General features: G+C 37.2%; 4 protein-coding genes across 6 annotated transcripts; 1 reads left to right on the top strand and 3 right to left on the bottom strand.

Moving 5' to 3' along the window:
• Positions 1 to 28,573: 28,573 nt before the first annotated feature.
• LOC109108451 (procathepsin L-like) lies at positions 28,574 to 31,593 on the bottom strand. Its single transcript, XM_042742405.1, has 8 exons — positions 31,424 to 31,593; positions 30,280 to 30,422; positions 29,878 to 30,075; positions 29,564 to 29,755; positions 29,316 to 29,481; positions 29,110 to 29,215; positions 28,894 to 28,996; positions 28,574 to 28,719 (listed from the first exon to the last, which is right to left on the bottom strand). Exons 1-7 carry the CDS (start codon positions 31,521 to 31,523, stop codon positions 28,897 to 28,899), a joined length of 1,005 nt encoding a protein of 334 aa, XP_042598339.1. The 5' UTR covers positions 31,524 to 31,593; the 3' UTR covers positions 28,574 to 28,719; positions 28,894 to 28,896.
• Positions 28,574 to 35,030, bottom strand: LOC109108450 (procathepsin L-like). 2 transcript variants are annotated; one of them, XM_042742404.1, is made up of 9 exons: positions 34,892 to 34,958; positions 34,629 to 34,729; positions 34,402 to 34,544; positions 33,850 to 34,047; positions 33,538 to 33,729; positions 33,275 to 33,440; positions 33,054 to 33,159; positions 32,855 to 32,957; positions 28,574 to 28,719 (listed from the first exon to the last, which is right to left on the bottom strand). In XM_042742404.1, exons 2-8 carry the CDS (start codon positions 34,726 to 34,728, stop codon positions 32,858 to 32,860), a joined length of 1,005 nt encoding a protein of 334 aa, XP_042598338.1. In that variant the 5' UTR covers position 34,729; positions 34,892 to 34,958; the 3' UTR covers positions 28,574 to 28,719; positions 32,855 to 32,857. The 2 variants fall into 2 exon arrangements, with proteins under 2 accessions (XP_042598338.1, XP_042598337.1); XM_042742403.1 differs by lacking the exon at positions 28,574 to 28,719 and adding an exon at positions 32,460 to 32,678 and having other exon boundaries at positions 34,892 to 35,030.
• A 2,489-nt stretch (positions 35,031 to 37,519) lies between these two features.
• Positions 37,520 to 46,188, bottom strand: LOC109108114 (transcription cofactor vestigial-like protein 2). The gene is made up of 4 exons (XM_042742406.1): positions 45,856 to 46,188; positions 44,077 to 44,404; positions 40,140 to 40,556; positions 37,520 to 38,959 (listed from the first exon to the last, which is right to left on the bottom strand). The coding sequence occupies exons 1-4, from the start codon at positions 45,940 to 45,942 to the stop codon at positions 38,916 to 38,918; spliced, it is 876 nt and encodes a 291-aa protein (XP_042598340.1). The 5' UTR covers positions 45,943 to 46,188; the 3' UTR covers positions 37,520 to 38,915.
• A 7,342-nt stretch (positions 46,189 to 53,530) lies between these two features.
• LOC109108113 (YTH domain-containing family protein 2) lies at positions 53,531 to 65,004 on the top strand. 2 transcript variants are annotated; one of them, XM_042742401.1, is made up of 6 exons: positions 53,531 to 53,738; positions 53,903 to 53,927; positions 55,592 to 55,671; positions 57,132 to 58,754; positions 60,707 to 60,769; positions 63,666 to 65,004. In XM_042742401.1, exons 1-6 carry the CDS (start codon positions 53,712 to 53,714, stop codon positions 63,687 to 63,689), a joined length of 1,842 nt encoding a protein of 613 aa, XP_042598335.1. In that variant the 5' UTR covers positions 53,531 to 53,711; the 3' UTR covers positions 63,690 to 65,004. The 2 variants fall into 2 exon arrangements, with proteins under 2 accessions (XP_042598335.1, XP_042598336.1); XM_042742402.1 differs by lacking the exon at positions 53,903 to 53,927.
• The last annotated feature ends 7,085 nt before the right edge of the window (positions 65,005 to 72,089 follow it).

Genomic DNA, 72,089 nt, shown 5'->3' with positions numbered 1-72,089 from the left:
CTTGAGCTGGTTTTAAGCTGGTTATGAGCTAGTCCTGAGCAAGAGCTAGATGCTTAGGACCAGCACATGACCATTAAACCAACTTAGGATCAGCTTAAACCAACTTAAACCAGCTGCTATGCTTCAAAACATACATAACCAGCAAATTCTGTTTTTTTCAATAGGGTACACTGATTACGTGAAAGTGTCATTGGTTTGTGAATCGAAATGCGCTGTAAGTACGTTTTTGAATTACTATGGAAGCGGCTCATAAGAATAATTTCCTCAAGAATTGTATCACACTACTATCTGTAAACCAATTCTGACGCTGCATCCTCTGAAAGGTCAAACTGAGCATTTTTAAATGGGACTGTCCAGTCCAGAGCCACTGTAGTTGTGTTAGTGTTGTTTTTACATGCAGCCTGCAAGAATAACTTTATAGATGAACATGCCTTCTGTTTTTCTTTCCATTGTTTTGTGGTACAAAGTCTTCTGATCATATCATGTACAATTCAGACGGCAAGATCACAAGTGAATTATTATTTCTTTTGCAATGATATTGTACATTCAAGCAGTGCAGGGAAGACATTAGTAACAATGCACAGTATTCAAGAACGGTTTTCCTTTAACCGTGTGGAATGAAGTGCAAGAAGAGAAATGTAGGCTACAGCATTTTTCTGTGACCGCAAAAACTGTTTCTCACCTGAATGATCTGACTTGTTCAAGAGAAGTATTCTAACAATTTTTGTTTGAGAAAAAAAAGCACTATACACTAGTGTATCCCTAAACATTAACAAAATTTATTTAGCACTTTTAAACAAGCCAAAAATATAGATGACTCATCCTGTACTATATTTTTTTGGAGCAATTTAATCAAATTTAGCTAATTCATATGACTTTTAAGATCATCTTTATTTTTAGAAGTTTGCTCAGCACAAAATCTGATACATTTGCTTGTGACTTATAACCTTCTTGTGTTAACATATTAAAAACCAGCGTGCTTATAAGTTCATATTAGAGCCCAAAGACTGAACCTTTGCGACGCCCAACGGACTAGTGCTTTTATTGTGTTTTCCTTATAAAATGAAAGTGCTGACAGGGATTTAAAAACATGGCTCTTATTGTTCTCGCTTGAGATGTGCAGCTTTAATGTTTGTCCTCCAGCAGGATTTAAAGGCAGCAGAAAGAGCTAAACAATATTTATTCTCTTTAAATGAGAATGGCAACATGCATGAGTTGCAACAAGGTCAATATGACTTCTCTGAACAAACGAACGTCCTCAGTGTTCAGATGGAGAAATGAGATTTGTTTCTTTTTCTGTCATATTTCAAAATTTCATCATAGACTCCTGGCTGGATACTCCAGCCAAAAAGGTTTTAGGCCAAAAACTCAGTCAAGCAAACCTTGATGGTATTTCCAACTTTCTCACAGTGGAATGAACGTGGTCTCAGTGCTCCTTAGGCAGTTTCCGATTATCTGGGGATGTTGTTAGTTTGCAGTGCTGGTCTAACAACTCTGGGTTTGCTGACCATAACTTCACCTGTGGGAGCCAAAACTAATCTGAGAAACTTCTTGAAGTACTAACAACACTGTTCAAACAGACAGCGAGAATGATTCTCTCTTTCATCTTTACGCTGTGAACACAAAATATCCCTGCCAGAACCATCGTGATGTACACTCTATTTGATTTAAGTTCTACTGAGCCCACATCAGAGCAGTTTAATATTTTTATTCAGCAATTTCCCAGTAAACAGCGTTTTAATAAATCTTGCCGAGATCAGCTGTTATGAAGAGTCTGCTAGGTTTTCCTCAGGGGGATAAATTGTCTGTGAGAATCACAGAGCTCTCATTCAGTCAAAGTCCAAGCAGGAGAATTCACATCCAGTGTGTTTCTGCACTGCCCATAGAATCATTATCTCGGTCCAAAATGATTTCTACTCTCTATTCATAAGGTACACAATGTTTTTTCGACATTTACTCAGCCCTCAACCCTGCTTAAAATTGATCGAGACAGAACAATCTAGTCCACCATTTAAATCATCTTAAATATTAAGCGCACTGATGTTTTTCTCAATTTGAGCAGAATTTTAAATGTGTATTTCATGGTCAACTCTGTGGTTCACAAAGCAGCCTTTGAATTAGCATGGATGCAGGTAGACCAGTGGTTTTAACCCATTCCACCATTTCTCTCTTTTTCTGCCTTTGGCAAAAATAAATATTCTTAAAAAGAATATTTGTGGCAAAAAATAGATCAGAATTTTGTGAGAAAACACTACTTTCAGGCACATCTCTGCTGTCAAAGATTTTCTCCATGGTTACTTGCCAGAAAAAGGGCTAAAGGCTTCACTTAAAAAATAATTATTCTAGTCTGAGGTTTTCATGTTATAAAGGTATAAAGTTTTTTTTTTTATTTGTTATGCTTTTGCTGATATTCTTTTTTTTAGTGGCTCCTCACCAGGGTGTTTGTCGATCAAAGCTTCTGGCAAAAAAAGTATTTTAAATATGAGCAAAATTTGTAAGTAAATGTAATTTAACATGCATTTTTTATATTGCACTTTAGTCACATTTGTGTCATATGTAAACAAATATGACGTTTAGGAAGATATTGATGTGCGAAAGTGGAAGATTAATTTAAAACATACTTGGTTTGTGTTTGGTGTGGCCCACCCAAGGCACTTATCCACTGAAGCAAAGCCGTGAAGAGTGTGTACACTTCATAATGAAAATGATTATTAAAACTTTAAGCAGTTCCCCTCAGGTGACTGTATTTCAAAATTGAACAGCCAAACCCTGCAGCTGTTCTTTAAAACTGGAAGGTTAATTGCTCCCTTTGGAGCTCTCTTCTTAAAGAGATTTGTTAAATTTGTCCATTTGTTGAAGCTTTGTACAAACCATGTTTGTGTCTTCATCGCTTCACTCAGTAAACACCCTTCACGAGCGATTACACAGATAAAAGGGCTCAAATTAATAAACACTCACTTCTCATTCGGCTGCTTTTTCTTTGCCTTGGCATGAACTCAGCGCAGTGTTTCCTGTGTTCTCTCTTTCTCTTTCAATTCCTTGCCCAATACAATCCCAGAATGCTCAGCTTCCTGTTTCTATTTATTTATTTACTTCTCTCTGCATTATGAAACCTTTAAAATATTAATTATCATTTCCACAAAAGACTTTTGTGAGGCTGGGACTGATTCCATTATAATAGCTTATTTGCTGAGATAAAACCTCTTGTGTCCAGACACATACCATTTAGAAAAGTTCAGCACACATTCCGTGGAATAAAACGATTAGGCTATGGTTTGTTTTCGCTTTTATGTTGAAAAGACAATCACAAAATACAATAATACATAATAATTTACTGCATGCTGTGTGAAAGTGACACATGGCCCATTTGAGGATAAACTGACTATTTTATAATTATTGTAAGTAATGCATTTTTCACACATTTAGTGGATTTGATTTGTTTATTACATAATGTAACCCTTATATTTATGATTATACAACAGTTAGATTAAGTGAAGATCTTTGTAAAGGTTGTAAAACAACTCCCTGCATCGCAATTTGCATACTACCTCTAAATAGTTTTTAAGATTAGCCTACTAATCTTGAATTCTATAGGGTGTAAATTGGGATGCAGTCTTTGTAAACAAGTCACTGAATCATTCACTTAAACTGATTCGTTCAAACACACTGATTAATTCAGGAATGGGTTCTGCTATGGCGTCGTTTGGAAATATTTTCATTGCAACACTGTGTCTAAAATGTAAGTTACTCAATATTAATTTCGTATTTGTCAAACTGTAAAAGCAATCTCAAACTCGCAATCATACTGTTGGTCTTCTCCTCTCCATGAGCCATGGGATTCCATTAGCCCTGGTGAAAGGCTGTAGCTACACCCGTTTTATTCAGAACATCTGTTAAATAATTCAAATTCAGACCTCAGGCATATTCACTTCTGTCACACCCGTTTGAGACTTGTTAAAAAATGCTGTATGGGATTGCAATTCCAATCACATACCCTTTTATTGTCGTATTTTCCTTTGTTACTGATTTCATTTAGTGGATCCATCAGAAGACGCAATTTAAACACATTATTCTGCTGTTGGCTAGGCTTTTACTGCGGCAAACATTTTAATTGTTCGGTTTAATGGATGCATTTTGATTAATTTCGCACATTTGCTGTATCAACAGTGTTTTTGTTACTCTTGTTTAATTTCAGTTGCTTTTGTTGGCTTCGGATAATGGCTTTGTCTGCAATGCATGCACATTTCCATTAGAAAGATACTGTAATAGTAGCTTTTCAACATCAATAATATAACTGGGTATCTCAAAAGTTATAAACCCAAAGCTTTTGGCTTCTGTACATCTCTCTGCCTTCTCTTTCTCTCTCTCTCACACACACACACACACATAAAAGAATGGCTGAAAGTTCAGCTTACAGTGTTTTACAGTCCTTCAACTACCCTTATGTCTAACCCTCCAAGTTTAGTTGCTATTTGCTTTTTCATTTTGTGATCTACACCTCAAGGGGCTCAGGGCCACGGGCCGGATAAGACTACCATCCTACCTGCTGCTGCTTTTCTGTCCCAGAATGCCACTCCCAGCTATCAATCTCCTTTCTCTGCTTTGTTTACAGCGGCCCATAAGTCAGACCACCGCCTGACAGGGTCATCCCTCTCCTTCTATGAGATAAAACTTTTACAGGGCTGCAAAGATAACAAACTGCAGCTACTGCCATGGGAGGACAGAGCGAGCGAGAGAGGTAGAGGAGGAGGAAAGAAAAGGATAAATAGCTGCTTGTAAATTTGTCCTGGCAGCCTGTCTTCTCTCAGAGCTCCAGCTAGCTTGAAGCTAACTGTGCTGAATATGTTTCGCAGTTATATGAAATGCTGCGTAGGCTCAATAGTGTTATAAAAAAGATACATATGTATTCTAAGCTTACTGTAACCCTTGCAGAAACCATTTTGTATTGTGACATTTTCATGTCCACATTATTTAATATGTTTAATAAGCCATTTCCCCCACAATATGCATGATTTGAGGCTTTACTATCTTTGTGGAGACACAATATAAGCAACATTTGACCCAAACACACACACTTCTTCCCTTTGGTATTACTCACACCAGTAAAGTGCATTAACATGCAAAGTACTGAGTGGTTTTGGGTTGCTCTGAAATCAGACATTTGGGGGTGATTATCTTTTTCATGGCCCAATAAAAGCATCGGCGCCCTGGTTCTTCCTGTTTCCATCTGCTAAAATGGCATCTCAAATCTTCAGCACTGCGTTGAACTAAAATAAAGCTCAATAAATACCCATAAAGCTAGCTTTGCCCCCCGACACTCAAACTAAATGCAAAAACAACAGCTGAGCTTGTGTTGTAATTAAATCTCATTATCATAACCGCACTGTTATGATGTTTGTTCGAGGCCGTTTTGGGATTTGGTTCTCAGTCTCTCTGCACTTTCAGATCTCTCACTGGTGCTCTGAAACACTGGCCCATGCAAACACCCTTGTTTGCAAGGCAGGAGCCTTTTCATAGTACCAGAACTAATTGTGGAACTACCCACTTTTGGGCGTTTTCACAACTGTGTACAGGAACTGTGTGCGATGTTAGTACCAGACTGCCTTTTTCAGAGAACCAAACTAACTCCTACTCGTAGTTCACTTGACAAGCTACGCAGCAGGGCATACACAACCATCTAACCAGCACAACTGGTACTATGATTAAGTGGATTGAATTTGGATATCATTAGAAGGTTGTATTGTGGACTCATTGCAGGGGTCATGTGACCTCACCTACAGCAGAGGCTACAGGCATGTGATAAAGTGCTAACCTCGAATCGCCTCATTTGTGAACCGCCAGACACAGCTCCAACTATATGTCCTCCTTCCTCCTGTTGTTAAAGTTCTCTGTTGAAGGCAACATATATCAGTACACCAAATGAATGGGTTCTGTCTTGCAACATATATCAAATGTTCTGTTTGGTCTGACTTCACACAGAAACAACACTACAGCTCATTCTCTCACTTTTGTTTTCTTTTTACCTCCCTACCACCCTTTTTGTCATTCTTTAATTTTTATTGATTTTATTAATAATTTATTAGAATTTTACCTTTATTTTTTATTTATTTATTTATTTTCACTTCATTTTGTTTTGTTTGTTTTTTTCTCTCTTGTACAGCAGTAAGTATTCCACAATGTCCAATCGATCGGTCCAGGGAAATCATATTTCCCCCCTCTCCACTTTCCTTTAGCAAATTAAATTTGCTCCTAACTGTCCCACTGCAGTTAATTATCTGCCTGTGGTAGCAAATTGCAAATTTACATTTTTATAGTTTTTCAAGTTAATTAGGCTGCTCACTCAGCCAAACATTTCCTGTTTATGTGTCTTCTGTTTTGGACCGTCTGTTTCTAAACTATTCGGACGAAACAACGTCTCTTGGTGACAAATCTGTGACAGACCCTCAATATTTACAAAATTCCTCAAAGTGATTTCATGAATGATAAAACAACATAAAACAAAGCTTGTCTAGAACATTGATTAAAAGATGGATATTAAACTAATTTTCTACTAAAAAGCCTGTGGCGTTTCACTGCAAGCACTCCCACTGGTCAGTAAGTTAAAACTATTAGAGAAAACAAAGGGGAAACCTTGACTCTGGATCTGTTTGTCATACTGTATGTTTTGAATATATGCCAATTCTGCAAGTCATAATACAAATATATCATCAAGCACCAAACAGAATGACAAAACTGATTGTTTTGAACTGCTCAAACCAACAGAACACTGTCTGTCACTGTCTGTTTATCACAGAGGAAAGAGAAAAATCCCTCTGCTGAGTCACATGACCTGTCAATCCAGAGAACAGTGAGCAGTGTGCTTCAACAAGAAGATTCTGGGTGACGGCTGTTTCACACTCATTTTACACTCATTTCATCTCTGTTCTACAGTACTGTCACTATGAATTAAACCATTTAGATTGACAATATGTTCTATATTTATTTATTTTTTAAATATATATACATCAGTTATACATTTATTTATTATTCATCCTCAATGTGCTGGGCCATCCTTAATAGACTGTGTGTGCTAGACTCAGTTTAGGGAATTTCACGATTTTCACCACTGTAAAGCTCAATGCATCTGTCTGTCAAATGTATCCCTCCTGCTCTCTCACGGGCCTTGCTATGGGATAGGGAGGGGGTGTCTGTCTCGGACCTGCTGTTCCCCTCATCTTCCCTTCTCTTAATTAGCGGCATTCACAAGCCAGCTGTTTATAATTAAATGTATACGCAGTGGTGAATAGCCAGATAAAGGGAACAGATAGTTGTGTGCTCTAACTAAAATGCAGAAAGACAACAAACATTTGGACAATACTACTAATTAAGGGGTGCAGGGTGTTATAGGGAGGAAAGGGAAAGCTTCAGGTGAACTTGCTGTGTAAAGACTGGTAGGTTGTAATCCTATTTTTCCCATTTTTGCTTTATTATACAATATTTGTATGTGTGTGGCTCTCAGTGCTTTTGTAAAATTATCGGAAACCTCTGGAGAGGAACTGGGCAGATTGAACAAGCTTGTTGTTGGTGTACTTTTATTTCTTGTTGGCTCTTTGTCTGTTTTCGAGAGTAGTAAGGATAGAGAGAGTAAATTTTCCCTGCATACTGTTGCTTTAAAGTCCCTTTCCAGCATGGGGGTAATGAATCATCTGTGGGTAAACAAATTGGTAATATTTCTTTTGAAATGTAGAGAATTAAAAGGTGAAGAATTTAATTACTACACAGTGAATTAAAGTTAATTAAAAAAAGAAAGAAAAACAAAAACATAAAAATCATCATGTCAACATATAGGAAGAAATCCAAGTGTGAGCAGGCAATTATCCCCTTTTCAAATCCGTCCCTGTTGCCCTCTCTTATCAAAACCCACTGACATACTGTATTTATCTTTTACAATTTTTGCTTGTAAACGGTGCTTGATCTGTGCGTATTTCTCTCCCAATTCACACACTTTTCTACTAGTGAAAGCCGTATTATGGATAGAGTTAAAATTTAAGTTAAAATGTCTTTTTTGAACTTATTACAAACACACAGCTTTTTTACTTCACCATGGTTAATTAATAGATTGGAGTTGTGTGGATTACTCATGGATTACTGTGATGTTGTTATCAGCTGTTTGGACTCTATTCTGATGGCACCCATTCACTGCAGAGGCTCTACTGGTGAGCAAGTGATGGGATTTTCCAAATCTGTTCTGATGAAGACACAAACTCTTCCTGAGTGAGTTTTTTAAGTATTCCTTTAATACTTGTTATTTTATTATTTTATTACTTATAGTTATTACTTACTTATAGTTTATTTTTGCCTTTATTATGACAGGACAGTAATGAGACAGGAAGTGAAGTGGGGGGGGGGGGATCGGGAAAGGTCAGCTAGCCGGGACTTGAACTCGGGACGCCCAAAGCGCAACGGCGCTATATGTCAGTGCACTGCCCACAAGGCTATTGGTGCCATATACATTGGCCCCCAAAAAGCATAACTGAAAAAAAAAAATGCTTTTCTTAGAACTGACCTTTGCCCAGCTGTTATCAAGGTGATTTTTCAGTGGATATATGTTAGTTCACAGGTGTCCTTGCAAAATAATCAAAGGTGTAATTCATCACATTAACTACGGACTATGTTCCAGTATTGTCTGAAACTTTTGTCTTAAATTTAAACAATATATTATTTATTTTTAGAATGTGAAACAATGGTTGCTATATTTCTTTACAATACAGTACATTCAGTCAAGCTGAACAGTGATGCAGATGTGAAATTGCTGGTGGTCCAGTCACTTGCTGTGAAGAGACAAAAGAATCTGGCATGGGCACGTGTCCTCTGCTAGTACTCATCAGACAAACAGATGTCAGTGCTCCTTTTGTCCTTGTCGTTGATGAGCGTCAAGAGGCTGCAGCTGTGATTGGTTGACATCCTGCCAGCCAAGTTGCTTCAGTGTGGCGCTGTCCATGGTGCTGCAGCACAATAGACAAGGACCAAGGGCTTAAGGTTTGAGTTCTCTTTTGCTAATCTGGTCATATCTAAACTGATTGCATCAACTTTCATTAGATGAATACAATATAACATCCTTTATCAATCTTCCTGTCCTATTTTTAAAAATCCTGTTAAATTAACCGTGTAAAAAAAACTGTAGGCCTATTAAAAGCAATATACAATGGAATTCTGATAGTTTGACCTTAAACTTTCTTATGAAAAACAATTTTGACAAAATTGTACAAAATATATGTTCACGACTGTATTTCCTTGTTGATGAAAATGGTTAAATAATGATTTTAGTTTAGTTTTTAGCTGTTTTGTTTAAAAGTTTGGGGTCAGTCTCTTATGCTCACCAAGGCTCTTCAGTGTCACAAAATATGCTGATTTGGTGCTCAAGAAACATTTCTTACTATTATCAATATTGGGGGAAAAAGGGCTTCTTAATATTTTTGTTGAAACTGATACTTTTTTCAGAATCAATTTAATGCATCCTTGCTCAAAAGAAAATTGTATATCTATACTTTCTGCTTGTATGATAAGGTAACTAACAGTAAATCATTTAACAATTTTTACTGTAGCATTTTTACATTCTTTTCCTTTCAATTAAGAATGTATAGCAATTATGTGCTATAAAGGTCTGTGAGTTGAGGAAAGATAGACTCCTCCCCTTCCTCACACTAATTAAGTATTGACCAACCAATAACAGAAGAAAAGATTAACAATCCCATTTTAAAGTCTAATGTGCAGGAGTGTCTTCTGTGTTTTTAAGATCTGTTGTCAGATGGCATATTCAAACTGTCTGTGTATCAGTCGCCAGTATCAATTTAATGACCTCCATAACCTCCACATCTGACACCTCAAAAGTACTCCACAACTGATTAACAGGAGACTGCTGCAAAGAGCATCATATCACAGAACAATATGACAAGCGGAACAACTGGAACAAGCGCAACTGAATGAAAACCTGCCAATTGTGCCATTTGACATCTGAATTTGTATGTATTTAGCATATTCAGTCAGACTGAATTGCTGACCAGCAGGAGTGGCCATGTAACTGGAGTGGCCCCCAGGCTACAGTATGAACTGCTTATAAATTCATTGGACTTCACCCCATCTGATAGAACAAACAGAGCCAGACCTATAAGCTGAGCTTATGGGCCCATTAACTCCTCTCCAGGTCTGTGTTTATCGCAATACTGGTAGTGCAGGATAGTCCCCACGGACATCAAACAGCAGCATAAATCCACTCTTGAAAACCTCTGCCATATTTTACAGCTCATTCGCATGCACTAAACGGCTTTCTAATGGGTGTTTAGGAATTAGTGCACTGGTGAACGGGATACCCCCACAGCCCCCCGCAATATGGAGCGACCCAACCAATCTCATAATATGAGCCAATTACATTATGGTTAATTTGCCTATTTAGAGAAAGCACATCGAAGCAACAAATAATCACAATCACAGAAAACAATGTCTATCTTGTCTTTTTTAGAGGTGACATAAATGCAATCCAGTAATCATATGCACATGCAGTCAGCAACTACAACAATTTAAAGTCTGAGATTTTGTTTCATAAAAAAAAAAAAAGAACTGATTCATTTGTGATATTTGTTTGGGAATTATTATAGTGAACCAAACTATACAGGTTACATTGTATTTTAGTGCTGTAGATGTTTCATTGTTTTTCAATGCATGTGCAAGACAAAACTGGAAAGGTTGAAAAATCTTCACCTTTGTGTAAAGCACTCATCAACAGCTATATTTCCATCCACCTAATTTTATGCAAATTTTGGGATATTGCATAAAAAACCGCTGGATGGAAACACCAGGATGTGCATAAATTCTAAAAATGCACATAAAAAGCTATTCAGTCAAATAACACACAATTTCAAATGTCATTTTAATATTTTTTTAATGCCTGGGCCAAAGTCCATCATCAACATGATTTGGTATTATCACCTCCCAAAACTGTTTCACATGATTACTGTACGTTCCCAAACATCAGGCATCAGAACACAAAAGAAACGGACAATGCATTTTTAAGTACAAATATGCATTCTGTGTGAACGGCCCCTAAGAAGAGCAGTCAGAGAGTTTTATTTCAGTGTTATTTCTGCATTGGCGAGAACCATTAACATAACCAAACTTCATTTACTTTGTACATCTAAAAAAATATGAACATCTGACTTACTGTCTCTTCACATCTCAGTTGCGATTTAATCTCTAAAGGAACATGCCCTCAATCTCATACTATCATATCAAGCATCCACGCTCCCTTCTTGTGCATTTAAATTACACGCAACAGCTCAAAATCCTCATTTCCTGTCAGTAATCAACGCACAAACACACACATCACTGCAATTTCACAGGTGGAACTCTGCTGGTGGGTTGAAGTGCTAATAGGGGTGAGTTATTTGTGCCTGATAGTGTGTGTGTGTGTGTGTGTGTGTGTGTGTGTGTGTGTGTGTGTGTGTGTGTGTGTGTGTGTGTGTGTGTGTGTGTGTGTGTGTGTGTGTGTGTGTGTGTGTCAAGGGGATTTATATATCCTCATGCCGGATTTTCATTTGGGAGAGAATAATAACAGATCAGATATAGGAGTTAATCACAGCTTTTCTTCTTTATATCACCCCTGAGAATTCGACATGGCTCTCTCTCTCCGTTTCCATCTCACTTTGTCTCTATCTCTTTCTCCTTCACCTTCTCTATTGTCATCTCTCCTTTTTCCCTGTGTAAATGCCTCATAAATCAGATTCATATAAAGCAGCCGTCACATTGGGGCAGCTGTTGTCCCCCAAAAACTCATTAAAGAAAGAAGAGAAGCACTCTTCCCTAATGAAAGTGAAGTGATGTCTAGGTCTTAACACACATTATTCTACAAGGGCTTATTGGGACAGAGAGAAGGAAGGAGAAGAATATGATAAAGAGGTATGGAAAGGAAGAGAAGAAAGGAAAGACATAGATATTGGAGTGTTATGATGATTAATAGGATTCTCTGGGGAAGAGAAAAGTCAAGATGAAAGCTAGTGATACAAAGCCGTCAGATAATTCAGAAGGGAAATACACAGCGTGTCTGTACTCACATATAATGGGCTATAAATACTAACACAATAAAACAGATGGAATAAAAAATATAGCAACTTGGGTTTTGTGTAGAGGGATATATTAGCATGAATATTCTGCTTTGTTTGGCTAGTCAGATGTTTAGGCCGTTTGTAGTAGCAGCTTCATACGAAGCTGTTTTTAATTGCTCCTTTGGGAAAGACTGTACTTAATAAAGGACAAGCTGCTTTAGTGCTCTATATCAAATGTGTAGTGCATGTTTTAGGCAAAAAAAAAGGTAAGCATGAAGGCTTACCCATAACACTAACTGTATGTAAGCAGATTGTGTGAAAACATTTGAATGAGATCATACGAACTAGCCACCAATTCAGGAAAAATTGTGTAAGAGTAAGTATATAACAGGAAAAGGCAAAAGGGACTAAATAATGTCTTCATTTATATTTATATATGCTAAAAATCAATGCTAGTATGTGTTTTATAGGCTACCTGTGTCTGTGTGTATCTGTGAGTGTGTATGTGAACGACTTGGCTTCACTAATCGATTTTTGTTCTTGTTCATCAGTGTAGCAGATATAAGTCATGGTCAATGCTTTGAAAACCTATGCTGGAACCGAGAGTGGAAGAGGTGTATGTTTTATCTGTGTGTGTGTATGTGAGGCAGGAAAAAAGGGAGAAATAGGAGCGGTCTTGTGGCATAAATGTGATAGACTCTTGAGTGATGTCCTGTCAGCTTGTTGTTTTGACACTTGTCAGCTCCACACCTCTATGGACGTGTTTTGTGTGTTTGTATGTGTGTGTGTGTGTGTGTGTGTGTGTGTGCGTGTGTGTGTGTGTGTGTGTGTGTGTGTGTGTGTGTGTGCGTGTGTGTGTGTGTGTAAGTGCGCATGAGTTGGCCGTTCTGACAGCATAAGTTAAGCCCCTGCGGACCCTGTTGAAGATGAAGTGACAGGCTGGTCAGTGTGTGAGTGAACAGAAACATTTAACCAAGCTGACAGGTTAATCAAACTCAGATGAGCAGGTAGAAGAAGCATCCACATCAGTCTCTTTATCTCACTTCATTAACCTGGAACAATCACACTAAAATATCTGGTTGCAGAGCATTTGAATGTGTTGCCATGTTTTCTGCTGGATTTTCAGTTCAGAAGAAATCATGTGTTAATGTGGATGTAAGCTGGCAGTTTGTGAATGCTATGGAATGAAGGCATATAAAGCTCTGTAACATTGTGCTGTTTCGTCCTACTTTCAGTGCATTTGGCTTTCCATATACAGCTGAACACTTGTTCTCTCTCTCAGTTATGTTGCTTCTACTGGCTGTTTATTGCTGTAGATATGCAATGCAGAGAGATGTATACACGACGCTCTCTTCTGGATACGGGGTGGGAATATGCAGCTCATTTGCATTTAAAGTGATACACTCCAAAACAACTCTTTTTTTTTAGACACACCCCAAAAATTATATTTTCCAGCTGTTATAATAAATTATCTGTTGGGTATTTTGGGCTGATGGATCTCAAAATCATACAGTTAATTCTGGAAAGGGTTCAAATATGCAGAAAATTTTGGAAAACCAAAGAATGTGCAGGAGCTGGAGGATTTTTCTGTAGAACAGAAGGCAGTTGAACTGCTCAGGACCAAGGGACTCATGAACAACTATCACAAAATATAAAAACAGTTGTGGATCATTCAGAAGACGACACACAGTATTAAGATTTAAAGGGATACTCCACCCCAAAGTGAAAATTTTGTCACTAATCACTTACCCTCATGTCATTCCAAACCCATAAAAGCTCGTCTTCGAAACACAATTTAAGATATTTTGGGATTAAAACCTGGAGGCTTGAGACTGTCCCATAGACTGCCAAATAATCTATCATCCACGGCACAAGGATAATACACATAGAAATAGTGCATCCTTGTGGCGCGGATGACACAGAAGAGCATACACAGCATACGGTGATATGAAGGGACACAGAGAAGACCTTTGACAAAGGAATTATTGAATAAAGTCGTTATTTTTGTTTTCTTCGCTTACAAAAAGTGTTCCCGTCACTTCATATAACCCAGATTGCACGTCTGATGGCAGATGTAGTATTCTGACGACGACTTTCATACCTTTTCTGGACCTTGACACTGTTATTTATTTGGCAGTCTATGGGACAGTCACAGGTCTCCAGGTTTTCATCCAAAATATCTTAAATTGTGTTCTGAAGATGAACAGAGCTTTTACGGGTTTGGAACGACTATGGGGGTAAGTGATTAATGACAAAATGTTAATTTTGGGGTGGAGTATCCATTTAAGGGTATGTAAACTTTTGAATGGGGTCATTTTTATAAATTCAGTTATTATTTTGTCTTGTGGAGAATATATAGTATAACTGTTACTAAGTATAACTGCTACTGAAATCTGATTAATAAACAAATGATTTATATGAGAAATTTCTTTCTTTTAGAGAAACAAAAACAAATAGAGCGTTTATAGAACGTAGCCTGATTCCTAAATGAATGACTCATATGATCTGGTTCTTTTAATGAATAACTGACAAAGATGGGTTACTTTCTTACTTGCTGAATTAGAATCCAGCAAAGCAGTTACTGAATCAGCATCCAACTCACAGCATTAGCTCTGTCTGTGATTCTGAATCGATTTGCAGTGGAAGCTTTTTGCTGTTTTGGTAGTGCAGCATGCATGTTTTAAATGACTTGAATAAACCCATGTTTACTGAGCAGAAAACCATAGTGCATGGGAAGATAGGAGAGAGAAATAATGAAATAATGAAGATACAGGTGGAGGGAAGACGGAAAAGGGAGGGAAGGCTGCGAAATGAGCGTGAGACTGATGTTCAGCACTCCAGAGCCCTGAAATGTTTTAACACGCCGCTGGAATGCAAATATAGATAAAACAGGTTTCCCTCATTTAATACCAAATTAATTATGTATGCAAGCTTTATTAGTTATGCAGCACAGTTTGAATAACGTGACAAAATTAGCATTTACAAAATGAAACAACTTGATGCTTTTGTTAAACACACATACACAAAGACACCGTCGAAATTTACATCTATTGTCTATCGAACTTTCTATTCATCAAAGAATCCTATAAAATGTAAAATTGAATTTGTTATTCACTGAAAATCTTGTCTTAAAATAAATTACATTTTAAAAATATATATATTAGCATAGAAACTTAATTAACTTAAACTAAAATAGATTTTAAAAAATTCATTAAAATGTAATCTATATTTTTTGTTATAACATTATACAATAGTTTTTTTTTTTTTCAAATACATGCAACCTTGCTGAGCATATGAGACTTCTGTCAAAAACATTTAACAATAACTTAATAGACATTTTATTTGTAATATTGCAGCAGGGTTATTAAACCATTACAAATACTTCAAATAAAAGAAACTTTAAATTAAATTAAATTAAATTAAATTAAATTCAATTCAATTCAATTCAATTCAATTCAATTCAATTCAATTCAATTCAATTCAATTAAAATGATAAATGCACAAAATTAATGACAAATGCAAAATTACACAAATTGATTTTAAATTTAAATTAAAATTGAAAATAAAAAAAATTTTAAATCCAAAATATATATATATATATATATATATATATATATATATAAAAAAACACATAATAGAAATCTCAATGATACTAAACAGAATATTGCAGTTATTATTTACAAGCCAAAAAAAGAAGAAAAAAATGTAGAAGAATGTAGAAGACCTTATGTGTCTTTACCCTGGAAATATATGCAAACGTATTACATGTTACATGAATCTACACTGGACTGAGGGGAAAAAATGAAATGCAAAATAAGGACTTGCCTGTTGATCTCAAAAATCTGACACACACCACTGTGATCAGCCTACCAGTAACTCATTGACATTCATCTGCTGTCGGGATACAGTAAGAGTATTGTAACACATTCACCCCTCTACACTCCTGTCTGTTGACACATCAGTTTATGATCTCATTACACAGTCCATTAATTAGCAGTGAATTAGTAAGAGAGACCAGCCAACAGTGAACACCTGTCCACACACACACTCATGGGTCCTCATATTTGCTCAGCTCATATGTTGTACCTGTAGTAGTGCCATTCTTTTCATTTTATTGTCTGCCTGATGCCACGCATGTTAAGGGCTCTGTGCCACACCATACATCATTGTGATGCTGAGCAACTTTTTGCTCAGGCACCCAAGAGGCCACCTAATCACACTGGCAATACAGCACAGCCTATCACTTAACTAGCATGTCATTCATCACTATGGCAGTTAATTGACAGGTTCTGCTGTAACTGGAAGAGATGTGTCAGCATGGATAAATGCAGGATGGGCAGACAAATGAAAAACATTGTATCGGTTCAGATGTTTAGCAATGTGAGGCACACCAGAGGTCTACTTTACTGTAAATCACTTTAGACAGAAAATTGTAAATGTAAATATAATACTATAGAAGCTGAAGGCCATGAGTAAGACACAATAAGGAGATCCTATAGCCAAATATAGGATGTCCGCTGTCATTACCGTTTGCTTTCTCTGTACGTTAAAACCCAAAAATAAAAATGCTGTCATCTTTTATTCACCCTCATGTCTTTCTAAACCTGTATGACTGTATTACTTTCTTCAGTGAAGTACAAAAGGAGATACTTAAAGCAAAAATGTCTAAGCTGCTTTTTTAAACAATGAAAGTGAATGGTAACCATGGCTGTCAAGCATTTTAAGACAAGATTTTCAGTGAATAACAAATTGAATTTCACACAGTCTTGTGGCATGGGGATGTAGTATTGCTTCAGAAGATGTAGAATATAGTAAAAACATATAATGCAAAATCAAATGGGTGACTTAAATAGTGTTTTTTTGGTGCTTTTTGAATCCGGACAGCCCCTGGTCCCCATCCACTTTCATTAGATGGAAGGGATATGCAAATATATTCTACAAAACAGCTGCTTTTTGTGAACTAATTATAGAATATACTTAAGCGTGAGCTGAATATAATGTTTTAGGACACTTAATTGCCTGTGAATTGCAATTAAATGAAAAGGAATGAATTCAAAGTTATAATAAAGTGTTTTTAGGAGCTTTTTTACCACTTGAATAGGAATTAAGTACATCTTTTTATGTAATTTCATACTTTCTTCTATAGTCTTTGCAAGTTGAAATAGAAAACAAACTGTCCCAATGAATGTAATGACAAGCATTTATGTTAAACTATGTATGTACTTGTCATGTATTTAAATATATTCGTAATTACACATTTGTAATGATTAAGTTGTAACTTAAAATGTATATCTTTGAGATATAACATTTAATGTTATAACCTGAAATATACTTTTATAATGTAAAAACATAAAATAATATTTGAAGTACACTACAAGTACACATTCAATCCAATTAAGCACACTTCTTTTTCACAAGGGTCCCTTTAAAACAGAACCGCTTTGTTTTTCCTCCCCAAAAGGGTCACCTCTAACCTCATAAAAGATCCATGAAGAACAACTACGTTACTATAAAGGTTTTAAATTATTGTTTTCCAAAGGTCATTGAATCCAAGATGTGACGTAGATAGATTAGTCCCAATGTAAGATCAATAAGTGGTCAATAGCCATACCTGCTGGAACAAACCCGGTGGGCTTGTCTGAGGATGAGACAGGCAGAGGTGACGCTGAGACTTCAGACGCAGCGCTGGGCTGAGACCCTTCATTAGCAGCCAAAGGCCACAAGGTCAAGTCCTGCCTGAGGGAGTTCTGTGACACAAGCCTAAAGAAACGCGGGGAGGATTTGGTGAATCTCTCTGTCTTTTTGAAGCACAAAGGTCTGTATAAGAACAGGTGCCGGGGGAAAAGACGGAAAGAAAAAGAGACGGGTCAGAGCGGGTTCATGGAAGAGGGAGTGAACAGTGTACTCGGATTGTCAGGGTGAATTAAGAACAGTAGATATCTGCCTGCTTCTCACACAGGGTCAGACACTCAGAGAATACCAATAACATGATTTCGTGCAGATTATGCACCCCCTTATTGATGTCCCTACCTGTTTGCCTAATCCTAACCCTTCCCCCACACATAACCCTAAACCAGTGTTGCCAAGTCTGTGGTTTTCCCGTGGACTTGGGCTTCTTTAACAGCTCTTGTCACAGGTTGTTTTTCATGTTGGGGTTGAAGCGACCCCAATAACGTGATATTTAGCCTCTGGAATGCAAATTTTGCCATAGGAACCCCATCAAAAAATGTGTATTTTACCCCCGCAATTGGGCTAGTTCTGAGTAACAATTGGGCGGGTTTTGTTGTGCAAACCTGGCAACCCTGCCCTAAACCCAGTACTAGGGGATGCATAATCTGGCAGGGTGCAGAATTCAGAACAACACCTGTTGGTAAAATACACTTTTTTTTTTTCTTGTTTTTTGCTGGGGTTCCCTGAATTTGCATTTCTGGGACTAAATATCACGTTACTGGGGTCGCTTCAACCCGAGGACATGAAAAACAATCCGCGATAACAGTTAAAGTAGCCCAATTCTGTGAGAAAACTGCCAACTTGGCAACACTGCAGCTCTCTGTAAAGAGACAGTTCACCTAAAACCAAAATACTTTCATCATTTACTCACTTCTCATGTTGTTACAAGATTGTATGACTTTCCTGAAACACAACAGGAGAAATATTTCTTTTTCCACACCATTAATAGCTTTCTTGTACAATGCTGTGACATAGGAGGCACAGATCATTTGCATATAATAACCAATTTCACTTTAGCCAGACTCTGCGTGCCCTTTTCATTTTTTCCTTTGTTAATAAGTTGAGCGTGTGCTGAAAACCTCTTCCTTTCTAACTAAAAGTCTTCTCTTTGTGCTCTCAGTAGTTAATTTCATTTAAGTGCTTCAATTAAACGCTGTTTTGACGAGGCTGGCATGGAGAGACATGCACCGAAAAAGGATCAAAGCGTATTAAGGAATCTCCCTGCTTCTCGGGAGGTTAATATTTCATTTTCAGCCTAATTTGCACCAAATCAAAAAGACATAGGAAAGCCAGACGACAGCATGCAGCGGCTGTTAGCTTGGACCAGGCATGTCTCATTCCCTCTTATGTTGCTGAGGAAATTATATTTACCATCTATTCGAGAAGAAAATGACTGGTGTCTGGCCACGATGATGTGGGTGGTATTAAATTGCTGAGTGTATTTCAGTTTTTGTGTGTATTTAGCTAAGATATAGGCCTATTACAGGAATTACCATTACAGGAATAAATTACATTTTAAAATATTTTTAAATATAACAATTGTTTGAAATTGTAATATTTCATAATATTACTGATTTACTGTTTTTTTTTATTATTATTAAATAAATGTAACCTTGGTGAGCATAAGAGACTTCTTTCAAAAACTTTTCAAAAATCTGAATGGTGGCTTATATATTTAAGCAACAGAAGCTGACCCAAATTATTAAGAAAAAGAAAAATAAGATATTAGAACAAATCCTCAAATAAATGAAAAAGACTAAATTAAAACAGGAAATAATATAATTTTAATAACATAATGCAGATAATAAATTATAAATAAGAAATAAATATATGAGCATTACTGTGTGGGAGCAGAGATGATTTTGCCTGGAGCAAAGAGCAAGTGTTTTGAAATTCTGCGTGTCGGTATTTTCTCATGGAATATTTCTCTTACCAGTGTAAAATCTGGAGTGGACTTGGCGTTACAGTACAGAATTGCTGTCACTCCAGTCCACTCACATACTCCAATTCCAGTCTGTGTGTTGCTTGGCAACGCACAACATTTGAAGGATTTGGCTTCTTTTGAAACTATTTTTGTTGGCAGAGATGAATATACACTATATCTAACTGGCCAGATTTTATTTGAAACATAAGTTACTTCATATTAACTTCTGTGTTAAAGCAATACTGATAATGCTTCCAGCATCCCACCACCAACTACATCTCATTCACAATTATGCATTTGGAAGATGCTTTTATCCAAAGTGACTTACAATGCATTCAAGGTGTTCAAGCATTCCCTGGGATTCGAACCTATCACCTAGGTGTTGCTACACTAAAAAAAATTTGTAAAAATAAGGCACAGTATTAATCTAAAATAAATATGAATACTGCATTAATATGAAGGAATTTTCATCTGTATTTTGAATTTTGCACTGCATTGCATAGTGTTTTAGAGTTAATGGAAAGTCCATAAAATTAATGGACAAATGTCCAGTCAGAAAATTACCAGTATTTTTTTTTAGAGGTTTTTTTATTTAATTTAATTATTTATTTATTTTTATACAGTGTAGCACCATGCTGTACTGTTTGAGCTACGGAAATGTCATCTCTTTTTCTATTGATTTCTATTATGTATTAATATTTTAGTCTCATGAATTCAGCAGTCCATGAGGGTATTTAGCCCTAGACCTTCATCTCACACAAGTATTAAATAAAAATGTGAACTCATGAATAAGAGAAAAACAGCTCTCGAAAGGATTCTCAAGACCAAGAGACCAAGACCAGCCATTGAATTTTGCCTTTAAAAGGCAAGTCAGATTATTTTATACTGATTTGCTATTTCTATTCATGCAAGTAGGCTACGGCTCATATCCACTTTTTAGGGAAAATACCAAAACCTCTGAAACTCAAGATTAAATTCAAATAATGTATTTTAATTCATAACATCTTACAACAAAATAGCTACCACAAACTGCATCGTTAAAAAAAAGCCAGCTTTTTACCCTCAAAACTGAAACAACAGCTGGCATGGGTATTTTTAATATTGTTTTTTCTCTTAAGAAAAAACACACACACACACACACACACACACAACAAATCTCCTCTTATAACGTCTCCAATCTTATAACAACGTAAAATCATCCAAAACATCTGGTTTGTAGCACCCCCTAGAGGAGTGTGTGTTTGCTTGTGTATTTGAAAGAGGCAGATGATAGTATTCAGATTAAAACACTGACTTTATGTCTGGTAATCTGGATTAAATCCCGTAGGGATAGGCTGAGAATCTGTATGTGAGTGAGTATTAGTCTTGACTGAATTGAGGGTGGGGATTTGTGTATTTAAACTGAGATTACCAATGCGATCCAGCCTTTGAAAGCTATCTACACACTGAGACAAGGGAGAGAGGTCGCTGTCTCTGACCCTGTTAATTGTAACCTTCTCTCTGAAGCACTCCTGCTAGCATAATCTGCCCTGTGTCTCACATGTGCGCTGTGGCAGTTACAGAAGCCTCTGACATTTCTACACCGTGACAAGCGGGGTGTGAATATGTGTGTGTGCAGTCATGTATGAATTTAAGTGTGTAAGCGTCTATCTGTCTGGTTTAAATGCTTGAGAGATGGTGTTTTAACAGTGCCCTCTGCTGTCTGTTGATAACATTGCCATGCATAAATGCTCATTCACGCACTCCATTAACAGAATCAACAACAATAAATGGAAAAAGTACAGTTGCGTTGATCCTGAGTGATTAGTTTTAGCAATTACAGAAATAAAGAAGTCCTTAAGAAATGTTGTGGTGTAGACCAGTAACTTCAGGGCTGTGGATGGTGAGCTCAGTATGCAGGATCAGCCAAGTGTGTGTGGTTATACTCATTGATTATATGTCAGTCTGCTCTCCACTGAATGCCCATTAGAGCAGACAAAGCCAGATGAATGCACACAAACTACCACAACACACACATAGCAGGTTATGCTAGTTTTAAGTCATATTTTTTCTCTGTTGTGTGTGTGTGTGTGTGTGTGTGTGTGTGTGTGTGTGTGTGTGTGTGTGTGTGTGTGTGTGTGTGTGTGTGTGTGTGTGTTTTATGTAGCATGCTAATTGACATTATTTAGCATGAAAAGAATCATATGGTGTTGTGATATATTAAGGGTTTCGTAACACTCTCTAGGAAACATTCATATTAGTGTTAATTAATAGCTAGACAAAGTAGCAAAATGGCTAACTTTGGCCGTAAAACCCAAAGTATGTTTCAGCCTATGCGTACATCGTGTGGCATCAATTTCATCATTAGCATAATATATATGTACTAATAATTGTTAACAAGCAGTGTGCTAAAATGCTGTATAGCATGCACATAAATGACGATTTAGCTAAATATGTAGCTGTTTCTTACAATAGTTCTGTAAAAAAAAAAAATTGTTAGTAGCTTGTGAAGCTAACTGCTTTTTCAGAAAGCTAGCTTGACTGTAGCTACTACTGAACATTACTTCACACACAATGGGGCATCTGCTGTTTGGGTCACACTTTAATGTTTCAGATCATCAAAAAAAATTTAATATTAGTCAAAGATAACACAAGTAAACACAACATGCAGTTTTTAAATGAAGGTTTTTATTATTAATGGAAAACAAAATCCAAAACTACATGGTCCTGTGTGAAGAAGTGTTTGCCCCTCTGTTAAAACTGTGGTTTATCACACCAATTTCTCTAGCCAGACCCAGGCCTGATTACTGCCACACCTGTTCACAATCAAGAAATCTCTTAAATAGGACCTGCCTGACAAAGTGGAGTAGACCAAAAGATCCTCAAAAGCTAGACATCATGCCGAGATCCAAAGAAATTCAGAAACAAATGAGAAAGAAAGTAACTGAGATCTATTAGTCTGGAAAAGGTTATAAAGCCATTTCTAAAGCTAATTGGGACTCCAGCGAACCACAGTGAGAGCCATTATTCACAAATGGCAAAAACATGGTACAGTGGAGAACCTTCCCAGGAGTCACTGGCTGACCAAAATTACCCCAAGAGCACAGAACGACTCATCCAAGAGGTCACAAAAGACCCACAACAACATCCAAAGAACTGCAGGCCTCACTTGCTTCAGTTAAGGTCAGTGTTCATGACTCCACCATAAGAAAGAGACGGGGCAAAAATGGTCTGCATTGCAGAGTTCCAAGATGAAAATATGGTGGTGGTAGTGTGATGGTCTGGGGCTGTTTTGCTGCTTCAGGACCTGGAAGACTTGCTGTGATAAATGGAAACATGAATTCTGCTGTTTACCAAAAAATCCTGAAGGAGAATGTCCGGCCATCTGTTCGTGACCTCAAGCTGAAGCGAACTTGGGTTCTGCTGCAGGACAATGATCCAAAACACACCAGCAAGTCAACCTCTGAATGGCTGAAGAAAAACAAAATGAAGACTTTGGAGTGGCCTAGTCAAAGTCCTGACCTGAATCCTATTGAGATGCTGTGGCACGACCTTAAAAAGGCAGTTCATGCTCGAAAACCCTCCAATGTGGCTAAATTACTACAATTCTGCATAGATGAGTGGACCAAAATTCCTCAACAGCGCTGTAACAGACTCCTTGCAAGTTATTGCAAATGCTTGATTGCAGTTGTTGCTGCTAAGGGTGGCCCAACCAGTTATTAGGTTTAGGGGGCACAACACTTTTTCACACAGGGCCATGTAGTTTTGGATTTTGTTTTCCCTTAATAATAAAAACCTTCATTTAAAAACTGCATGTTGTGTTCACTTGTGTTATCGTTTACTTATTTAAATTAGTTGGATCTGAAACATTAAAGTGTGACAAAGATGCAAAAAAATAAGAAATCAGGAAGGGGGCAACACTTTTTCACACCACTATGTGTGTGTGTGTATATATATAAGAGAAAAATATAAGCTTGATGACAAAATTCTACATGACAGTTAGCTTGCAGAATTAAAAGAGCTCTGGTGGAAAAATGACAAAGATGACAGAAAATGAATCAATGGGAGATTAAGGAGGATGAGAGGATGTATTTTCTTGGCTCTTGTTTTAATTCCTTTTGTTTAATCTTTCATAATAAATGATCAAAACAAATCATAATGGAGCCTGTCATCAACAACTGAATGAAACTAGCCAAAAATATTGAGTTTGTCTGTGATGTGCTCAAAAGTCTTTCCAGACCAGAAAATAGCTAGAAGGAAACTTTGTTTATTTATTTTATTACAGTTTTGGTAATTGATGGTGTTTTGAGTTTAGCCTGCAAACAAACAAAAACTGGATACAAACTGAAAATCCGATTAGCATGAAAAAAAGAGAACTCAAGTGTTTTCTATCAAAGTATATCACACCTTAAATTTGGCATAAAATGAAATTCACCCTATCTGTTGTCTAACTGCATGTTATTGATCTTATTGTGAATGATTTATTCATGCATGTTTAATTTTTTTACATCATAATTTTTAATCAAAATGTTATAACTCGATCTTCCAGTTGAAAAGACAGACTGGACAACTGCAAGCTCAAATTCAAATCTGTTTCCATCCAATCAACAAGTCCCCATCCTGCTGTATTCTTTTCTATCTGATTTGGCTTCAATTGGCTGTATGTCACAAAATGGAAGAATAGATCTTTCACTCCTTCAGCTACATGGCAAGTTTAAGATGTTTCACTGCTTCTTCAACTGAACTGATGCTGTGTATAAATGTGTGATCTGACAGAGAATGACGTCTGTTCTGACTGACACTCTTTTTCCACACAAGAAACATGCTGTGAAGCTTCTGTTCTGATAATCACATGCATCATTGATCGTCATTCACTTCAGCTCTATATGAGAACAATGCAAAGCCTCTGCTAATGCAAATATAACTCCGTTTTTAAGACATGTGGGCAGAGCTTCACACATGTGCCCAATAATTAACCATGTGGGTCGTCAGGCAACTCTGGCAGTCTGTGGGCACAGCATGGATGGGTCCTTTTCTGACTAACAGCTGGAGGGAGCTCTGTGTGTGTGTGTGTGTGTGTGTGTGTGTGTGTGTGTGTGTATTAGTTTGCTTGTTTGGAAGGAGGTATAATTGGGATTACAAGCTGTAATCAGGAGTCGTGCTGACTGCCCCAGTTTTTGCTGTTTATCTGATTCATTTACTGAGTAAAAGAGCCTCATGGTCTTGGTCTCAGCCAATCATGAGAAGGAAGGAGAGACAAGGGATTACTCTCTTTATAGTCTTTTCTTGATTTATTTGACTATTTTCACGTCAAACTCCCACTTCTTTGTTCTGGGGACACCAGTCAATCAATCATATGCTGTGCACTAAAATATGTTAATGAACCTTATCTGTTTACATTTACATTTACTAAATGTGACAATATTTCTTTCTTCTTTCTAAAGGCCCTATTAAAATCATATTACACAGCTCTCTGAAATATAAACCATCAGTTTAAAGGCAGACTTACTCTGAGCTACGTGGTTGTTAATTGATGGAATACCCTTTTGTTAAAGATGTCAGTCCACATTATTTCAAATTATTTTTTTTCAAATAATCATGTTCAACAGTGGAATTACTGATAAGAATTACATTAAGCAGGAAAAACTCAACTAATTAGAGAACTGCAAAAAAAAATGTTTAGACTACGTAAATATTTGCATGTATACTATGCATATTTTACAATAAACATAAAATATATTGCTTCTGTTTAATATCTTTAAATCAATAGTTTTATATATCTACATTGGTTTTAATTAGATTATGTTATTTGCCATGCTTAATGGAACATATTTATTAATGTTGAGATCCTAATGGCATTATTTTTTTTATGATAATGTTCTTTCTGACTGTTCTTTTTATTTTATTTTATTGGCAGCATTAGTTTTAACAACATGAAAAAAATATATGTAAAGAAAAAAATGCTCATCTCAGACATCCAGATAAGTTTAATGGAAAGTAAATATTAATAGTTTCATTATTACATTTTATTTCATTTTGAAAATTAACTTAATTTTGTTGTATTTATCACACATAATAACACTAACATAAAGCTACAAGAGCACCTTCAGTTCTAGATTCATGTCTCAGTGTAGCTATACAGTTACAGAAAATCCTTTCTGCCCACCAACATTACTTTAGGTAATTAATCATTTCTTTTTTTCACTTGCTTCAACCTTCACTCAGTATTTCTGGATGAGAAGAAACATTATTTTCATCACAAAAACCACTAGAAAATGAGAGACGAGAGTCTCATTAACCAACAGCTGTGTGGTGATGATGAGATTCACAGAGAGGAAGAGAGGAAGGAAGGAAAGATGGAGAAAATAATGGAGGATGAATGGAGTAAATCAAAGCTATGTAAACTGCATGTGTTCATGATGCAGATCCTTCATCATTCAGAGATTTATTTAGAATTACGGAGCTCCTCATCAAAATTCTGCTAAAGTAAATAGCAGTGCTACACCAAATACGCTTGATGCAAATGAAGGAGCTGTGACACAAATAAACCATGAAATAACCCTCTTCCTAAGTAAATCCCGCTCCTGCTAGCTGGTTGCTAATGCCATCCTTGTTTTTTGGCAGTATTATTATCATTAGCTAGCTCAATATAACACAAAACAAGACAATGGTGAGTCCCCACCATGACAGAAAAACAAATGTATGTGTGTGTTTTTGATACAGGAGTGAGTCAGTGTCAGTGGGTGTTAATCCTACAATAATCTTGGCAAGGGTGCTGCAGTTTTTCATTCCCAAATAAATACAAAGGCCACCAGTATGAGACTGAACTGGTAAATCAAGGAGAGCTTAATTACAAAAAGTTGTTAACTCTCTTGTTCTATGTTCAATCCAGCGCCGTCTCCCATGGTTATCAACAAACAAGGGACTGAGGGAGGATCATCATCATTATTATTGCTTGTGACACTCTAACGAGACGCTATCATCAATCTTCTAACAGCTTCTCAGTAGCACTCCATTTTATAGCTTTCAAATATTGTCAGACGTTGGACTAAACCAGATAATCAAGGCAAAAGTCAATGCAATACAGGTGTTTTACTGGATAGAAGTCCATTATTTCTTCCACTTGTTCACAATAATGAAAAGGGACTCATTTGCAAATCCTAAAAATGAAAACATGCCAATTTAGGAACTAATTTTCAGCTCCTACAAATGAAAACATGTACATTTTAGGGTCCAGATTAGAATAGCCTACAGAACTAAACACTCACTGTAACTCCACACTAGCAAAGTAGCTATATGTTGTGTAGCTACAGCACGTTACAAAGGTACTGCAAGTATACAACTTTCTCGCCATCTAGTGGTCAAAAGTATAAACTGCATTTGAATTTGCTGTCACTATTCCTTTCATCAGGCCTAACTCCAGGCATAGATAAAATGCTACAACAACAAAAAAATTTAATAATAAAGAAAATATACAGGTAAAAATACAAAAATAGAACACAACATAACCAACCTGAAGTGACCGATCTTTGCCTGTAGTTTTGAGCCTTGTGCATTTGTACTACAAATACCATTGTTAAACTATGGTTCATCTGTGGTTACCTTGGTTTAACTGTAGTAACCATGATTTTTTTTTTTGTTTTATTTGTAGTAAAACCACGGTTATTTTTCATAAGGGTTGTGCAATAGTTTGAACAAAAGCATACATCTCTCTTTCGCTTTCAGAGAAACTGTCATGTGGCCTCTTTATCTTATGAATGTATAAAGTGACATACCACAGACTGAAGATTGAGCAATGCAAAAGCCATAAAAGTTGTAAACACGGAAACAAGACCAGTGATTAATGACTGACACCTGTTAAGATTAGGTTCAGGCTATTTTTTACCTCAAAATGAGCATGAGAAATTACTTCTCCTAAAAAAAAAAAAAAAAAAAAAAAAGAAGCCTTTATACTATCAAGAGATTTTAGTAGAAATAAATTCATGCCATCAACATTTAGTACACTAAAGGTACAACAGTGTACCTTTTGAAATTGTACCGGCACCCAGTGGCAACTTTTGTCCTTTTTTTTTAATTTGAAACATTATTTATATAAAAATTAAGCATTCAACCTAAATTATTATTAGTTTAATTTTCCTATTCTCTGTACTAAGTAATGATGTATTATTGTAATTGTAAGGTATTATTTGTTAAAATGGCTTTAAAACACACAAAACTAGCTTTTAGGATGAGAGGATCCTAATGGAGGACCAGGAAATTGTGAGATGTTTTTCACTCAGTTTGCATAGTACACTTAAAAAATCTGTGACAGTATGCTTGGATTGCAGAAGAATGTGCAAAGTCATTTTTTGTAAGCCATTTTGATGGCAATATGCATGGAATGCAAGAGAAGTAATCAGAAAACCACTGTGAAATTATTCCCAAAATAGAGAAATAAAGTCACACAACCTGTTCTACAATTTAAAACTTTGATGTTTAAAAGCATATCTAATTCTTAGTAACAGACCTCAATTCATACTTATTGGCATGATAATCAATATTAAAGTTAAACCAGATGACTCTTGTCACAGAAATACCCACAAATAATTCTCTACATTAATGTATAATAATGATATATAGATTTATAACTCTTTCTAATTGTGAATGAAGATCCACATGAACCAAAGGCCCTCATGTCTGTGAACTGTTAAAGAACTGTTTAGTTAAATCAAGCCATACACTTTATCTTATTGGTATTTTAGTGTCTTTTTTAATAGATACTTTACTGAACATTGTGCTGTTTATGAATTATGAAGAAGAAATAATAGACTAAACAGCCACAAGGATGACCATTTTTATGCATGACGATAACACCACACAGATGTTAATTTTCAGACGTTTTTATTCCCTACTTTATAGAAACATAGTGTTTGTGTAGTCAAGAGATTTGAAATTAAGTGTGATTTTGAGGTATTACTGTAGAATCAAACAGTTGACATTCAGTTGACATCAGGTCCATGTTGACCTATCCTGCGGAACACAAGAAAATCATTTCATTCCTAGTTGTAAAGTAAACAATGAAATGTATTTATTAAATTTAAACTGTTTTGATGTTTATAGAAGCCTGTTGTTGATAGGTAAATGAACTTGCCCCAATTGTGTGAATTGACTAAAGCCATGTAATCATATTAGTAATGAACTCACCCATTAGACCAGAGGGTAACTGGCTAAAGTAGCGATGCCACATTGGTTGCGCTTGTTTCTGGACATAAGGATGTAGCCCTGTTCACCCCATCCCAGACCCCAGCTAAAATCACAACAGTTTTGAGTTATTAAGTTGTTTTGTCTCTGTTCAGTTCTGTACTATTTTTTATTATTATTATTCATTTTTGTTTCATCAACTTGTGCTTTTTTCTTAACCTGTTCTTGACGATCCAATAGTCCTCTCCACTTGAACTTCCATAACCAACAGCCAGGACACCATGATCTAAGTCAGAGCTGCTGCACTCAGGCTCATCGTAGATACCTAGAAACATTATTTATTACATTAGCCAGCACATTTCTATTTAAAAGCTGAGTAAATAATGAATAAAATGTCACATTTAAAACCAAGTGACAGCATTTACCTGATTCATAGAGCTGAAAGCTAATGTGGCCAGCATCAATGGCAACAGATACAGGGCCGATTGTGGCAACAGCCTCCTGTAGTGCACCTTCATCCCCAGTGTTGATATCAACATATCCTGTGCAGGTGGCACCCACAGTGCTCGGGTTAAAACGGCACAGATCATTCTGCGAGGAGAATATTGTTGATTAAAACTGTTTTTAAAAAATCGGCTGAATTATTTGTTATTCAAACATTACTATGACTCACAATGGCCTCATATGGGTAGGACTCCTCTGTATCCAGACCCCCATTGGCTTCAATGTACAGGAAGGCCTGGTCCATTAGTCCTCCACCACAGCCCATGTTCCCAAAACCACCAGAGCAGTCCACCAGCTGTTGCTCACTCAGGGACACCAGTTTTCCTGTCTTCTTGAATGTTTGACCCTCCAGGGCACCAGTCTGAGAGACAAAAGAGGGATGAATAAAGCAGAAAGGTAAGACCGCTGAACTGCACTGTCTATGGACTCTATTAGCACTTGCCATATAAGATCTGTTTGTAAAGGCAAATATGTGAGTCTTACTGCACTAAAGGCCCAGCATGATCCACACTGCCCCTGGTCTTTAACACCAGTCACGTATCCCTTGTCCCTCCAGTCCACGGAACTGGGCAGCACAACAGCATCGTTCAGCCGGAAGAATGTAGCACCACCACGGGCCTTAGTGTTATTCATGGAGCCAAGACATCCGTGGAACGCCACCTGTCTGAATTCCTCATTGCTCTGAGAGAGGATAGAGGGAATATGATGAAGTTTAATGTAAAGTAAAATAAATTACTTGAATTAGATAATTAATTTTATATATTTGTTTATTAAGCTATATTTAAAAAATAATATATTTTAAAAATACGCTACACATTTATCATCAATTTTCTCAATTATTATGATGATCATTTTAATGTCCTGTGTGTGTGTTTTAATTTTTACCATGTCAGCAAAGTATGTCATGCCAAGCCTGTAGGATTTGATGCCCTGATCTGCCATCATGTTGTGGACCAAAACCAGTTTACGATTGGACAACCAGATCTGCTTACGCTGAGACTCTTCCTCCACAGAACGGTAGATCTTACCTGATGTTTGACAGAAAATAAATATCTTAATACATGCATTTTTAACACAATTAATTTGATTATAGTTATTTTTAATGTTATAATTTCACAAATTTTACTATAAAGCTTCACATGTTTAAAAAACAATCTGAGGATGCAAAAAAATAAAAAATAAAAAATATTGAGAAAATCACTTTTAAAGTTGTCCAAATTAAGTTCTTAGCTATGCATATTACTAATCAAAAAATAAATTCATGGAACATGATCTTTACTTAATATCCTAATGATTTTTGGCATAAAAGAAAAGTCAATAATTTTGACTCATACAATGTATTGTTGGCTATTGCTACAAATATACCCATTCGACTTATGACTGGTTTTGTGCTCCAGGGTCACATATACCCTGGAAAGTTACTCAGTGTCAAGTGCTGAGTTAGGTTAAGTCATTTCTCATACACTGTCATTAAAAAGTTTGGGATCAGTAAGATTTTTGTTGTTTTTAAAATAAGTTTCTTCTGTTCAAAACTGCATTAATTTAATCAAAAAGACACACACAAAAAAAACAGTAATACTGTGAAATATTATTGCAATTTAAAATACCGATTTTCTATTTTAATACACTTTAAAATATAATTTATTCCTGCGATCATTACTCCAGTCTTCATTGTCACATGATCCTTAAGAAATCATTCCAATATGCTCATTTATTATCAATGTTGGGAACAGTTTTTGCTGCTTAATAATTTTTTGGAACCTGTGATACTTTTCTCAGGATGTTTTTGATGAATAAAAAGTTTAAAAGAACAGCATTTATACAGTAGCATAAAAGCCTGAAATGAGAGAGGAGACAATGAATGATGTGAGATTCATCGAAATGCTTCTGTCTTTGATTATTGTCCAAAAGGCTTCACTTTCTGTTTTGTCTAGTTTGTTTATTCAGTCAGTGAAGAGAAACTGATGACTCTCTTTCCCCAAGATTTTAAAGAAGACATAGATAAAACTAAAGAAGGAGACTTTCTTACCAAATTTCATTTTCCATGCATGAAACTCCATGTCCTCCAGAGAAAGACTGGCAGCACTGGCAACAGCCAGAAAAGCAGCGGCAACAACCAAAAACTTCATCCTGCACTGAGAAAGAGAAGACACAAGTGTGAGGTCGGACAAGAGGTGCACAAGATAAAACAGAACTGAGTGTCTAACGTCACTGTTTCATTTCTTCTGTCACACTCCCCCACATTTTTCCTCCAACAGTTTTTTTTTTTTTTTTTTTAAATCTGGTTAAACCTGAGTACTTACTTGCGATGGTATGTAGGATATACATTTCCTTGATGTCAGTCACCCTGGCCTGTCAGTGTTTACCAGAATGAAGATCTGATGTTATATAGGGGTTTTCATGAATGAACACACTCTATCTTTGAGCATGCACAATAGCCTCTAATAACAGCAATCAATAAATAATGAATATATGCAGTAATCCTTATGAGGTCATATCACAGAGTCTATTTTAAAACTGTTTATTTCCATAAAACTGCATCTGTTTCTTAAAAACAAACCAGGCTGGATAGACTTTCTTAAGACAAACACCCTCCCAGGACCTAAAGCTCTTCTAAACTGTACTGTAGTTATTGTATTTTTATGAATTCTATCAGTCACTGACAGATTGGAAGAAATAGAGGCCCATGTGACCTTCTGTCTATTGAAAGTAAAAACGTATGAATGTCACCCAACTCCAGCAGATGCATCTCACAATGGAGACTTGGTTTCATGATTTTGAAAAAAGGCTTGTGATTTGGATTCCTGACCATTTAAAGAACTGTTCAGTTAAAATAAGCCAAACACTTGGCTATCTGCTTGGTATTTTAGTGTTCTTCAAAAAATTTAATTTTAGTGTCTTTTAACAGATGAAGACTTGGTTGCATGATTTTAATGGGAAAAAGTCTAATGTTTTGAATTCCTGATGATTTTAAAGAGCTGTCTAGTTAAAACAAGCCAAACTGAGCATTGTGCTGATTGTGAATTATAAAGAGAATATATAGGAAAAGACCAAAACCACAAGGATGAGAATATAAATGTTCATTTTTATTCCATACTTCATACTAACATAGTGTTTTCCTAGTCAGGGGATTTGAAAATATAAACAACAGCTGAAGTTAGTTTATTCAAATTTTTCAAATTGTAATTAAACTAAAAATATGATTATGAGGTATTATTGTAGAATCAGTCAAACAGTCCACATTTCCTTTTCTCCCTTCCACTCCAGGTCCATGTTCATCTTTCCTGCAGAACACAAGAAAATCATTTTATTCTTAATTGCAAAGAAAACAATGAAATGTATTTATTAAATTTAAACCTATGTTTTAAATGTTTATATAAGCCTTTTTTACAGGTAAATGAACGTGTCCCAGTTGTGTGAATTGACTAAAGCAAAGAAATCATATTAGTAATGAACTCACCCATTAGACCAGAGGGTAACTGGCTGCAGTAGCGATGCCACATTGGTTGCTCTTGTTTCTGGACATCAGGATGTAGCCCTTGTCACCCCAGTCCAGACCCCAGCTAAAATCACAGCAGTTTTGAATGTTTAGATTTAGTTTTTCTCTTCGTTCAGCTGTGTACTATTATTGTAACATCAACTTGTGCTTTTTTCTTAACCTGTTCTTGACGATCCAATAGTCCTCTCCACTTGAACTTCCATAACCAACAGCCAGGACACCATGATCTAAGTCAGAGCTGCTGCACTCAGGTTCATTGTAGATACCTAGAAACATTATTTATTAAATTAGACAACAAATATCTCATTCAAACCTGAATAATTAATGGATAAAATTTCACATGTAAAACCTAACACCTAAAAAACAAGTGATAGCATTTACCTGATTCATAGAGCTGGAAGCTGCTGTGTCCAGCATCGATGGCAACAGATACAGGGCCGATTGTGGCAACAGCCTCCTGTAGTGCACTTTCATCCCCACTGCTGACATCAACATATCCTGTGCAGGTGGCACCTACAGTGCTCGGGTTAAAACGGCACTTGCCATCCTGCATGGAAAAAATTGATGAGCAAAAATGATTAAAATCATTTAAACAACAACAAGCTGAAGCATTACGGTAAGAATCAAACATTATTACGACTCACAGTGGCCTCATATGGGTAGGACTCCTCTGTATCCAGACCCCCATTGGCTTCAATGTACTGGAAGGCCTGGTCCATTAGTCCTCCACCACAGCCCATGTTCCCATAAGAACCAGAGCAGTCCACCAGCTGCTGTTCACTCAGAGACACCAGTTTTCCTGTCTTCTTGAATGTCTGACCCTCCAGGGAACCAGTCTGAAAGACAAAAGAGGGATGAATAAATGCAAAAAGGTTAAGAATGCTGACCTGGGCTATATGGACTCTATAAAATTGCCATATAAGATCTCTTTGTAAATGTCAAAATGTGGGTCTTACTGCACTGAAGGCCCAGCATGATCCACAATCCTTCTGGTCTTTAACATCAGTCACGTAGCCCTTGTCCCTCCAGTCCATGGAACTGGGCACCACAACAGCATCCTTCAGACGGAAGAATGTAGCACCACCACGGGCCTTAGTGTTATTCATGGAGCCAAGGCATCCGTGGAACGCCACCTGTCTGTATTCCTCATTGCTCTGAGAGAGGATAGAGGGAATATGATGAAGTTTAACGTAAAGCAAAATAAATGAATTGAATTAGATCATTAATTGTATATATTAATTTAAGTATATTTTAAAATATATTCTAAAAAGACTATAATACAAAATATAAAAAATACACTACACATCCATCATCAGTAATCTCACTTATTATGATTATTATAATGACCTCTGTGTGTGTGTGTGTGTGTGTGTGTGTGTGTGTGTGTGTGTGTGTGTGTGTGTGTGTGTGTGTGTGTGTGTGTGTGTGTGTGTGTGTGTGTGTGTGTGTGTGTGTGTGTGTATGAGAAAGAGAGAGAGATGCGTGTGTGTGTGTGTTTTAATTTCTACCATGTCAGCAAAGTATGTCATGCCAAGCCTGTAGGATTTGATGCCCTGATCTGCCATCATGTTGTGGACCAAAACCAGCTTGCGATTGGACAACCAGATCTGCTTACGCTGAGACTCTTCCTCCACAGAACGGTAGATCTTACCTGATACACACAAGCACAGCTGATGACTCTCTTTCCCCAAGATTTTAAAGATATAGATAAAACTAAGAAGCAAGACTCTCTTACCAAATTTCATTTTCCATGCGTGAAACTCCATGTCCTCCAGAGAAAGACTGGCAGCACTGGCAACAGCCAGAAAAGCAGCGGCAACAACCAAAAACCTCATCCTGCACCGAGAAAGAGAAGACACAAGTTTGAGGTTGGACAAGAGATGCACAAGATAAAACAGAACTGAGTGTCTAACGTCACTGTTTCATTTCTTCGGTAATACTCCCCCACATTTCCCTCAAACACTATTTATTTAAATCTGGTTAAACCTGAGTACTTACTTGTGATGGTATTCAGGATATACGTTTCCTTGATGTCAGTCACCCTGGCCTGTCAGTGTTTACCAGAATGAAGATCTGAGTTTATATAGGAGTTTTTAGTGTCTCTGATCAGGTGCCTGTCATAAACCCATAAAAAAATTGTGATGGTGAGTGCAAAAGAAAAAAAGGCGGAAATTACGTAACTGCAATTGTTTGTGGCTTGTAAGAGTGTAAAGCTGGGGAACACACTGTGAAAAAGGAAATTTCCTGTAAACATCAAATGGAGTTTCTTTTCTTTTTTCTTTCATCTTTTACAGTATATTTGTTTGATTGTGTCTCAGCAGTATGTGAATTGTGATTTTAATTAAATTATTCAAGTCAATGTCAGCAGTCATACCAATGACAGCACTGCAAAACATCAGTCATAAATGTTTTGATGAAGTTGCAAATTTTCCGCCTCTTCCAGTAACAAACTGCATGTGACACATTCTTTCAGAACCAGTATGCCTGTGTATATATGTGTCTATGTCTATATGTGTGCTTAATCTGAAAAAAACTTATATGAGTAAAGTTAATTATATATCAACAGTAGAGAAAATGTACAGGTAATATTAGCATAATTTTAAACTAATATATCATTTCCAAACATGTTGAAAAAATGGAATAATGTCACAGAGGTCTTCTAAAGGAGGTCAGTTTGCAGTAATGACAGGCTTACTGTACATTGTCCAGTGACAACAAGCTATTGCCCTTTTAATAAGCATGTGAGTGAATTTGTGTAGGTTGGTATGGGCTTGTGTGCAATCTCAGATAAAAATGTATACATTTGGATAAAATAATCTGTCATATACATAAATGAATATATAATATAAATATATATAAGTACTGTTGCATGTCAGCAATACATGAGTTGATCAAACAAACACATTAGGGAATGTTGCATGACTGTCAGTGTATAACAATGTTTATGTTAACCCAAGAGCACAAAGCAAAAGTTCAGCAAAAATTATTTTAAAATGCTCCAGGCAAAGATCACCAACTTCCTTGTCCTCACATTCTCATGAATAATATTTCACATGGTTTTTACTACACTGTGATGATGATTTCAGGGTTTTTTTTAACTCATTCTCTCTCCTGTAAGCATTGTGATTAATATACAGTAGCATTTGATTTCCTGTTAATGTGAAATACCATTTGAGTGGGAAGATCCAGGTTACTCTGAATCACATAGCTTGTCTGGATTTCTTTGAAAGGTTTTACCCAACCCACATCCTGTTTACCTCAGTCTCACAAAGATTTTGCATCATTAACATATACTTGCTCATTCTGTATTACCTGCGCTTGTTTTTATGAGTCTCTTTTTCCCTTCACACTGTCACATAATATCTTTTTTGCACTCTCTCAGATGATCATGAATCCTGTGAACTATGGACTCAAAGCCAACTTAAAGACCACATTAATGTTTCTCTCTGAGCTGTTTTTGCACTGTCATGATAGCAGTAAAAGATCAAGTGACATGGCACAGAACATCCCCTTGTTTGAAGAACATGGTTGATGTGGTTTTAGGGTAACATGTTGCAGTTCTCTATAGGATAACTGGACTCCTTTGTACTGAAGTAGACAAAAGTACAGAGCTCTCTTTTTGTTTTTTTGCACGTGTTTTGTGGTGGTTTCAAATGTATAGATGTAGGCATTCGTGTGTTCTCATGTGTTCGTGCTTAGTGTACATTTTATGTTTGTGCACAAACAAGTTTTCTTCCTCATTATTATCATAATAATGAAGCCTCATGCTCGCTAACCAAGACTTCATTTATTTGATCAAAATACAGTTAAAAACAGCTATTTAAAAATTGAAAATATTTTGAATTGTAAGTTATTCATGTGATGACAAAACTGAATTATAAGCAGCCATTACTCCAGTCTACAGTGCCACTCAAATTTTCAGAAATAATTCTAATATGCTGATTTTAATATCCAGAATTTAAACTGACTGTATAGTTGTGCATAGTTTGTATCTTAATAATTTAGCATATTGTATCATAGTGTTGCTGATCATAATAATGTTAATGCTAATAATAATATATTTCACTGTTTGATTTCTGTTTAGTGTGTACAATTTTGGTATTGTACGACCACCACTTAATTTTTGATGTAAAATCAGGGCAAAATCAGTTAAAAAATGACTGATCTTAACCACACTAGGTACATTTGAACTCATGGGAGAAGCCACCAGATGACAGAAAACTACTTGCTTGCTGCATTTCTGATCACATGTGTAAAGTATGACATTTTTATAACTTGTGTCAAGTGACTGACTGTATCTGTGTACTAAAAACTTGGACAGACAGATGACCAGGCAATATCTGGCCAAAAAAAAAAAAAAAATCATCTAACACATGATTGCCATATAACAACAATATAACTGCTAAACCATGTGACTAATGTTTTTCAGAGATTTTTACACCATTTTCCACGAAGTTTGGAAAATCAATTATAATACATGACCAGCAGAGGTCGTTTTTGTTTCTGTTCATGTAAGTGTGAAACACACCTGACAAAACTTTAAAGGTCACATACCATTTAATGAGCTTTTTGAATAACTGCTCACACTTGAACTGATTATAAAATGACTGAAATGACTTCCTTAGTCTGTAAAAGTGCATTAATGTATCGCTTGAAAAACAGAATAACACTGCTTTGTTCTTGTTCTGGCCTATTTATTTAAGGAACTTTGAGGCATGCATTTTTGCTACATATATATTCATAATCAACTTTCTGTTTTATCTTAAAACATAAATATAAATAGGCCCTGTTGACAGACAGAGATTTTGTACCAGCTGGCTGTCATGTTTTACAGTTTTGGCAGGGGAGTCTTAGAGGAACCAACTATCCATGCACCCGTTTATAATTTCATGACCAGACAAAAGAGAGTTTGTGACCTACAACATCAGTGATAAGCCTGGCACATCTTTCCTTCCAGAGGAACATAAACACAGTCTGATCAGTATCAAATCTGGCCTACAGCAGCCCATAATTACACAAGACACAAAAATAAATCAAACTTTTCTGTAAGTGACCTTCTTGTCTCTGACTAACATGTTAGCTGGAAATGTTTCTTTGGGTCACACTCTAGAAATTTGGATGACACAAAGACAAATCAGATTTTTAACTGACAACACAATTTTGAAATATCTAACAAGTATTCTTTTTAACATTTCATAATCTTTCAGAAATGAGTAATAGGCCACTACAAGAACAAGGCAACATATTTAAATGCATGTTTAATATGGAAATACAAACAATTTCTTACATTTTTAGTCTTAACGGAACATTCATTCATTCATTTTTAATTCAATAAAGTAGACTCACACATAAAAAATACACCAGAAATGACTTTCCTCTTATAATAACATTTATGGAACCTCTCTGAAGTGGTTCATTAACCTGGAAAATCACATCATTTTATTTCACTCTTTAATGATAAGGTATGGTTTATTGATTCTTTAAATTCCCTCAGATTTCAGTTTCACACCGTGGCACGTTTTCTAAGAAAAAGAAAAAACTAACAGCACTGGCCGAAAATGTATTTTAATTGAAACACATAAATACTAATGTATATATAAATAAAAATACTGTACATGGGAAGAAAAATAATGCAACAAAACAATATTCACTCAATATAAACAGCCAGATTTTTAGAAAATGTGTCATTTTATATACTGCACCATGCAATGTTTCTTACGTCTCACCGTCCAAACAGAGATCCGTAGAGAACAAGCTGGATTTTTACACCACAATAAATTAGTTTAAAAAAGATCAAAAAACAGAAAGACCATGTTGTCTAGCACCCCTGCCTCCCCTAGGTGTTCTCTTCTCGCCCTATGTTCATATCTCCATGGTGCACACAAATAGTCCTGGAGCGTGTTCAGAGCGTGTGCAGAGCTGGTGAAGAGAGCCGCTGTGCGTGGGGGCTAAAGAAACAACAGTTCGGCTACAATGGGCCAAACTGCAGGCTTTAATTGGATGGTCGATGAAGGGCTTCTCATTAAAACCAATAGAGCTCCTTCCCTTTCTTGTGGTGCTGGAGACCTGCGGTGCAAAGCAGACATGAACACAATGGCTAAACACAAGAGGAAACATTCACACACAGAATCTCCATGGTGGCTGCAAACTCTCTATATAATAAGCACCAACAACTGAGGCCAAACAATCCATTTCCTGCCATTAACCTGGAGTGTGTGTGGCTCGTTTGCTTTAAACATAATTCATGCACTTTTCTAAACAGAACATTGCGCGAGCTTGATCGGTAATTTGCTGGTAAATTCTAAGTTAGTTTGGAAAATTAAGTTCTGTATAGCACACATGAGTTTACCAGCAAAATACTTAAGTTTACACAATGTTCAGATTTAAAAAAGCGTATAATTTATGCTGCCAGAAAAATAATTAAAATGCTAGAGCAAAAAAAATAAAAATAAAATTGTGAGCAGCTTTATGCATTTTTACATATTATATTTAGTTTTTATATTTTTACATATTATGTTTTATGAGTTATATTTTTTGTGTCACAGATTCCAACTGCCTTAAGTGTTTAATCTTGAGACATCTCTTGGATTGTAAGTGTATGGATCTTTCTACAAAACAGGTCTGTGTTCCTTTTATACATGTGTGTAAAAAATGTTATACAGGTTATACAGCAACCTTATAATTTTTCCCTTTTTAAAGTCATAACCTTTTCTATTAATCAACATAAATCACTAACATAATCATTATTTTAAAAAGTGCACTCTTCAGTCTATTAAATTCTCCTCTTTTATCACATTATTTTATATTTTGTTACTTCGTTTTAGTAGGAGGCGATTTTCAGATGTCAACCCTGTTGCCAATATTTTGTTTAATAAACAGATGATAAATAACTCAGTGGATATTTGTAGAAATATCAGCATTAGATTCTGTTTAAAGAAGCACTATGTATTTTAATTACCTTGAGCACAAGGCTTACAGTGTCATATTAAACCATAAACTCATTCTGAACACATAATTATATATCTCTAAATATTAAAACCTATTAATTTCTCTTGAGATGTCACAATGCCATTTACTTATTTTATTCATATTTAAATTAACATTAACATTTAAATACAATATTTATTTGGTACAATGTTTATTTAAAAAAAAATCACCTTCATTTAATATGAAAAGCACATATTTAATAAAAAGATTCATTACAGTAACCTCAGCACTTGCATTTTATTTCCCTACATAAGATCACCTTCCATGTTGAGAGCCAGACTCTGTGCCACTTCCCCAGGCGGAAGCAGCCCTGGCCATGTTGGGGTGGGTTCCAGCTTTCCCACATCGTAATGCCCGGGCAGCGTCGGCAGATGAGGTGGCCGGACGGCAGGCATCAGTAGGGGTCCATAGTGGGCATCCAGCCCAGGAGGGGTGTACAGTTCATGTAAGGGCCGTGGGGGGGGATAGGGTTGGCTCTGAGAGTAGCTCCAGGACTCTGATGGGTGCGGGTGAGCGTGTGTGTGAGGCAGACCCGAGTGCAGGGCCTGAGCGTAGGGGTCCATAGCATAAGTGGGAGCACCTGTGGGATCACAGTGGGGTCGGCTGGGTGGAGAGGGGTAGTTACTGTCCCAGAAAGATGGAGGGAAACTGCGCCGAATGGTTGAGGATGAAGCATCTAAAGGGGAAAGAAAAGAATGAGAATGACAAAGAGAAACAAAGAGCAAAGGGCGTAATGTGATGTTTGCTTGGAGAAAAAATACTGTAAATTTTGATATATTTTCATTTTGGATTGTAAATATTGCCAGATTTGTAAGTCAGTGGGATAATTACACAAGCGACAACGGTCTACCAGTTCTAACACCATGGCGAAAGTTTGAGCAAAGCATGCTAACTGTTCTGTCTTTGGCCTCAGAGGAGACACGAGAGCAGTACACTGCATATTATTACTGTAAATTATCTGCTGCCACACAGATCTTAAATAAACATACAATTTCTTTCCCAGCTGTTTACCTTCACAGACATAACCAAATGTTTATTTTGTAACGCATGTGTGCTTATAACATAAACTTGTGTGTATTTGACAGTTTAAGCGCAATAAGACATGAAAGAGAACTTAGTTTAGTAGGCCTAATGTTGTTCACATGCCGTGTGACAGTCACTTTCTGTGTGTGTGCATGGTTTAAAACACATGATTTCAGCATGATAGACATGATAATCAAAACCAAACAAATGTTTTTTGGCAGAGTATCTGAGGTATGAGCTGTAATGGCACAGGCCTTTTCTGGAAAAGGGGGTGGGAAGCAGTAGCTCATTTGCATTTAAAGATACCTGCACGAAAACTGTTTCAGCTTCCATTCAAAAAAATTATCAGTGGGGTATTTTGAGCTGAAACTTCACAGACACATTCTAGGGACACCTAAGACTTATATTACGTCTTGTAAAAAGGGGCATAATAGTTCTACTTTAAGCATTATTTAAGCATCTGTTCAGGTTTTTCTCACACAACAAAATCTCAGTTACACAGTAATGCCATTGCTCTGTTTCACGAATGAAAATTGTTCCAAACAAAGCCACAGCAGAAGGAACACAGAGTGATGTTTCATTCAGGTTGAGTGAAAAATTCAATGACTTATTCATTACAGTCACTTGTTTTGTTCCTAAATGAATCAGCAACTTTAAACAAACTGGTTGAATGAATGATTCAATTATTCACTAATTAAGATGGGGATTTGCTGCCAACTACTGGTGGAATTAGTTTCATATTTAAAAGTATAGGCAATCCATCATTTTTTCTTCATTTCTGCATTAATCAATTAATATTTCTTTTGTTAATTTTTTTAAATGTTTTTACAAATAAAAACACAGAGAATACAGTACAATCAAAAATATTAATATTTTTTCTGTTTAGTAATGTCCTTATAAAGGTTGAAAAGAATGCAGCAGAAATCAATATATCGGCCCTTAATGAAAAGTTTATTTCCGTCACTGCTACTGTTGCTATGGTGACCTCCTCAGGAGACTATGAACCCTGTTCACGAGCATCTCTCTTCTGTGTGCTCTGACTAACTTGTAATCTCAAGTTTGTGGTTACTGAAATGTTGTCTGAACACTGTTGAAACATTGAAGCTACCTTTGGAGTGTTCAAGCTTTAATTAGAGGGGTCCGATCCCCTCAAACCCCCCATAACATGCACATGGGTGTCGGTTAGTTATCATATTATTAGAGGTCTAGCTGAGATGGCATTTCTCCTTGTCTCATTTGTCCACATATAAGGCCGTTGCACCTTGGACTTTCAGGTCAGGCTTGTCACATGATTTCACATGATTTCCAGCCCCATGCCCTCAGATGTCTTTCTGGTTGAATCATATGGTGTTCCATTTGCTTCTAAAGAGCTTAGCACACATCACAGAAATACACATGGCCACATGAGAGAGATGAGAGACAGAAAGAGAGAGAGGGAGAGAGGGAGAGCTAGAAAGGAGTAAAAAAACAAAAACAAAAAAAAAATACAAAAGATGAAGAGGTCAAGATATTGACAAGCGACAAAAGAGCAGATGAAAGACAAGAAAAAGGCGCAGACTTCTGTCTACCGTAAAGGTCTATATAAGGCACGAAGTTAAACCTGGAGGTGGTCTTCTCTTTTTTCTATCATATAGGCCCCCCAGCACCTCCACAGACCTGCAGACCCCTGTCTCTGCTCGTGCCCCCACCTGTTGTTTTTACTAACCCTCTCGCCCCCCTTAACCCCTCATAGAATGCGGAGGGAGGGGTGAAGTATGTTTTTAGCCATTACTTTTATATTTAGAATTCCTCTGAAAAAAGACACCGGTGATGTAGTCGTGATCAGAGGAGGGGTGGGCGGGCTCCTCATAAATCTGACGCTCGGTATTGTGAGCCATTTGAATGCGATATGAGCTCGAGCCACTGCGCTTACCACCACGTATAAACATAGTATCTGTTGGGAGGCAGGCAGCGTCTGAGAGGCCAGATGAAGATGTCATTGGAAGGGAGGGAGGGAGGGAATATACTAAAGGTTCATTAAGGTAAACACACACAAATTAAGCACCACCTTGCATAGCAGACACTTGTGCGAGTTGGTATTCAGCAGACTACTCACGCTATCTCAGCTGGCAGCACAAAAGGGACAGAAAGTGAAAGACATTTGTGACTATTTGTGACTGTGCAACTGTGGTAAATTTTTAGTTCGCTCCTGTCCTTAAAGGGATAGTTCAAACAAAAGTGATATTTTGGTAATCATTTATTCACCTTCATGATGTTGTGAGCTCATATGATTTTCTTTTGTTTTGCAGAACACAACAGAAAATATTTTATTATTATTTACAAATATTTGTAGCTTGAAACTTATGGACCTCTTTGACTTTCACTGTAAAAAGTGATAACCTGCGATTGTTACCTTAAAGAGTTATTTATACCTGATTTAACACATACAAATAAGTGTTGTTGGTATAAATTAATGTATATAGGTTGGTTTAGTGATGTTAAATAATATTTTTGATTTCAATAAAACCATTTAATGTAGATGTTACTATTTTTAGGTTGTGATTATTTGTGTATATGTATACAAACAGCTGAAACATTCCTCAAAATCTCTTCTTTTGTACTCCTCAAAATATTAATTGTAAAAAGTTCTTTTTTTTTCGTATTGATTCAATAGAAGAACCATTTTGAGTTCCCCAAATAACTTTCTTAAAAAAAAAAAAAGACAGTTTTTTAAAAAAACTTTTTTCTTAGTGTAAAGAATATTTTAATAATCTGAACCTTTTTTTGCTATAAAGAACATTTTGTGCAATGGTAAGGTGTATAATAAAAGTTCTTCATGGAACCAATGATGCCAATAAAGAACCTTTTTTCGTGTGCAGAAGAAAGTAAGCCACGCCGGTTTGGAATGATTTGAGGATATAATGACATGGCTAAATAATGACATAATATTCTTTTTTGGATGAATTGTAAAATTTATCATTCTTTCATTTCTCACTGACTTTGCTCTAATAAGCAGCTTCATTCAGTTACATTAAATTCAAATCGATTTGATTTAGTTCAGTGCATTTTATTTGAATACAACTGAGCTGAGTGCACTTAGCTGAGATTTGTGTATTCAGATGATTTGCAGTAATTTTAAATTTCCTTGCATCGGTTTTCATTCAAACTAATAGGTGCTTTTGCTGCACTCTCACCTGTGCTGGGATCATTGTGCCTCTTTTTGCCCTCTGCCTCCATGTAGGTGCTGAGAGCTCTGGAGAAGTGTTCATCCACCACACTGCTAATGTCCCCTTGGTAGTAGGTAAAGACAACACATCGTGAGCTCAGGTATTCTGCCTCCCTGACATCTTTGCCTTTCGTAGCCTCCTCTGCTTGTCCTGCCGAAGGATACGGTGATGGGGACAGACCCCCTGAGCTGGAGCTTCCAGCAGAAACCAGGACACCCTCCGAGCAGCACGGGGTCACCACGCTGTCCATTGGATCCCTACAGCGAGACAAGGGGCTTCTCAGACCAAGGGGTGCCTAAGAAAAAGAAGTAGCTAAGACGTTGCGACACATTCTGTTTGTGTGTGTGTGTGTCTGACTGTGTCAGTGTTTATGTATGCTTGTGTGTGTGTGTGTGTGTGTGTGTGTGTCTGACCGTGTCAGTGTTTATGTATGGTTCTGTGTATGTGTGTGCGTGCATGTGCATGTACGACATTTGCAATCATATATAAAATATATATATGACCAGATAAGACCAGGACTAGTTGTCATATTCTCAGTAACTATCTGTGGTGTGCAAAAAATCCAGTATACACCAATGCTTGTTTTCTCAGTGGCTTTATTTGTTTGTTTGTTTCAAACATCTTATTATAAACTCTCTTAAATTAGAATTACTTTTGTGAATTTGTCAAAATCTTAACAATTAGAATATCACAATTTTTCTAAATATTTGGTTGGAGGAAAAAACGTAAACACAATAAAATCATACTCACTGCTTGAAGTGGGCTGGTATGCAGTACGGTACGCAATATCAATATTTTAGTCTTTATAGAGTACTGGCACTTTTTTGTGTGTACCAGTGTTCTGACGATTTGTGCTAACCCTAAACTTACTCTTAAAACAATGCAAATATATTTTTGGCAGCACAATCTGATAGGTAGCTTGTTTTGTTGGTACACCTGGTTACTTCTGACATGTTGCCGGTACTGAGTCAAAGCGTCAGTGTCTGGGGTGATTAGAAAAGCCACTATAAAGCACACTACCCAGGAGGTCATCTGAAACCGGTAAACTTCTGGAAAGGCCAAGGATCCAGTAAGGGAATGCATTAGTAATAAGTTCAAAACTTTTCACTTCTTTTTTTCCCACTTTAAGCACTGATCATACTTGTATACATTCAGAGTAAAGTCAACTATATCATGATTTTAACTATATCATTTTATATATTTTAACTGAAAGACTGAACCGTGTTCACCACTTGTGTTATGAATGTTACTTCATATTTATTTATGCAATTTATCAGTCACACTATTTGTTGAAAACACTTGTTTGATATTTTAGTAGTCTACATTACCTTCGACAGTTTGGCTATTTCATGAATGTTGTTCCCCTTTTTTTTTTACTGTTTAAATGTAGGAGAAAAGTCCATGTAAACTGCTTAATGTCAGGTTCCACTTAGGCAACTTACACCATGTAATGTAACAACACGCCCCGCGCATGAACAACATCTTTTTAACTATATTTCTATGCAATAATGGAAATGTTTGACTGCATTAGATGGCCGAGAATTAAAGATTTGTGCTGAAATTTGATATCCACTGGAATGTGACAACATGACCCGCTCTAACATGGGCTACATCACAGACAACAAACACAATCGTGATATAAACATTGGAAAGTGTAAAACTACACACTAGGATTTTTTTTTTTTTTTTTTTTATAGTTTAAGTATGCATTTCCCATAGCTATGCATTGCGCGGAAACCTGCTTACCGGTAAAGTGCTGATGAACGCTGAAGCTTTGTGCGCGTACGGTGCGTAATGACCATAAGCCGGGTACATAACATCCAGACAACTCATGATAACCCGCTCGCTCCTCTCGGCTCGCAGGCAGCGGAACTGTCGCGCTCTGTTTCACGTGCAGAAGCAGAGGGTAAGAAGAGTCAAGAAGGACAGTGCAACATCTCGGTGTCGGTAAGCAGAGCGCGCGGTGACTGATCGGTGGTCCCCGGTGACGCACACCTGACAGCTGCGCTCGCGGGACTGTGGTTTGGTTTATACCACAGAATATGCCCAAGACAGAGCTTCACATGTCGACCCCTCCCACCCCACACCAAGACCCCAGACCACCCTTGAAAATTTAACTGCGTGATCCACACAATGCAGAGCAGTGCATAGAGTTTGGGCTACTCGTTTGATTGACAGACCCCACTCATCTATCATGACTGATGCCTAAAGCAATTACGTGATTGAATTGTAAACCACCTTTTTAGAATAAACATATGCAGTATAAATACTTTGCATAAATGCTTAGCACAACTTTAAGGCATGGCTGGCTGTAATTCTAAATCAGTTTACATTTGAAGTATTTTATAGTATTTCATATCAATAATAAAGCTATAATGTAATATTATTTATATATTTCAAATATACTTAATTTAAACATTTATATTAATCATAAGTTCCAAAATTTCCAAAAGGCTAAAAGAAAAATAATATTTTTTTAAAAAAATTGATACCAACTTGATTACAAAACATTGTGTAGTAACCTACAGTTAACTTGCTGTGCTGAAGAACATTGGCTTATTCTCAGGGTGGCACAGGGGTGTGAGGTATAGTCTGGACACCCAATCCATACCAGCACTTGAGCAAAGAGATTCCTCTCAAATCTAGCTCACATTATCACCTTCACTTAAACAAACACGAGGTCAGTCAAACACACACCTATTAATGTTGTCTCTGTCCCACTAGTTTACATTAATATTCCAAATCAAAACTGTTAATGCTCTCTTCAAGAAGGAACCTCCTCTAGATTGTGCTCTGTTAAATGTGTCAGATATTCTCCCAGATATTAAAATGTTCACATTGGACCTTGAGTGCCCGGAGTTTTCTGACAGACATTCTAGAAACGTTAAGAGAATCGTGTGGAATATTTGCAGAATTTCATCCAGCAGTGTTAAACAGAGAGGAATGTCTCTGAAGTGTTTGCTCAGGGCCGACCGAGGAGATGTGTGCCAGAACAATATGTCAGCTTCAATTGACCAATAAACTCTCTGTCTAATATAACTGGTTTCAGACCAACTGGTCCTGCAATGTAAAGTGTCAGAAATATCAGAGCTTTTAAATAATATGCAATTGCATTACTTTCAATTAACTTAAAAAATACTATATACAAAAAAATATATAAAATACTATTACTAATAAAAATATAAAAGTAGCCTTATACAATGAGATATTCATTATTTAAAAGCAGTTACTATGTATAATCACATATACATACTAAAGTAAGCACAGGATTTTCACTGTGCCTTATATGTACTAAAACATAAAAAATAAAAAATAAAACCTTTCAGAACTTTATGCAAATGCAATATAATGATTTGTTTAACACAGCCAATATAGTTGCACAATTATGGAGTACATTTACAGGAATGAGAGACACGGACACTTGAGACAAAGTTGGATCAAGCTCGGCACTGCTGTCATGAGTACATGAACTATTCCCTGCTGGAGGTCAGGAGGTCTGGGACCATTAACCTCTCATTTTACACGCATTTAAAAGACTTGTTATTTGAATGTATTCTGGAGTCATGGACATGCTGTTGCCCATCTAATGTCTGTCTTGGCTAAAGCACACTGTGAAACTTTACTCGAATTGGTGTGTTTTTTTTTTTTTTTTTGGGATACAGGGGGAATGATGCAATGCCACAGGGAAAGGGGTTGAGAGCTTCAGCATGACGGACAGCTGCTCCTGACGACACTCAGCACAGAGTTTAAAACAGACTCTGCACGATGACCACATGTAGGAGGAACCATTTATATTAATGGCCATGAGCGATTGCTCTCTCTCTCTCTCTTTTCTTTCAGAGTCTTCCCAGCAACACATATCACTCTCTCCTTCCTTTTTGGAACAGTAAGTCATTTGTCATTACTAAGAAAACAGGTTGTATGACTATATGCGTATGCGTGTGATGTCTTGCCCAGTCTGTATCACAATCTCTGAGCCCCAGTGTATGACCCCTGATGTAGAGCTCTGAGTGACCAAACTAGGGAACAGAGGAGAAGGACAGATGGCCCCCTCCTTCCCTTCACTCTCCTTCCAACTCCATTTCTCTTTATTTCTGTTTCATTCACTGTCCAGGCCCCTCTTCCTAAGACTGTGTGTTTGTGTGTGTCTGTATTTGTGGACAAGCAGAAAATAAATGCTGATTACATCATTGTTTGGTTTAGACCCTTCATGCTAGATCAAATCTCTCTCCGTTGTAAAACTGAACTAAACTCAGTCAGGTGATCACATGGGTTAAAATACCACGTAACACACTGCAGGATAGTTTCCTGTTCTGCCACATTTAAGTTGACTTGTACAACTTGTTTAAGTAGATATGAAATAATAATATGACATAAAAAATCTAGTAAAAATTCTAAAACAATTTAAAATCAAATATTTATATAATTTTGACCATTATTAAATTTTTTATATACTTTTAACATTTATTTTTACATTATGCTTTTATATATATTTTAACCCTTAAAATATTGATGTTGTGTGTAAAGAAATGAATGTTACACATCTTATCATTTGCATTGACACCAGTGTTGTTTTAATATCATTGAAATACTATTATAGTTTTATTCATATTTTAAATTAGTTTTTATTTTTAGATTTTCTGTTTTTCATTTTAAAGTTAGTTGAAGCTTAGCAATTTCGTTGTCTTTTATCATTTTTAAATATTTTTGAAATATGTCTACATAGACTTTTTTTTTTGTTTCAGTTTTAGTTGTTTATTTTAGTACAAGTTAAACTTAATGAAATTAAAAAATGTTGCCTTTTCAACAAATTATAATATTTTTTTTAATTTTTTACATTTATTTTATTTAAAGTAACACATTTTTAATACTTTTAGATTTAGTTACCTATAAATACCTATAAATAACTATAAATAATATGCAAGTACAAAACAAATAAAAAATTAATTCCTAAAAATAAATGCAAAACCCTCTCCTTACCACTTGCACACTTACCCATGTACATACTGGGTCAGATCCTGTGAGGGCCCTGAAACAACAGTCTGATTTTAGGGCTTGGCCTGGCTCATCACCAGTGGGGTCAGGGCTGGAGGTTATAGTGTTGTTTGTCTTCTTCAGCTATAGCTCCATGTGTGGCATACAGTTGCTGCATATGCGTGCACGCACACATATGTGTGCTGTCTGTTACCACAACAAAGGCCACAAGCAGTCTGATTCTACACTATAATCAGGGCTCTAGAATGTTGGTTTAACTTTAGCCCCAAAACTCTTAACTGTGTTACATGAGCTATGAGGAACTGAAGATGCTTGATTGTCATCTAAGATTATCTCAAGCTTAAATCTGCTTTCAGACTGAACCAGATCATCCCTGCATGTCCAATTACAGTATGTTCTATTTTTCCCTTGGCACATCTAATCACAATTAAACTATTGCAGTAAGACACATTTGGGGTTCAGCATGACTCCTTATGCAAGGCCATTCCTTGCTTTTGAAAGACCAGCATTGATTGTAAAACCATACGATCATTTTATTTGTTTTATTTCAGCATTTTATTTTAATAATTTATTTCATATTATTTTATTGTCTTAAATTTTTTATAACAAAGTGGAAAAGATTAATTATTGCCTTTAACACAAACCTTTTATTAACGTTTGATCATTTTAATATTTTAACTCAGAGGATTATATTATATTATATTATATTATATTATATTATATTATATTATATTATATTATATTATATTATATTATATTATATTATATTAGATTAGATTAGATTAGATTAGATTAGATTAGATTAGATTTTTTCATTGAACTGTGATATATATAATCGGGGGGAAAATGTTTTAATAATTTGATAAAATATAAATTTAAATATAAAAATTTTAATCTATATATATATATATATAATAACTATCAGGTTTTAAATTCTTAATTGTCCCCAACAAATGCACTGTCCTCTTCCCTCTTTCTCTCTCTCTCTCTCTCTCAGTAGCCTTTATCTCCATCAAACAGGGATACTTTCTCCTTGGGGCTGTTTATTAAAAGCTAACCCGTTCAGTATGGATAGTATGTGAACAAGCAGCATGGCTGAAGTAACTGACGGGTGCTACATTCCCTCTTTGGCAGCCTGGAGTGTCCCAGGGATGTAGACAAGCAGCTGATGTCATCCTCGGTGTGTATGTGTTTGTGTGTGTGTGTGTGTGTGTGTAAAGGGCTAACAGGAGATTGTCACCCTGCTGTTGAACATTCCTGTCCCACAAGCACAGGAGGGCACTACTGCCCCCAGAGAAAGAAAGAAAAAGGAGCAAGAGAGAGAGAAACTGAACCGATTGAAGGGGAGATGTGGTTACAACGCTGTTGTGTCACATGCTCCAACAGCGATAATTTACTCCGCTGGAGTCAGATGGTGTTGGTGGCTCAGAATGCCAGGAACGCAGATGAGTTCATTCTGCACGCTATAAGATGATCACACTCGCAATTCATGTTAAAGGGCAGTTCCACCAAATGTTTCAAGGCTCTCCAATACTTCATTGTGGCTTTTTGCTTCCCAGCAGGGACTGTATGAATTTACCTGAAAGACTTTCGGTTTTGTTTTTAAATATCTCTTTTATATTTCTAAAGCAATCTGTGGTCAGTTTTTCACATGTGATTGGATCAGTTCAGTATAAATATGTGTTATTTGGTCTGTTTAGGGAATTCTGTTTTACTGGTTCTACATGAGTGTGCTGCCGTACTGCTTTGAATTGTGGGAATACTTTCTTGTTGTGCCATTTCAGATTCAGAGTGATTTATTCAGTGATGACATCATAGAGTTCATAGCTATTTTTATTGGCCAGTAAACTGGCCGATCTGCCCTCAGTAACAGCAGCTAGCCAATCAGAGAGATTCTAGGGGAAAAATATGTTTTATGCTAGTAATCAACCAGGCTTCCACATGGAAAATCTATGTAAAATTATGTAAGAATATACAATTGACTTTAGCGTCAAGTGACTGTAATTGTAGACTCTATTTTTTCTGTAAAATAAAACCTGTCTCTATGCTAACAAGGTCATTGCCTTAACAACAACACAACTCGAAACAAATACTTTATCCAATCATTTTCAATCTCTTATTTCTCACAGGACCCTGGAACTGAGAGGACATTAACGTCACCCCTGTGCAATCAGATCAGCGCCATCCATTTCAAATATAAAAATCACCTGTCATTGACCTGTCACTTGCAGCAACGAGAGACAGAGCTGTTATGACATCATAGCCATGTGACAAATTGGAACTTTTACGTTGTCAACAAATTATGTAATAGGGAAGAACAAGTGTTACTGAAAAATTGTCAGAACATTGTGCCAGGAATCACAAATGTGAGACACAAGAAAGTGTTTGTTGTGAAACTAACAACTGCCTTTCATCCTTTTTTCATGGTCACTGAGTTTCAGTTGGGACCCACATTCATTTCTAGCAGGCTATAGAAAACCTGAGAGATTTTCCTTGCTTGCACAATATATGTCACCTATCTATAACAAAACTTCAGACATAGACATTTCACCTTTTCTACAGTTCTAAAAATAAAGATAAAAGAGTTTAAGTATAACTAATTTGGAACCAACACAACCAACCGCAACATTCAAAGTATACACATCAAATGCCATATTAAAACAAGACGAACCAGAGAGCTAATTACTTACTCTATAAGGAATTCATTAGACCACAAGCCCTTTCTCCATCAGAGTAATCTTAGAAGATCTGACACTGGGCTTTAAGAGCAAATAACAGGCCAAGGCCGAAGCTTGAAAGGTTATAGAGCACAGGTCTCACATCTCTTAATAAATTAAGAGGTGAGATAGAGCTACTAATGAGTTGTTTTGACACAGTCTGAGACCCACAAATTGGATCAATACACATTCAGTAAACGGTAAAGACACCATCTTAATTGGTCGTTCATTCATGTCACTCGTTGCAGGTTTTAGCAGGTTCATTTTGTGTGTGTGTGTGTGTGTGTGTGTTTGTTGTTGGCCTTGTGCATATGTTCATTATTATTAGTGATATATTTAGCATGATTTCAGAATAAGGTCTCACAAGTTACTGTTAACTATGCAATTAATGTAACAACAAGCAGTACATTTGATATTTAGGCTACTGAACTTGTTAATGTTAATAAAACACAACTGTTAATTTTTTTAGTTCATATTAGCTCAGGTCTATTAAATAACATTAACAGATACAACATTTTATTTTAATAATGTATTAGCAAATGGTGATTAATTAGATTAATAAAAGTATTTTTTTGTTGTTAGTTCATGTTAACTTATAGTTCACGAATGTTATTCGAATTATTTTCTTTAATTTTATTTCGCATTTTTATGTGCACACTTTTTAAACGCAACTGTGCATTATTTGCTAGATCATGTAATTGCTACTCGCCATCTGCATAACACTTCTCGCGCTCAAACATGACACACTATCAAAATGAGAATTAGCATAACTCAAATGTGAACACTTACAAATAAATAATGCATTTTTTGTTTACAAATGTAATGAAGTATGTCACTCTTGATAAAGAAAAAATGAAGTAGTAGCATGTAGCCTGTTTGGTCCACGTCTACCATGACTCATATTAGGCTTTGCTGCATAATCATGAGGACATCTAGTGGCGTAAACACAGAACACCAATACAATTTAAACTCGTTATATCAACACAAAATTATTTATCATTTTCTTTATTCTCTTCAACAGCCCAAAACATATCATTCCTTAGAAGGAACTTTGTTTTGTTCCCAACAGAAAGGAAAGTTAGCGCAGTATGAGATGCTTACACGAGAATGTCATTTTGATATTTTATATTGATATAGACATTTTTTTTAAATGTTAATGATAACATATCAAGCTTTGCAATTTCAGCCTGATTTTTTTTTTTAAACAAATAAACAAGCTAATACCACATAATTTTTAAAATCTACCCAATAAATCCAGATGATTTTTGGAGCTGTTTTTCTCGTCATTCATGGTGTTTCTTTCAGGATGATTTTAGGAATTGGCTTTTGTAAGTTAAAAGGACATTACAGCAACTGCCAATAATAACAACAACAACAACTAACAGGGGAATTAGCATTTTTATATATTTTACATATTATATATAATATGTTTGTATATAGAAGGAATAACTTATTTTACGCATAACACCGCTGCCAGGCTACCTAAAACTTTTATAAATATTAGATATTAATGTTCGGGATATAAAAATGTATTGTAATAAAAGGAATAACTCTTTTTTTTTATGCGTAGCACCAGAGTAAAGAACGAGCACTACTACTACAACAAATGTGTAAATGTCTACATCCGCAGATCACACACACACACATCCTCCTCCTCCTCCCAGCCGTGGAGTGGCGCTGTTCCGCCGGAGATAAACGTGCGTTGGCCGCTCGGCCATGTTGAAGTGTGGAGGAACTGCAGCCCGCCATTGTATGTCTGATCTGCAGCTGTAGCGAGAGAGAGAGATAGAGAGAGACGGGCGCAAAGACTTTAAAAACACACACATTTCCCGTTGACTTTAACCCGCAAACAAACGCGCAGTCTAACACACAGGCTCCGGGGAGAGAGAAATGTCAGCCAGCAGCCTTCTGGAGCAGGTAAACAGCGGCACTTTGTGAACATTGAGCAGAAGTGGCGTCGAGGCGGGTTTTTTTCTCTCTCGCAGCGCGAGTTCAGGCCTGAGCTTCATATAAACCTTCGTTTATTCTCCCTCTTTCCTCTCCAAACTCACTCCTTCATGAATCACCTGGACCCAATCCAGAGACCGAAAGGCCAAGCAAACAAAGGTAGGTGAAGTGCCGCTCTGCCGTTTTTGTGCTGTAATAAGAGTCTCGCTCAGGTGCTGCTGTTAGCAGGCCGAGTCTTCCTACCGATTCCGCTAATAATTCAACCACTTAAACCTGCTTAAAACAATCGCACGTGGAATGAAAAGAGAAATGGGTCTTACAGACGAGAATCTGGTTGGTTTTAGTGTCTCACATGTGTAAGGGGAGCTTGTGTTTGGAGCCCACGCTAGTTAGCCGCCTAGCACAGTAGTGAGGCCGAACACAGCTAACCGCGTGACACACTCAAGCACCTGAACACCACCTACACTCTGCGCGAACGTTGTTTTTAGGTGTTTTCTTCGAATTCAGTGCTGTAGATGTCTCATGTGTACTAAGAATCATCATTTCTTTCGGTGGTCAAGAGGCAGGGGTTTAAGCATGCTGCCAAGAGGAACCTGTTGAGGGGATTTTCAGCACCACACTCAGGGTATCAACCTTTCACAATCCAGTTGCGTGTTGAATCACTGCGTATGACCACGTGGATATGATGTGAGAGCTTTTAGTCTTTTATTTTAGTCCGTTTTCAATTTAGAAGTGCGTTACTGACATTGTTTTGCATACATTATTAAAGAAAGATACCGTAGAAGACGCGCAGTGATAGAAAAGATGGGGAAATAATAAAACCAGTACAGGCAAGTATGAGATGAATTACTATATATTGTGTAAGTTAAGTTTAATAGACTTTAAGACATAAAAGACTTGATTGTTGGGCAGACAGTGAATTAACTACTATGGGGATCCGATCACTGGCTGATTTCTGATGTTCAAATAAATTAGGCTGTGATAACTGAACATCTGACACTTTAGTAAAACAAGTGTTTGAGTCTTTCTGATGTTTGAGGATTTGTCTTTTTTGTATCTCTGACTGAAAATAGATCGTCAGGTTGTACTGTGTAACATGAGATACTTTGTGTTTGTTGAGCTGTTTCTTTAAAGTTTGATGACAGTCAATGCTTTATCCACATGTTGATTTCAGCAGCAGGTGCATTGATCTGAGCGTGTGTTCCAATCATGTTGAAAAGATGATATATACAAGTTGAAAGCATGTGGATGTCAGCGAAGTCATAATCATGAGTGGGGAAACAACGGGTTTTCTGTGAACCTCAAGTTTCAGCAAGTGTCAGTAAGGAATTGTGGTGGACAGTGGGTACAGTCTGTTAATTTGTTAATGTAAATCCTTTATTTACAATAAGTTGCATGTGCAAAATGTGATTAGTATTGTACAATATTGTAATTTTAATTGTAATATATGAGAATTCAGTTTATAGCACCTTTCAAAATTGGGGGAAAAAAATCATAAAATGCAAATACACACCTGATGCACATTCTATTTATCATTTTGTAGAAATAGTTTAAAATTTGCTTTATTTTGAAATTTTTTTTACATCCATCTTGCTCCAACCAAATGGATTTGATGTTGTAATTAGGACTTCCCAACTTGTAAATACAAATGTTCCTGGCGTACATGAAGGCACCATGACTTTTAGTTTTGTGCCTTGGAAAGCACCCATAAGCTGAAAAATACCCAGATAAAACGTTCACCTTTGACCTGATATCACATTCATTACATCCTTTTCATCAGATGGCTGTATGTTCTCTAACTGTCTGTATCTTTTGCTTTCCAGTGCAAAACGGAGCTGTTACCCAAAAGGATACTTTGAACGATGATGAGTTCGAGCCTTACCTGAACGCTCAGCCTAGACAGGTAGGTCTTATTTCAGAGCTGAACAAAAGAAGGAACCCATAGAGACAAAGAGCAGGGCAATTGTTTTTGTTGCCTATTCTCTTGAGGATTCATTATGGCCCGTAATTGCATCCTGGTCTCTAGGCTTTGTTTTCATATTAGGGTGTCACTATGGCACTCTACGCTGCAGCCGAAGACTGTATGAAAGTTGTTTAAAGAGATGTGTGGACTTAGTTAAGTCATCCGTCATACATATTGACATATGACACAGGCAGATATTTGGCTGCTGTCTAAATTGTATTGCATGTTGATGAGTCATAGGAAATCATGCAAAACGCAGCGCAGCTGTTCACCAGGAAGTGATGAAAGGTGATTAAGGGATAAAATAATTAGCAATAATTGCGTTTGCGCTCCTGTGCAGACATTTTATAATGAAATTATTCAAATTAAAAATTCTCCAATTTGTCAGTCCTAGCGCTAATATGCCGAAATAACGGGTGTTCTGGCAAAGGATTTCTTGTGAGGAAAATGGGACACAGATGAATAAAGGGTTTAGTATTCACCCTGTCAAAGGAATGCTGGGATCTTTTGTGGGGAATCTGTGCCACTGTTGCCCTCACAAAGCTTGATTGCTGGTGTTGAAAATATGAGCAGGCTATGCGCCTTGAGGGGGAGCAGTCCATGACCAGTCCCAAATGGTCTTCCCAGTACTCAGCATGTCAGAGGAGGTCTTTTAGTACAAAGTTTCAGTGCGCTTGAGGTTATGGTGAGCAGGGCTGAACAATAAAGGTCTACTGGTCTGAGGTCACTGTGAGAGTTCAAGGATTTAAGAGGGATGTTTTGGTTTTTGTATTTGATCAAAAATACAGTGAAGGGGGTTAATATTTTATTGCAATTTAAAATAAGTAAAATGATTTATGTACTTTAAATTGTAATTTATTACTTTGAAGGCAGTGCTGAATTTTCAGGAGCCATTACTCTAATCTTCATTGTCATATGGTCCTTCAGAAATCCTTCTAATATGCTGATTTATTGCACATGAGACTTTTATCTATGCTGAAAATGTATTTTTCAGCATTTATTTTATTACTACATTTTAAGTTCAAATGAACAGCATTTATTAAATATATAAATTTGTGACATGATTTAGCATTTACACTGTATTGGCCAGTGAAATTTTGGCAATGCAGTTAATAATCTGAACTTCATGCAAAAGAAAAACTTGTTGTTAACCTCACTTTATTTTATTCAACTTCATTTTCTTTCAAACCAGCAGTAATGACAAGGGAGAGTAGAGAATATTTAATGGCAATACAGATAATTGAAATGGTGCTGCTTTTACCCTAATGTTGCACTTAAACTTGTAAATATTTTACCCCCCACATGTATTTACCTTTTACTTGTTTTACTCGTTTACTTGCTTTTATCAGCCTGTGCAACTGACTGTGCTTAATAGGAATACGTTGTTCTTGTTTTTGCAGAGCAATGCCTATACGGCCATGTCCGACTCCTACATGCCCAGTTACTACAGCCCCTCGATAGGCTTTACCTATTCACTGAACGAAGCGGCATGGTCTACAGGCGGTGACCCCCCGATGCCTTACCTGGCCTCTTATGGACAGCTTAGCAATGGGGAGCACCACTTTCTCCCAGATGCCATGTTCGGCCAGTCTGGAGCACTGGGGAGCAACCCTTTCCTGGGACAGCACGGCTTCAACTTCTTCCCCAGTGGGATTGACTTCCCTGCCTGGGGGAACAGCAGCTCTCAGGGACAGTCCACACAGAGCTCAGGTTACAGCAGCAGTTATGCCTATGCTCCTAGCACGCTAGGAGGTGCTATGATCGACGGACAGTCTCCCTTTGCAGCCAACGAGCCACTCAACAAGGCCGTGGGCATGAATAGCTTGGATCAGGGCATGGCGGGGCTTAAGATTGGGGCTGGGGACATGGCACCCAAAGTCGTTGGTTCTGGACTTCCTGGAGGGCCATTGAGTCAGGTGTCTGCAGCTCCCACCATGGCTTCCGCCTCCATGGCTCCTGCGAAAACCGCGTCTTGGGCGGACATTGCCAGCAAGCCAGCCAAGCCGCAGCCTAAGCTGAAAACTAAGGGGGGACTTGGCGGGACGAGTCTGCCGCCACCTCCCATCAAACATAACATGGATATTGGGACTTGGGACAACAAGGGGACTATGCCTAAACCAGCAGCCCCACAGCAGACTTCCCTGCCCACTAATGGACAGCCTCCCAATCAGTCGTCTCCTCAACCAGGTGCTACTGCCGGCGGGGTGCCGCAGCTGCCCCTCAGCAACGGACAGCTAGTGCCTCCCACCGGTCAACTCGGCCAGCACCCTCTTTCTCCATGTGGCCAGCCTGGTGCTGTCCCACCTCCACTCTCCCAAGGCCCTCCTGCTCCCCAACCCTCCCAGCCGACCCGCTGGGTGCCTCCGCGTAACCGTGCCAATGGCTTTGGGGACGCAGCAGGCGGACCTGGCCAATCCCCTCCCAATTCAGGAATGGGTGGTGTTGCGGTGCCATCAGAGCCCCACCCAGTTCTGGAGAAACTGCGCATGGTGAACAACTACAATCCCAAGGACTTTGACTGGAACCCTAAGCACGGTCGTGTCTTCATCATCAAGAGCTACTCTGAGGACGACATCCATCGCTCCATTAAGTACAATATCTGGTGCAGCACAGAACATGGCAATAAGCGTCTGGACGCTGCTTACCGTTCACTGGCCAACAAAGGGCCGCTCTACCTGCTCTTCAGCGTGAATGGTAGCGGGCACTTCTGCGGCGTAGCCGAGATGCGCTCGCCCGTGGACTACAACACTTGTGCGGGCGTGTGGTCACAGGACAAGTGGAAGGGCCGCTTCGATGTGCGCTGGATCTTTGTGAAGGACGTTCCCAACAGCCAACTGAGGCACATTCGTCTGGAAAACAACGAGAATAAGCCGGTGACCAACTCCCGAGACACACAGGAGGTTCCGCTGGACAAGGCGCGTCAGGTTTTGAAGATCATCGCAAGTTACAAGCACACCACCTCCATTTTTGACGACTTTTCACACTACGAGAAACGTCAGGAAGAGGAGGAGAGTGTAAAAAAGGTAATCTGCCATGGCGTAGCTCCATCAGGAATATACATTTTTATCCAATTCTTCACAGAGTTCATTTGCTGATGTCAGATTTGAAATGTTAGAACCACTGTTGTTCAATATTTTGTTCTTTTGATATTATGAATTTATTTATGCTCTTGGAATTGTTTACTTTGAGTTTATCCAATTCAAGAGCATAGTAAAATTGTCACATACCCATTTACATAAGGATATGACGAATGAAAAAAAATGTTGTTTGGAAAATGCAGCTTTAAATGTTGCATATTGTTTGTACTGGTAATGGAAATGCAGGTTTTGTGGTAGTATGCATAAGTTGTTTCCCCATCATTTTAAAAGGATGGTTCACATGAAAAATTTAATTTTCTTCATTTACTCACTGTCATGTCACTCCAAACCTATGTGAATTTCTGTTGAACAAAAGGGTTTTTTTTTTTTAATTTATTTTTTTATTTATTTTTATTGTATGGACAAAATAGGTGAACCAATTCTTGAAAAAAGTTTAAGAGAATTGAAACTCTCAGCTAAGTTGTTTATTTATCAGTAGGGTAACATCTGCAAATTTGAGTCCATATAACCTGTTTTTGGTTTGACCAGAATGTTAGTGTCGAATGACATGCATGGGGTTAAAACCACCTTGAAAACTTCTACCACAGGTGTGCTGGGGGTTTTGTTTTACTGTTCATCACTGCAAGAGAACATCTGTGTTTAAGGTTGTTGCTTTTTTTTCTTCAGCCACATCAGTTCTCAAGTTACTTGAGCAACATTTTGATGTTGCATGTCCATATTTTCAGATTTGACCAAACATCTGCACACAAGCCCCCCCCCCCCCCCCCCCAAGCCAAATAGTGTGAACATTTTTAAAATGCTACATAAAAGGAGCATGCTTTGTGATCACCTTTATTTTGCATTTTTTATATATATAATTTTGTGTTTTTATGCTGTCTGTCTCTTTGCTGTGTCTTTATAGTTTGTGTGTGTATATTTGGCTTGGGGTCACATGGTGTGCAATGCACAATAAGCATATAAAGTGTACTCGTTTAGTGTGGTGAACAGCATTTACAGAGTCTGACAGCACATAATTATCTGTTGAATCAAATGAAAGCCCAGCCCAGATATCCACCATTCTGCTTTGTATAGTGTGGACACTAATGGTTTTTCTGCCATGTGATTGTGTGGTGCTGTTGTAGCAGAAGAGAGGTATTTTTAGAGAATTCATTTTTTTTTTACCGTGGTTATGTGGACAACGTGAATTATGGCTGTAAAGCTCCAGAATAGAGAGTTCATATTACAGTTCTTTCTGTATACGTGGGCTGACATCATCAGTTTAGAGCACTGAATGTTTTTAGCAGGACAGTTCTTCTGTTTGAATAAGATGTAATTGCTTTATTGTGAAGCATTGTTTACAGAAATAATACTTCATAAAAAGAGCACCTTGAAGCAAAATTGTTCAATTACATCTTTGTTTACTTTGTCCTTGCTAACAAGTGCTGGCACTGTGGTTTCCTCCACATGTCCCTACACTGAATACAGACTTGTTTAAGATTGGCTTGGAAAACCAGATTTTTCATTGTTGTTTTTAGTGTGGAACAACTGTCAGAATGAAAGAGCACTGTTTCAGAGTTTGCATCCCTCAGTGTCCAGTAAATCTTAGTGGATGTCAATTAGAAATTTTGATTTTATTAACATGTTGCACAACTAGTCGTAATATGACTGGAGAAACCTAGAAAAGAAAACTTGGAAATAATTGTATAATTTCCAGGCCAAAAAAAAATCTGGGAGATTCTGTAGTGGATATAGATGTCTGGATGTTCTGGTTATGCTTGTCTTGAAAAAATGTCATTACTTATTAATATACTAATATTGTCATTCTATGTAATTTGAATTTAAAAAAGTGCTGGTATTTCAAGAGGATTTGATTAAAATGGTATTTCTCTTTTGCGCAGGTGGAGGTTCAGGGGAGTGACCCATACTCCAGTAACTCCAGTCGGAGCCACTACAGAATGCAGGTGATACATCTTGCAGATTCAATCCTTGTTCATATCAACCTCTTTTAGGGATGCTCATTTCAATCGGTTAACTGTTAACCGACCGTAAGAATTTTGACTGATTAATACAATCAGTTAAACAGTTTAAAAAGTCATTTTATTTATTTTCAGTAATTTATCAAAATATTTAAAAAAGGTTTGCTGCTAGTTTAAAATACGCTATGCATATAAAAAAAATGTTTCTGTTTTTTAGAGGGAAAAAAAAGCAAGTTGCGTATGTTGCATTGTATTTCATTAAGAAATAGGCCTAATGCCAATGCAAAATGTTTACAAACATTATAATAAACTCTGTAAACATAGCTAGGCTGTTTTAGTTCTCTTCACTCCACAACAAATCCTTTCAATTTAACAGAAGCCTATTTAGAAAAGTGAGTGAAGTGACCAAAGTGCGCACACACACACACACACACACACACACACACACATATTGAGCAGTGGGCAGCCATTTATGCTGTGTCGCCCGGGGAGCAGTTGGGGGTTTGGTGCCATGCTCAAGGGCACCTCAGTTGTGGTATTGCCGGCCCAAGACTCGAACCCACAACCTTAGGGTTAGGAGTCAAACTCTCTAACCATTAGGCCACGACAAGAATTTAAAATATAAGAAGCTGTAGCTATATAAAAACGACAAGCCGAAATGAATTCATTTAGGCTAAAATGAAACTGAAACCAATGTTGGGTCTCTCATTCGACACAAATTCAAATGTTTCCGTATTCGCAATGTATTTGAATGCCAAAATATTACGTACAGTGTTTTGCATAACATCACAGTGGTAAGATGAAAATGCTTAAAGGGTTACTCCATCCTAAAATGAAAATTTTGTCATTAATCACTTACCCCCATGTCGTTCCAAACCCGTAAAAGCTTCGTTTGTCATCGAAACACAATTTAAGATATTTTGGATGAAAACAGGGAGGCTTGAGACCGTCCCATAGACTGCCAAATAAATAAGTGTCGAGGTCCAGGAAAGTATGAAAATCGTAACCGTAACGTTATGAACTGACGAGAATACTTTTTGTACACGAAGAAAACAAAAATGACTTTAATCAACAATTCCTCTTCTCTGTGTCTCTCCAAATCAGCGTAGCACCATTTTGGCAATTCTGAGCTGTACGCAGATGGTGTATGCTATGCTGATGCATTGTTTGCTTTCAAACCAAATCGTAAAAAACGTATCATTGTGGAGCGGCAGCTACAGAGAAATATATATATATATATATATATATATATATATATATATATATATATATATATATATATATATATATATATATATATATATATATATATATATATATATATATATATATATATATATATATATATAAAAAATATAAAATTTATATTTTATATATATATATATAATTTATATTTTAGGGAGGCATGATAAATATCGGCACGATTTAATGCGCATCTCATCAGTAAAGCCAGTTCTGTAATCAGCAGTAAATCTCTACACGTGCGTGCTTTCACGTGGAGCAGCATTAACTACACAGAGCCGTTGTTCAATGACAAGCTGCGCAAAACCACGATCATATTTTACGCATGTTTTTCACAGCTTGTCAGTGAGCGACGTCTCTGAGCACACACGTGTAGAGATTTACTGCTGATTACAGATCTGGCTTTACTGAAGAGATGCGCATTAAATATTGTGCTGATATTTATCGTTCATCCCTAATGTGTGTGTGTGTGTGTGTGTGTGTGTGTGTGTGTGTTTCTCCGCTCACAGAAGTGCTGCAGGTGCCTGATATGTTGACCATGTGAATCCTCATGTTTTGTTGTCTGCTACTTTTTGCCCATTTAAAACTAATCCATGCAAAACAAATGTTAGTATTTTTAACGGGTCACATACACTTATCCTTTCTAATTTAATTAAATTCTCATTTAAAATAAACTTGTCTGTTAACGGTTAATAATCGGTTAACGAGCGTCGGTTGTACGTTAGGAAAAATAACCGAAATTAACATCCCTAACCTCTCTACTATCTGTCGGCATGCTTGTAAATTACAGTATCTGTCAGCTTGTAAATAATGGGTTTAATTTCTGTTAGTTTCATCAAGCCCAGCCATTAGGCATGTTAAAGCACCTTAAAGTTGAACAGACTTGTCAGTAAGCACATTTAAACAATGTTGTTAAAACATTGTTAAATTTAATGTTATACATTTTTCTTACAAGGGTGTGAGTGTAATAGAGATTTATTTGGAATTTAATTTGATTAATAACTTACTGACCATGTAACAGTAGTATTAAACAGTTTGTTTTGTTATTACTTATTATTCATGTTAGATTTGTTAGGAACACATTACATTTTAAAATGTATTATAATAGAAAAAATAATTTAAATTGTAGTAATATTTCATGATGCATGTTTGATCAAATAAATGGAGATCAAGTAATTGTTACCTCCAACTTTTGAGGTGTATTTTTAAAAAAAAAATGGTGTTGAATTTTTGATAAATTTATTGGTCATTTATTTATTTATTTATTTATTGATTTATTTATTTAGGGGCTGCACAGTAAATCGCATGAGATTGTCATGCGCATCTCGTCAGTAAAGCCGGTTCTGTGATTAGTAGTAAATCTCCAGCACTTGCTTTCAGATGGAGCGGCATTTAATTCACACAGCCGTAATTCACTGACAAGCTGCGCAATATGGCGTTAATAACCGAAGGAGATTAATCTGCGATTATGAACGCGATATTGCGTAGCTTGTCCATGAACAATATAATATGAATATTTTTTTTTTTCCCAAGAAATGTCTTTAAGATAGTTTTAAGACCCAGTCTTTACAGAATTTGCATTCAAAATGTCCTCCCAGCATGCATTGTTTACAGTTGTTTTATTCATTCTCTTTTCCAGGATCGCCAAGGACGTGTGAAGTAACAAGCACTGCTTTGGGCAAAAGACTGACAGGCCCTGTTTCTCTCCCCAATCTTACAACCAGATATTTTCAGAAATTATTTTGGGGAAAGATTTAACCAAGGATTCAAAAAGAGGAAAAAAGAAACTAAATGAAGACTCTTCTTTGATTTCTGTTGACCTAAAAGACTTACTTCGAACTTGTAGTAAAAGAAATGACACGATTATTCTTAGGACTACAACTTAATTCTATAGGATTCTAATAGTGAACCCAGTACTTCTCACTTTTTGTTTTTTTGGGGTCCCGTTTTTGTTCAACTGCCTCTTTTTCTCCTAAATTGTTTTTTAGAAAAAAACATCTGTTTTTACAGTCCAAACACATGGCTTTGCTTCTCTCTTACTACAATATTGATTTTTTTTTTTTTTTTTTTTTTTTTTTTTATAATTGGGTTCTAGTGCCCCGGACCCTGTATAGGCAGATTCCCCCCTCATCTCTCTGTTAACCCCCGAACTTCTCTTTATTGGAGCTGAAACCATCCAGTCAGAACGTGAAATGATCGTCTCCTCCTCAGTGGATATTCCATTGTTGGTTAATTGGCCACTAGTCAGTACAAGTCTCATTACCTTCTGAGGGGAAAAACAAAAAGTTTACCAAGTTTCAACCAAGATTAATAAAATGGGGGGAAAAAATGTAATTCAAAAAAATCTAATGAATGTTCAGGAATGTCCTGAGTTTTTTTTTTTTTTTTTTTTTTTTTTTTTTTTTTTTTTTTTTTTCTGTTCCTGTTTTGTTTTTTTATTGTATTGGTAAAAGAGGGTGTTTGGCAGGGAACGGTAAACAGAGAAACCGGTTTGAGTTAAGGCTTTTGCTCATTGGATCAGTTTTATAGTGTACAAAAGGGGGCTGTGTTTGAGAGTTGTCTGCTTATTTTCCATTTACTTTTTCTTCTGCAAGTTAAAGAAAAATTGTTGCTATTGGGCTGCTCTCCTCCCATCATTTTTTTTTTTTTCGTTCTTGTCTTTCTCTTCCGTTTCTTAAGTCTGCATTGAGGTGGACCTTGCACCCTCTTTCTCATAATCAGTTCATTAAAAATAAATGTGGTATACTCGGCTGAACTTGTGTGTTGCATTTTCCCCTTGTTTGACTACATACTTCGTCATGCACTAACCTGTGTCCCAAACTGCCTGGTCCCCCTCCACCCAACACCCACACTCCTCTCCTACACTAGCTGCCTGCACACTTCACCCCTTCTTCTTCTTTGTTCATGTCGGTGCATTAAAACGACTCCTGCAAAACTGCTGGCATTTAGCAGTGTCAGAATAAAGATGCTGCACAAAGCTTCAAGTGTGTTTGCTGTCTGAAGAAGTGAATCCACAGTATGACCAACAATTTGGTTGGTCTGTTCTTATTGGTACTTCGTGTTTTACCTGCATCCATGGTTTAATTGGCACAAACACAATATGCCTTTCTTGTGAGGAAGCCATCTGAGTGTAAATCCACCTTTTATATTGAATCAGTAGTTGGGTTAAGTGTTTATTTCACTCATACTTATTTCAATTAAATCTTTAATTACCCCATGAAACTTGAGCCAGGTCAAAGAAAAAAAATGCCATGGCCTCTGGAGATGTGACTTCTCACAAGCTGACATGGTTTCTGGTTCTCTGGATTGACCAGCTTTTCTTTCATCGAGTCACCTTGGGCTTGCATGAAACGGTTTCATTATTTACAACGCTGAAATTAGAACTGATGTGTGAGTGATCGTGTGATTTTCTCGTTTACTTCTCAGAAGCACTTTCTTAATCAGCCTCTCGGTGGCGCTGTTCCCACATCGATCCTGACTGTGGATACAAGGTTTTGCCTTGAGGAGTGTGAAAGCAATACTTGTATGTGTAAGGAAATCGCTAAAATTCTTGCATAATCATCGTTTGAAAATAGAGTAACTTTACATTTATCAAAGTTGCATGTCAGTATCCTAAAATCACAATGGGCTTTCTTCAATACTCTTCGACAGAAAGACAGTTTTAATCCTAAAATGGCGGCAGTATGTTGATATGAACGTGTTTGTTCAACAGAGGGCGATAAAACGTCATTTTTTCGACTCCCAAAGCTGATGTAAACGACCCGTTTGATTGAATGAAAAGAATAAGAACTCGCATCAATGAAACTGATTGGTTTAATGAGATTTTTAAAACGATGTACTTTTTCCCCATTAATTTGTGACTATGTTTCACAACAAAAGATAAATCCAAATTAATTTACGTAGCTATAACCCTTTAAAGGCTTAGCTCACTCAAAAAAGAAAATTTTCATTTTCCCACCCTTGTGTCACTACAAAACTATATGACGTTCTTTCTTCTGTGAAACAAAAATATATATTTTGAGAAATGTCCCACAATTTTTTTTTTTTTTTTTTTTTATCATTCCACAGAAGAAAGGAAGTCATGCAGTATTGAAATGAAACAAGTGAGAGTAAATGAAGATAGAATTTTCTTTTGGCTGAACAATTCCTTTACAAATCCTCCTTTAAAACAATTGACCGAATATATTCACTTGATCAGAACAGATATGTGAGTTTAATCTTACATAGTGTGGTAAAGAAAGAATTTTTTATTTTTTTGACCTTAAAGAGACACAAAGAATATGGTGGTGGCCTACACCTAAAAGAATCAAACATGGCTTGTAGATTTTGACACCACCCTTGTTTATTTCAGTGTGCACAACATTAAGCCTTTCACTTTATTTTATGAGGTAAAATGAACAGAGGCATTTCACACCGAGCATATGCAGTTTTACATTTTACTATCCAACGGTTTTGAGCTTGGGTAATTTGTCAGAGGCCACTGTGTCAGTGAGGTCACAGCCATCAATCAATTAAACCTTTTAATTGATGAGTGCAGCAGAGCTTTACCTCCTTAAGTGCTAAGACCAAGTGTTTACAAGAAACCTTATATGTTCCTTAATCAGTTCTTGTTTGATGTGTGTATGGCCATAGTGTGTGTGTATGTATTTGTGTACATTTTAGAGCATAAGAGATATTAACCTGTGTGTGTGTGTATTGTGGATGTTGACAGTGTGTTTTTACGTATGAGGGGGAAATAAGATGCAGCACATGGCTCAGTCTCCCGTCTGTCTATATATCATGCCGCCTGAGGGGCCCTTCTCTGACCTCTGCCTCTCTCTCCCCAGAGACCCTAAAACCTCTCGGGATCCCCAGACAACATGAAGGTGGGGAGGGGAACGGCACGTGTCTCTGAGACCGTTGATGTGGTGTGTGTTTAAGACAGATGCAGTCTAGTCTGTCCATGTGTCTACTGTCATTCTTCTCTGAAAATAGAGCAAACCAAATAGTGCACATGCCTGCAGATGTTTACATTATGGTTTACTTTTTTGCTGTTAAAACTGTAGGGTGCCTTAGAAGAAAACCAGAACCTCATAAAAATGTTTGGGAAAATTCTTATTAAACCATTTCACTTTAGCATGAAAAGGCCTAATATATAGGTTTATTTTGCCTACTTTAAGATCAATCGCTATAACAGTGCAGGCCACAGGAAAGTCTGCAGCGATTTTCAGGCTTTTAGATCATATCCGTGTGGCCGGTGATATCAGGCTGCAGCTGAATAACAAAGAGATGCAGGCCTGAACTCAATCAGTTGCGGGTTTAAGAGCAATAGATGTTGTGAATTTCCGATTTAGGTTCTTCTTGTACCTCAGACAGTATTATCGCTTTTTATCATGCTGCCGTTGAGGTCCGGATTGTGTGCGGGGTGAGGGGCTCCGTTTATCAGTGTGTTGACAGTCGAGCAGCCGCGTGCGTTCAGCGCATTATCAAGAGCGCGCGCGTGTATTTTTGCCATTAGTAACGCCTGGCCATGTCTGCAAAAGATGCAATTTACATAATAAAATCATTTATGTACTACACCGAGGGACCGATTTATTTCAAACGAATATGTATATATGGAGGTCGAACGAAAATATGAAAGGGTCCATTTAAATGTCCTTTCAGTCGAATAAAATGTGTTTAACACAAGTTAAAAATAAAACGGATAAATAGCACGAATTTAATTAAAATAAAAACAAAGAAATACAATCTGAATTTAAGCTAATTTATTATATAGCCTACTTATGCAAAATCTTGCGCATTTAATGATGTCTAATTTTCTAGATTTAAATGATCCATCTCTTTATAAGCATTGGCTATTTGTTTATATAACAAAGGAAACATTCAAATTTATTTTATTCAAAACATTCATTAATTGTAATTTGCTCTTAATTTTTTAAATGATGTTAAGGTGTTTTCCATTTGCTAAACTTTACGCGTATTTTTCATCTCTCTCTCTCTCTCTCTCTCTCTCTCTCTCTCTCTGTAGAGGATTTTGAAAGACTATAGGCCTAAATAATAATTAAAATAATAATAATAAAATTCACATTATTTGTCCATATGTTTTTCCAGAGACAGAATATTAGACACACTGAAATTTTAGGCTATTTGTTGAAACGTTTTTAATTCAAATGCTACTCATTTTATAATAATCCATTATTCTTTTATACAAAATAAAATTATTATAAAAAATTATTTTACTTATTCGTGACCGTTATGGGTTTGTGGAATGCAATAGTGTAACACGTAACCTCAACATGGTTAAAGTCCAAGGTAACGTGCCTCTCAGTCACGCTTCAATTTTAAAATATTTTTTAATCATGGAAAAATGCTATGCTGTTCTGCAAAATTGTCCTTCGTAGTGATCGCCTATTCGTTCTCGATTTGAAGTCGTCATAAGGACAAATGTGGACAAGTGTGGAAAAAATAAATACGTCTCAAAGGTTTGTAAATTGCAACACCAAAAATACTCTGTATAAATGTATATAAGCTTAAAATGCAACACCAGCAACGTCTTATGCAGTCTGAATGACTGTCAGAGTGATTAATATTTGCTTTTATTGTCTTCACAGTTGTGTGTTCCGTCGACGGAAATCTAGCCTGAGGGGCAGCGCCTCATCCCAGACCCTGTTTGCCTTTCTTTTGTGAGGAAAATTCATCATTAGTCATAAATAAATATGTAAACTTTGACCCCTCTAAACATCTGCGCCACGTGCCTAGAGCAGATAGGTGATTTATTACTGCCAGTTTGAAGGAACATGATTTGAATGGAAGGAACATGACGTTGCTTATCTAGGGTATTAGGTCAATCTTAACAAGGGTATTATTATTATTAAGGTTTGTTACAACCTGCTACTGCCCATTTTAAACAGGAGAAGAGCACAAACATCAACACATAAGGGCTTAGGCGGTAGCAGTTTGTAACAAACCTTAATAATACCCTAGTTAAGATTTTCTTAGCTTGAGTGGTTTGTTGCAACGGCCCCTGATCTTACTCTACATTCACTGCGTCAAAGGTTTGGGCAATGGTGTCAAAAAATGACAGATTTGTGAAATATTATAGTATTTTTTTTTTTTTAAATCTGCACAAATTTTATGGGTGATATTTAAAGCCCTTAATCCCATACTCACTACACTGCGTTTGCATATTACGCTCCATTGCTTGTAATGATGGCTTGTGTTGTGAAATGTAGGTCATAATGCAACCATTGCATTTTTTGCTTTTTGCAGAGCATTGCCACTAAATATAATCTCATGGTTTGGGAGAGATACAGCCATGCCTTAATCATTATATGCATATTAGGCCCATGTTCATGTGTTTTTGTTTAATGTAATGAATATTCGATGGTCTACTTAAGTGTTAGCCATGTATAAAGGGATTAGCTGGTTGCATGATATCATATAGGGGTTGGCAGTGTGATGGTGCAGTGTTTTTGTTTTATTGTGCACATATGATGTCTAGTATGAAACCATGGTGACCGTACTAAACATGACTTTGTCCCGTCAGTCGGTCGCTCAGGTGAGTGCTGCTGTTGGCTTCTCTCTTGGCATTCACCGCGTGCCTTAATTGTATTGAAATTAAATCAAGGTCCACTGTGAACACAAAGAGCAAAAACCCAAGTTTCCGAACGTCGTCCACTTTGTATTTTCCTACAAATGCTCTCCATTCCTCTTCATCCCTGCAGTCTGGTCTGTTCTCACGGCTAATGGTTCAATCGTGCACTTCAGTTTCTCTGCCAGTTCTGTATTTGGTCCCTATGCAGTCTGCACATCCTGTTCTTGTCCTTCAGTACAATACCACGTTTCCGTACTCATCTAAAATCCCTTTCTTCTCACCTGTCCTCCTCCTTCTGCATCTGATGTGGGCTTCGCTGGTGTTAGTGCAGTCCAAACAAGAAGTCCTAATCTTGCACAATCACACACACACACTCACAGACACTTACAAACGCACTATCACATCCGAGGATTCTCCCTGTGCCTCCAAGATTTAAATCGCATAATTCCCCTCTTCCATCGGCCTAGATGTGTATTAAGGACAAAACATACATGACAATGCAACATAGTGTTTCTCATGGTCATATTTTACACACATATACACAAAAAGATCCCTTTCTTAAAATCATTCAGACCTCCACAATTATAGCTGTACTTTGTACCGAATACATGTCCTGAGAAATTACAAGAGAGAGAGAGGGATAGAGAGAGAGGAGACGGAGAGATAAAGAGGATCTACCTTTTGTTGTACCCATTCTGCAAGAAGCCCTGGCACCTGCCTTCTGTTTCATTCCAGCAGACCTTTTCCCTCTCTCGGCCAAACAAAGAGGACCAGCAAAGCTGTGCGTGAGGGATGAGCTAAGATGCAAAGCTATGCACTGCTCTCCCCCTCGTCCATTCAGCATGTCTACCGCCATGATGAGACGGCTGCCAGCATCACAATGTAAAGCTAGCGCTTCCCTATGACAGTCTGTTCTCTCCCTCTCTCCCCCCACCTCTCTCTCTGTCTTTTATTTCTCTCACTCTCTCTCAGCATATGCGCACCTATACGGCAAGTAAAAACAAGTACGGTTAAAATAACATAAAATGAGTTGAAGCTGACGATGACAGTTAAAATTAATGCATACATTACAGAGAACATGTACATGTATTTAGGAAAATAATAATAATAATAATAATCCAAAACACATCAGTTACAGCCACAAGCATCAGATCACATACAACAGTTACCCAGTAGCACAAAGCACGGTCTATTTCTTAAAAACTACTGACATTAAGCAGCAAATTATCTTTAGCTTCATGCTTTTTCCTCGCATTCTCGCCCTAGCAGAGAAAACAGAAGTGTATATCCCGGTTTTTCCCGTTCTCTTAGTTCCGTCAGTTCTCGCTATTCTCCATCCAAGGGTGAACAGGGGGTCCTGCCGAAGCTATCTGCCCCAGCTGAGGCTCCTTTTCCTGGGGGCTGGAGAGCGGGATTGCAAGGGGAGATGTTCTGGGGGTGGGGTGGAGAGGGTTTAGGGGAGAGGTAGGCAGGTAGGAAGGTTTTCACGCATGCAGGAAGGGAAAAACAGGTGCTGGGATGCCGCAGCCACTTAAAAACCAAAACAACAACAACAACACAAAAAAAAAGAGGAGTATTCTCCCCCGTGAGAAAATCAGCCTGAGAAAATCCAGCAGTGCGCATCACTAAAAAATGCTTAAAAAAAAACGAAAAGCTGATAATGCAAATATACATATATAAACACATCATATATGTATACATATCCAGAGGAAGAGGGAAGGAGCAGGTATGCAAAGGATGAGCGGTTCACACACAGACACACACACTGCGCTGCGCACACGCTCGGGCTACAATTTATGCTCTCTGTTTGACACCACCCCCACCTCATACATACATACGCGCTCACACACACACACACACACGTGCGTGTAACGTCCCAGCTGATCGTGGTAGAGAGATTAGATTGTGGGGACAGCTGGCAGGGATTACACACGCAGGGGATTGACTGAGCTGGGGAGGGGAGACCCTCTCTGACCAAGATGTATATATACACACACACACACACACACACACAATAAATTGCACATAAATGCAGGAAGAAAGTGTGCAGCATCACGTTTAGCTAGAAATACACTGATATCACATAAATGGCTGCTATATTTGGAAATAAGGTAAACACACACTCATAAACTGAATGCAGCTGAGCACGCATGTAGAAGTTGAGGGTTAATGTATGGTAATACATACTGACTGCTAGGGGGTGGCAGGGTGACACAGTTGACCTTTGACCCTGAACCACTCCATCTTTTCAGGGTGATCAGCTGATTGCAAAAGGGGGGCCTTGGGGAGGCAGCCCAATATGCTCCCCTGACATGCATGCACACGCTGAGACTATACATCACGCATGAAATAACACGAGCCACTATTTCACTAATGCGCAATATCACTGCGAATCAGTGGGACGGGAGCTTCAAATGCAAAATAAATTTTCATTTGAAATCAGTTTGTCTTCGTTTGTCTGCATCACACTTGATGGTGTCAAATCTGGAA

This window comes from Cyprinus carpio, chromosome B17 (assembly GCF_018340385.1).
Source record: "Cyprinus carpio isolate SPL01 chromosome B17, ASM1834038v1, whole genome shotgun sequence".
NCBI classification, from domain to species: domain Eukaryota; kingdom Metazoa; phylum Chordata; class Actinopteri; order Cypriniformes; family Cyprinidae; genus Cyprinus; species Cyprinus carpio.
This window is presented reverse-complemented; position numbering and strand designations above follow the sequence as displayed.

Excerpts from the sequence above, each read along its gene's own strand:
- LOC109108451 (XM_042742405.1), bottom strand. The coding sequence starts at position 31,523 with ATGAAGTTTTTGGTTGTTGCCGCTGCTTTTCTGGCTGTTGCCAGTGCT. Across the intron at positions 30,423-31,423 it reads TGCATGGAAAATGAAATTTG|GTAAGATCTACCGTTCTGTG; the intron begins GTAAGAAAGTCT and ends GTCAAACATCAG. Across the intron at positions 29,756-29,877 it reads CATGCTGGGCCTTTAGTGCA|ACTGGTGCCCTGGAGGGTCA; the intron begins GTAAGACTCACA and ends TTTGTCTCTCAG.
- LOC109108450 (XM_042742403.1), bottom strand. The coding sequence starts at position 34,728 with ATGAGGTTTTTGGTTGTTGCCGCTGCTTTTCTGGCTGTTGCCAGTGCT. Across the intron at positions 33,730-33,849 it reads CATGCTGGGCCTTCAGTGCA|ACTGGTTCCCTGGAGGGTCA; the intron begins GTAAGACCCACA and ends TTTGTCTTTCAG. Across the intron at positions 33,441-33,537 it reads CCTACCCATATGAGGCCACT|GATGGCAAGTGCCGTTTTAA; the intron begins GTGAGTCGTAAT and ends TTTTCCATGCAG.
- LOC109108114 (XM_042742406.1), bottom strand. The coding sequence starts at position 45,942 with ATGAGTTGTCTGGATGTTATGTACCCGGCTTATGGTCATTACGCACCG. Across the intron at positions 44,405-45,855 it reads CGTTCATCAGCACTTTACCG|GCACCCCTTGGTCTGAGAAG; the intron begins GTAAGCAGGTTT and ends TCTTTTTCTTAG. Across the intron at positions 40,557-44,076 it reads GCACAATGATCCCAGCACAG|ATGCTTCATCCTCAACCATT; the intron begins GTGAGAGTGCAG and ends TTTCCCCTTTAG.
- LOC109108113 (XM_042742401.1), top strand. The coding sequence starts at position 53,712 with ATGTCAGCCAGCAGCCTTCTGGAGCAG. Across the intron at positions 53,739-53,902 it reads CCAGCAGCCTTCTGGAGCAG|AGACCGAAAGGCCAAGCAAA; the intron begins GTAAACAGCGGC and ends GACCCAATCCAG. Across the intron at positions 55,672-57,131 it reads TGAACGCTCAGCCTAGACAG|AGCAATGCCTATACGGCCAT; the intron begins GTAGGTCTTATT and ends TTGTTTTTGCAG.